This window comes from Callorhinus ursinus, unplaced genomic scaffold (assembly GCF_003265705.2).
Source record: "Callorhinus ursinus isolate GAN/ISIS: 27379988/994484 unplaced genomic scaffold, GSC_fseal_2.0 scaffold39, whole genome shotgun sequence".
Taxonomy (NCBI): Eukaryota; Metazoa; Chordata; class Mammalia; order Carnivora; family Otariidae; genus Callorhinus; species Callorhinus ursinus.
The window spans coordinates 7344981-7416903 of record NW_027397101.1 but is presented as its reverse complement, the minus strand read 5'-3'; the positions used below and the strand labels follow the sequence as shown (position 1 = coordinate 7416903).

Below are 71923 nucleotides of genomic sequence, written 5' to 3'. Positions count from 1 at the left end.
AAACCAGCTGTATTTCCCCAGATCCAGGCGGCCAGCTAACACACAAAAATGCCTAGAACCAAGGAGCTGCGTAATCCACATTTCCTCAAAAAGATGTTAGCATTTTCTAAATCCTCCTCTACTGTGCTTGCATGCATTTGACAGTTTTCTGGAAGTTTCATCAGCGCCACTTGCACATCTGTGGTACAACGTGTCTGTGCAGAGCACAGAGTGCAAGTACCTGGGAACATGGGCTCTTCAGGTTACCATAGCCGGTGATGCCTGACCCGCGCAGGCGGAGAGGGGGCGCAGCAGCAAACTGAGAAAGGAAGGCTACTTGCAGCTGTTTGGGAAATGCAGCAGTCCACGTGGCCAGGGACCCAATGAAAGACCAGTCTTGTGCCAGAAATGATTCTGAATTGGCCTCAAATAAAAGGCGGCAGTTATGAAACCCCTGGATCATCCAGATCTGGATGTTCCCTATTGTGCTTGTGGCGTGAGCACAACATAGTAGCTGTATATTTTTGGGAACACTTCCAGAAATGTATCTCTATTGTAGTTCATTATAAAATGTATGAAACTAAAAAATATAATCTATCAAGAGGAATTGCTGTTAGGGGTTAACATTGTAGAACGACTACTTTGGAAAAGATTTTATTCCTTGAAGTATTAAGAAGTCATTACCTAATTGCTGCCCTTGTACATTGTGCCTGATTTATTGAAATCGGCATGAGGCCAGTTTTAAATAAAACTTTATTTTAAATCCAAATTTATAATATATCTTAAGTATCATGTAAAAAGTATTTCATCTGTAGATTAAGAATCACATCATTTTCAGCAAAATGTTTTGATGTGAAACTTTTTGAATACAAAAGGGATCTGTTTTTGTTTTCTCTAATTTTTGATATCCACTTCTTCTGGTAATATGTAAATGGTAAAACTTTTTAAAAATTTTAAGATAGGTGAATCTTACTAAAAAGATGGCCATAGAGTTTGGAAAAACTAATATATTTTAAATAGATTGATCCCCCATGATTTCTTATTCTTAGGAAAATGTGCAAGTTTATTCCATGAAAATTCACAAATCTAAAATAACCTATGACAGATGAATGTGTAATGATTGATGCAAATGTTTTTTAATGTATATTGTTCATTGTAATTTAGCACAAATTACTAGTGAAGAACAACACATTCAACATGTTATAGCAATAAACTACTTATTATGGACAATTCCTATGTTTCCAGACTTTCTGGCCACCCTGAGCAACTTTAATTCAAAAGACTAAAGAATAATCACTTATTTTAACATTGTTAAAATAGTCAATTTGAAAAAGATATTTTCCTGTATAAACTTTTCCTAATTGAACTCATTTTTGTTCTGATCAATAAATTTATCTTCATAATTTGTACTATAAAAAAATGATCTGATGGAATATTAGATGACATCCATGACCATATTCCATCATTTTATGATACAATGATATCATAAAGGAATAAAGTTGAAAATTTAATCGTTATAAATTGTTTAATTATAAAGAAAAAGTGAATTTCTTGGTGAAATAAGTCAAAGAGCTCTTGTGTCAGCCCTGCTCCTCTTAAAGAACTATGATGTCATCATCCCAATGTGAAGTCTGACAGACTTAACCAGTGATACAGGTTTGACAGTGGTCATTGAAACTTTATCAAGGCAAGGACAATAGGTTGCATATGAGCAGTGAGAAATAGGCAATCTCATTGTAATGCACCCTTTAGAAAGTGCTGGATATATAATAAGTGACACTTTTCATTATTAATTGTAATACAAAATTTGATTAAATTACTACATCAATTCAGATGTTAATATATCCCTTTCTCAGTGATTTCATTAGGCCATCTGTATATCTCAAAAATACATATATTTTATAATATTTCAAATTCATTTTAAGCAATGTGTTCTTTTTTAGCCCTGTAATAACATAAAGTGGATCTTGACTGCCAATCTTAGAAAATGTGAGTTTCATAGAATTAAAAATAAATCCTTAATAGCTTGTCCTTTTAACTATGTTAACTGAACATTAGGATTGTGTCATCTCCGAAAGACATGTATAATAATATCATGTAAAGGTATTACATTTGAAGGAATAAAATAATATTCAGAAATATAATTTTGCCAGATGATATAATAGGAATATTACCAGGAATTTGACTTATTTGTGAAAAATCCTCACAATTGTTAGCTTGTTAAAAAATAAAACCCCACAAACTGTTAAGTTGAAAATAATGTGCGAGTTAGACTTCTTGGAGGCAAGTGTGTGTCCAGATGCCTCTTTTCTGGTTTATTTCATTTCTAGAGTTCATTTGTTGCAGGCCTTTATTATGTTTCCAAAGTAAATAAGTAAGCCATTTCGACTTCAGGCCTTGTCCCCAAGAGAAAAAAAAAAAAAAGACAGTGACACCATTTAGTTGGATAATAACTAAAACTAGACAAATAAGATATTTTCTCTCATTGGAGACTAGCTGTTTTAGTTGTATTCAAAATTTGCGATTCTCAAATTAATGAACACCTGTAGAAATTAATTTTGCAAATCTACATGTAGAATGGGTAATTTTTTATTCAGATGCAATAATATGACAAAAGAACAAAATTTCCCAAGCATTTCTCCAAGCATAGAACTAAATGTAGTGCAATGCTGACAATGTCTGAGTGTTTTAAGGCTCTCAAGAGGGCACAACTGATGTAATGTATGGTGATTAACATAATAAAAATTATTAAAAAAAAGAGGGCACAACTGATCATCCCTCTTGTGTTGCCAGTTTGCTAAGTGGTTTCATATTCACCAAGAAGGACTTGTCAATGGGTGCTTGCTTGGGATCCTAAAAAATGGATGTGAGGTCTTTGTGTCAGTCTCTGTGGGGTATCTGGGTAAGGTCTCAATGTGAAGTCTCTGTGAGTCAGTGGAAGATCTCTGTGTACCGTCTGTAGATGAAGACTCTCTGTGAGATTTCTATGTGAGGTCTCTCTAAGGCTACATGAGGTCTCTGAATGTTGGTTTTCCTTGAGAGGTTTGTATGGAAAGTACCTTTGGGAAGTCTCTGAAAGGTTTGCTGTCAGGTCTCTGGAAAAGCTCTGAAATCTGTGCTAGCTTTCTCTCTGAGGATCTGTGGGGCAACATGAGGTCCATATGTGAGGTCTCAGTGTGAGGTCTCTGTGGGGCAATGTAGTAGGTAGGCACTGTGGAAGGTGTCTGTGTGAGAGATCTCTGTTGAGAGTTATCTCTGTAAGGTCTATGTGTTGTCTCTGTTGGGAGATGTCTCTGCGTGTTGTCTCTGTGTGAAGGGTCTCGTGTGTGTCTTTATTTCTGGCTTTACTGCACCTTATGGTAATCTGAGCAGCAGAAGGGCAAAGGCACTTGGTTTTTTGCTGTTCCATCAGCATCCCTCTCTGTGGCACTTCTTCTGGCAGGGGCCACAGGGTTCATATCTAGCTCATACTCCAGTCCCAGAACTCACCTCAGTGCCCCTAGAGGACCTAGCAGCAGCCAGACCCAAGGTCCCCATGCCACCCTCTCCTGAGCTCCCAAGGGCCTAGGATATTCTCTGTGTTGGGTCCCAATCCCTTCCCACAGGTCTTGGTTCCATTTTCACTGCTGGACCCACTCTGGGAGACTGCCTTAGGAATTGGGACCCAAAGGCAAGACCTGGTTCCAGGGAGAAATCAGTGACACAAGCAGGCCTATACCCAATCTGATCCTCCACCCCAGGTCCCAGTCCCAAATGTTGGGCATCCCGACAGGCATGGGAGATAGGGCCCATTCCTATTATCCTCTGGATCAGGGACATCTCCTGGAGCAAGACTCTCTATCCTGGGAATGATGCCCTCTGCAGTGTACCATGTGTGGCACAAAGCACAGAATAACTCTAGAGAAGTTGCTCAGCTCCCTGCTTTCCCATGTGGATAGAGGCCAGAGGAGGATGAAGACTGTGCTAGAAGTGGAGAGAACAGTAGAAAACTCCTGGACTGCACCTCCCATTTTGAACAGTTCATTTCCATGCTCTCCCCAACCTCCTTTGATAAATCCTGCCTGATGGCTTCATCTGCTGGGCTCTGGAGTAAGCAAGAACTGGGAGCCAGACATAATTTCAGGCCAGTTTCTGGGCCTTTTAAGTCCCCACCACTCCTTGAGGAGCAGTCCTTGAGCCATGTGTTTAAGCAAAGGTCAATAGACTGGGAGGCACATCCCAAGTTTCCCTAGTTACCTAGCCTTCCCTCCTATTATTGTCATCCATTCTAGAATTCAAGAGGTGATGATGTGTAAGCTTATGAAATATATTATTAAGAGATTAACCTTCCCTGATTTGCTTTACTTCTACAAGTTGGGCCATCTGTTTTGGACATAAAGATGGCTTTCCTAGGTCTGTGATCTTAGAGCAGAGAAGGGTAGAGACCCTGATGGGGTATGATGAACCACTGGGCCCTTAACTTTTTTTTTCCTCCAGGCCTGTAGATAGGATATCAGGGGGCTCTTCACTCACTGCGCATTTATGGGCACCATGTGTCAATTTGCCTTCTTCTTTGGATCCATCCTTTCAATTTTTCTCCCACATCCCATTCTAAGTTCAAGTGTTCAACCATCAGATAGTTACTACACACAGGTACACTCCTGTTCCATTAATTCAGAACTCCTTCTCTGGGGTTAACATAAAGGGAAAGTATGTGACCCTTGAATATTCATTTAGGTAGAGGTGAACACAACCCTCAGCAACCTCCCTGTTGTTCCCCACTTACACACACACAGAGCTGGAAGTGCCATCCTTATCACTGGAAGTGCAGGAAAGGCAGAGGTGGAAGAGGATGACACTGTACATTTCATTAAAGCTAAGCTAAGAGGGTTTCATAGGGCCTTCAGTTCTTCATCAGAGAAAGAAGGGGTTCTCAAGGGCAAGTATCTATTCTTCACCAAGAGATCCAGGGACAAGATTTCTTTTGCTTTTGAATTTAGGGCCCAGTACTCTCTTCCAAACTTCGACCCACTTGGTTCTGACACTTCCTGGAGCCTGAATGGGAATGTCCAGCCCTGTGATGCCTCTGTAAACTTATCCCCTATAGCTGTATAAAGTTCAAAGTAGAATGGAAGCAGCAGAAAGACAAGTCAAACAAGATTTTGGAGTAAGGTCTTCATAGTTATTTCTCATCTTTTTAGAGTAGCTTTTGTTTGTAAAATGACAGTTTCATGAAAACAATGAAAAGATTCAGGATAAGGAGCAAGCCTACATTGCCCACTGCCAAACACCCTCCATGGCCCTCCCTTCTAGAACCCAAAGCATATACCAAGCATAGCACAAACAAAAGCAGCCATACTACGCTCTTATGGGGGAAAAACATATATATTGGGGAATATTAAGTATTTGGATGTGCTAAAGAGAAAAAGTTTTCTCCACATGGACTAATTTTTTTTTTCTTGGAGACATGTTTTCCTACTAAGAAAGACTAAAGGAGCATTTTATGGTTGACTAGTCTAGATCCCTTCCTGAAAAAGACAGTGCCGTGGGCAGTGATGATGGTGGCTTGGGACACCTGGCATCCTTGGCCCATACTGGCAGGGACTGACTGGAGACAAAGTCTTCTTGGGAGGCGAGGATGGGAGGTGCTTCAAGCCCAGCTGCTCATCCTTGAATCTTACACTTTTCAAGGACGGCCGATGTCTGACCTGCCTTTCCCTGATAGAGCTACTCTGGTCCTTGGAGGTGGCTTGGTGACTGTGGGCTGTATAATTCATTATTCTCCCTTGCTCTGGGTAGAAGGGAAGTCTGTGGTAGTGGAAACACCCACATACTGGTGCTTGGAGTTCCTGGTTGTGCTCATTTAACTTTGTGGCATGAAGTCCATGGTGAATTGCCATTTTCTCCTCTATAATCTGTCCAACAGCTGTCATGAGTGCCTGAGACTCATGAGTCTCACTGGACATAATTGACTTGCTTTTGACTGGTCCTTGGTTCTGGGTAGTTATTGGCTTATATTTCTGTAGAGCATTCTGACCTTTGTCTTTTTCATTGGGGAAAATCCATTGAGAAAAGCGCCTCATCCTTTTTCTGAAGAGGCTTTCGGGAGGACCCTGTTTCTTCTCTGGCAGGAGCTGGAAGTATCTTCTCCTAAAAGAATCTACTATTCCCCTGACTGGGGCAGGGTGACTCATATACTTAGCTTGAGAGGTCCTCAATTCCTCAAACCGTTCTTCATTTCCTGAGTTGAGCCTCCTATAGTCCTCTCTCTTACAAGTAGGGACAGTCATCTTGCACTGGTTCTTCCATGAGTCCTGAAGTTTAGAGATCATGGGCTCTTGCTGCCTTAGGCAGCTCCTTTGGTCTGCTGTGAAGCCATATAGCATCTGGGAAGCTACCTTGCCCCCAGTAGGCACTCTCTGGGGATGACACTGTGGCACCTGAGAAGCCAAGTTGTCTGCAGCAAGGAGCATGTGTGTAGAACAGTCTTGAGGTTGGTTCTCTGACTTTGTATTCACTTTGGAATTAAATTCACTTTCCTCTTCATTAAGGCATGACTCTCCAGGATCTTGGAAAACAGACATTCTAGAAAGTTTTTTACTGGTATTTAAACTCCCCATATGTACATTTATGGTTTGGGATTTTGTGAGCACATTGGTTTCCAAGCACATTGGTTCCACTGCCTCCCTGTCCTTTTCAGCACTAAAACATTGGGATCCTAAGTTCATCTCCAGCATTGCTACCCTATGACAGGGGTCTTGTGAGGTCCAATCCACACTCTTCTCTCTTGGCTCATTCCTGGTCATTGCTGAACTGGGACTCAACTCTAGGCTGCTCCTCTCAATGCATTCTGCAGAACCACTCTGCCAAGTTCTGCCCATGAAGTTGAGTGTGAGGGACTGAGAAGGTGGCCTGTCCTCCTGTCCAATCAGAGAGGCTTTTAAGGGCCCCTGGTTGTCACTAGATGGGGCCCTTCCCAGCGCCCTCTGGATTTCCTCATATGCAGGTGAGGGAGCAAGGGGAAGCCTTTCCAGGGTGGAAACTGACTCTTCTGTTATTGCCTTCTTTCCAAGACATGCCTGAGGAGGTTTTCCCAGGAATTCAGCAAACTTGACTATTGAGGGGGCCCCAGACACATGGGTGGCTGAGGGGGTAGAGGCAAACTGAAGAATGGGCAAGGGTTGAACCTTTTTCATCAAGAGATTTATGGGTTTGAGGACCTTGAGAGGTAGACCCCACCTGTGCCTCACCCAAAACCTTATAATATGTGCTTCCAGAACTTCTTGAATGTCTGGATGGAGGAAGGAAACCCTGTGAGAGGTGTTCACATATGGTCCCCAACGCTTCAAGATTCCTAGATTTCTGATTTCCATGTCAGTGTTGGACTTGGGAAAAGCATGTTTGACAGCAAGACAGGATTGGCACATACTCACAGGCCCACACTCACTGATCTGCCCCAACTTCCTGCCCAAATGACCTCTTTTCAAGATGTTTTCTAGATTCGTATCTAAGCTCCTTAGTAAATTACTTCCTGATTCATTCTGTGACAGCCCCAAGTCACTTTCTGATTCCCCAGAGCCCACTCCCTGAAACTTCATTAGGGAGTTCTCTGAGGCCTGGGAGAGATCTTTTGGGACCTTCCCCAAAATATACCCCAGGCCCTTGCCCATGCCCTGGCTTAGTTGGAACCCCACTTTCTGTGTCTCCTTGCTGCTTCCTGCAAATGCAGAGAGCTGTGAGGGTCTATGCTTGCCCTTTGCCTGACATGTCCCTGATAATTCACCCTGAAGCTGCCTTAGTTCCAGAAACTCTTGGATCTTACAGGGCAGCTCCCAATGGTGTTGAATGAGCCACTTTTGTAGGTGTTGCTCTAGTTGCTTACGGAGCTCAGGACTGATTGGAAAATTCTCAGGAAGGATGGAGACCACCCAGCTGTCTTCAGGAGGGTTAGAAGTGAAGACACTAAAGACCTCTTGAGATCTTTTGATTACAGAGGATAAACCCCCACTTTCTAGTTGCTCATGCAAAGGCCATTCTGGATGTTGAATCTCAGTTGGGATGAGAGATTGTGACTTATCCTGGGCCGTAGGGCAAGATATTTGACAGGCCCTGATCTGGGGTGAGGAAGAAGGTGATAGGATTGGAAGGGAGGATTGGAGATGATCTTGGGTCAGGATCTGAGCCAGAGGTGGGGGTTGGAATTGAGGTATGGCTGAAATCAAGGGTTGAGATTGGAACTCCAGTTGGGACAGGGGTTTGGACTGGGAAAGCAGTGGAGATAGTTTAGCCTGCATTTGAACTGGGCAGTCACTTGAGATTCCATTGAATAAGAAAGAAGGAGACTGCAGTGCTGAAGAGCTCTCAGAGATCCAGGCAGTAGCCACCAGAGATTCACTGTGTAGAGAGGGGAGACCCCAGAAAAGCTGGTTATATTTCTGCTGTAAATGGTGCCCCCAAACCTTAGGATATGAGAGCTGCTGAAGACCAGGCAACTGCTCTGGTTTGCCTTTTGTGCTCCAGAAGTGTTGGGGGCTTGTGGTTTTCTGCTCAGCACCCAGTGATTTCAACATATTCCCCAAAGAATTCAGGTGGTAGTTTGGGCTCATTTGTTTTAGATATGATCCATCTTTTTCTTTTTCTTTCCAAATGTTGATCTTGACTCCCTTTGTGACTTGTATCTCCAGGAACTTCTGGTCATCAGACCTGAGCAAAGAGGGGTTAGCAGCTCCTACTTCTCTGTTGGTGGGGTTTCCCCAGAATGAGGCCTCTGGTGAGTGGTGGGAAAGGTGTTCTCGCTGAGACTCATAATTTGATGAGGTTGAGAGGCACAAGGCTTTGCCAGTGGTGTGCCACCAAGACAGGGCTGAAATGGGACAGCTTGAGTGGCCAAGGCCTGAGGTGCCTGGGATAAGAGAAGCTGACCATGGGGTATGAGATGACCTCTGTGTAATGGTGCCCAGTGGGAGTGCCATTGAGTCACACTGAGGAAGAGTCAGAATGGTGTCTGGAAGTTGTGGGGCAGAAGAGGCTGTCAGAGGTGGATGGCAAGCCTCTGAATTAAGGGGATGTGGAGGGGGAGGGGAAAGAGCAAGTGGCTGGGGTAAAAGGCTGCCTAGGGGAAGAAAAGGCTCTGGTGTCCAAGAGGCACTCAGAGATGAGTGGGAATGAACAGAAACTGAAGAGGTCTTTGAGCCAAGAAGTAGAGGGCGTTGGGTCAGAGGAACTGGGGTAGCCAGCAAGGACACAGCAGGAGCAGCAACATCCACAGGCTCCCCGCATGGCTGGTGGGCTCCAGCAGGCACTGCTTTGTACACCTCACCAGGGGGATCTTGACATAAGAGCTGATGAAAGCCACCCTTGTCAGGGAGCCTCACCAGGCAGCTGCAGGAGACAGGAGGCACAAGCTGCAGCTAGAAGCTGACCAGGGCAAGGAGGGCAGGGCAGGTTGGGCAGAGGTAAACACCTGCGACCCACAGCCCTCCCCAGCCTCCATGCTGACTTCACACTACTCCTGCTATTCCTAACCCCAGAGCTTTAACCACATCTTCTTCCCATGGCTCCCCCTCCCAGGGCTCCCTGTGGCCCCAAGGTCACATCATAGGCTCTGGGACAAAGGAGGGTCAAGGAGAAAAGGAAAGATTCTCTACCTTTGCAAAAGTGAAATCAGGCTGCAAGCTCCCTCCAGTTCTTTCAGGCAATTTCTGCAAGCTGGAAATCAGGAAACTGGGTTACAGTGGTGAAAATAGGGGCCTAAGGGTCTTACAGAAGGCTAAGTGCAATGTCCCTTTAGAGGAGACTATTGGGTGATTAGACTATGGAGCCCAAGAATCAGTGCTCAAAGCCACATGATCCCTCACAGAAACGGCAAGGCCTATGATGGGGGAGTGTCTTGTAAATGACAAAGCACTCTCCTATCCATCACTCCCTGGAGCCCTCACAACTGCCTAGTTGGGGAGAAAGGATAGGAGTCACAAAGGAATCTGAGCAAAGTTAAACCACTTATCTACCGTTGGACCTGGAGGTTCCACCTCTGAATTTTTGGTCCACTACAGCCCACACAACCTTGCCAGCCAAAACCCATTTCAGCCCCTATCAGCTTCCTTCCAAACATGGAATCTGGGAAGTATACAGTATCTGATCTCCTTCCCAGGAGCCTCTCTGAGGGCTCTGTTTCCTGAGGGATGGTCTCTGCCCCTGGCATCCTCAGAGACCATGGAGCTGGACCCTCAGGGGTTAAGAAAAATGGAGGATAACTTGGGGCATGCAGGGCTAAATCACATAAGCTTACCTTTCAAAGCTCCACTTTTCTTCTTACTCCTGCTCCTCTTCCTCAGCTCCACTTGATGCTAAGAGAAAAGACAAGGGGCTGGGACTCAATTCTCTCTTCTCTCTAGATGGTCCGCAAATGCTCACTATTCATGAACAATATGAACATCTACATTCTACATTTATACATATAATGGGGGTCTGTGGTTTTTTTTCCTTTACTCATTTATTTCCATTTACTCATTTTTAAAGTGGATAAAAATATTTAAAATTTTTCTTCTTTGAAGAATGCAAAGCTGGATTTTCTATGTCAGATCACTATGGATTTCTTTCATTGTTATTCCTCTACTCAAAAAACACACAATTCTCAGAACTACAGGTCCTTCTCTGCTCCATCAAATAAGACTCTGTTTCCCAAGCTCAGAGCCCCATTCTAGCCCTTTAGAGGCCCTGACACAGAGGAAGAGCTTACCTGAGACACCTGCCACAGAAAGGGGAAAGTGGCTGGTGAAACAATGCTTAGGAGTCTGTATCCCTGCAGAAAATGAACTCTTAGTATACAGACCTCACTCACTGGTCACCATGTTTGGGACTTTGCCCTGGGACCCTCTATCACACCTGGACTCTGGATCTGAGATCTTGGGTTAGAAATCCTTGTGCCCTCTCTAACCCTTGCCTGGCCTCACTTGTCCCTAGAGGCATGACGTTCTATTCTGAGACTTCCTATCTCAGAAGTCTCTCAGGTGATTTAGAAAAATGGATATGAGATAATCTCTGTTGGGGTTTAGCCAAAGTTTACTTACCTTCCTGGTGTTTCTATATTTTCTAGCTGGTGGTAAGGATGGATTACTCTGAAAGCAGAGGAGTAACAGAAGAAAGAGTCCAAGTCCACATAGGAAAGCAAAGATGGTATCAATCACACAGGAGGTGGGACTGGAGCTCAACCAGGTGGTACCAGTGCTTCTCAGAGAAGAGAAATTTTCCATCTTTGGAATCATGCTGTTGCCCTCAGGCAACTGAGCACTGGGAGTTTACTTGGGGGCAGAGCCTCAGGCTTGCATCACAGAGCTGTGGCTTTGTCACAAAGGGTTCCTGAGAATGGGGGAGGGAGCAGTCAGAGGAGCAGGCTGGACCACCACTCCTCTCCCACCATTCAGTCCCACAGAACCCTGCACCTTCCTGGGCCTTCTAGATTCCTCCTCCCAACTCTACTCGTTTGTCAGAGAGACCTTAGCCAATTTTCCATTTGTTCCATCTGGAACTCAGATATTACCTGGTCCCCTTTGTCCATTAGCTATCTTGACTTAAAGACCACCAATTTCATAACCCTTGAAAATCTGAAGTTGACCCTAGAATTTTGACTACTTTCCAGAAAATTTTACTTTTAGGATTTTCTCTGTCTTCAACTCCAGCTTCCCATATGTTTTTGTCTTATATAAACCCAGGTACATAATTTAAATTTCTTTTGCACTTATTTAGTTTTATGAATTTTAGGGTTTTTTCAGGAAGACATACACAAAATAAAATAATTTATTATTCAAAATTTATAAAAGTATGAAAGTTATAAAGAGTTAAAACCAAATGATATATTTTTTTAAGTTTGTAGCATTTATAATTCTGAAGTTAGTAAAGCTTAAAACTGGACAAAGACTTTTGGCACATGCTGGATACACACAAACACACACACATACACACACTTATCCTTTCACAAACCAATCAGTATTTCCAAATCCAAGAATCCACAATTTTCTACTGGTAACATTTTTCATGTGTTTTCTTGACCTGACTTTTTATTTTATTTTTGTCTTAGTTTTAATTTTTTTTCCAAGTAAGTTTTGAAACATGTTGTCTTAGTCCATTAGGGTTTCTATAACAAAATACCACAGACAGGGTGGATTATATAACAAATTTATTTCTCACAGTTCTGGAGTCTGGGAAGTCCAAGATCAAGGTGCCAACATGATCAACTTCTGGTGAAGTCTCTCTTCCTGGTTCATAGACAGAAACTTCTCACTGTGTCCTCACATGGTAGACAGGGACTAGGAATCTATAAGGAGACTCTTTTATACTTATATTTTTGTGTGTGGTATAAGAAAGTCGCCCAATTTCATTCTTCTGCATGTGGCTGTCCAATTTTCCCAACACCATTTGTGAAAGAGACTAGTTTAAACTTAAGTAATTCCTTCCTTTTAATATGAAAGGAATTAAAACTTTCTTGGAAAGATATTCAAATACATAGGAAAATTAATGATCATATATTCATTTAATTTTTATTTAAATTCAATTTAGTTAACATAGAATGTATTATTAGTTCTGGGGTAAATTTAGTGATTCATCAGTTGCATTTAAAATCCAGTGCTCATTACACCAACTGCCCTCCTTAATGCCCACCACCCAACTAAACCATCCCCCAACCCACCTCCCCTCCAGCAACCCTCAGTTTCTTCCCTATAGTTAAGAGTTTCTTATAGTTTCCTTCTCTCTCTATTATCTTATTTTATTTTTCCTTCTCTTTCCCAATGTTCATTTGATTTCTTTCTTAAATTCCACATATGAGTGAAATCATATGGTATTTGTCTTTCTCTGACTTATTTCACTTAGCATAATACCCTCTGGTTCTGTCCATGTTCTTGAAAATGGCAAGATTTCATTCTTTTTGATGACAGTACTATTCCATATATTCCATATATATATATATCACTTCTTTATCCATTCATCTGTTGATGGACATCTGAGCTCTTTCCATATTTTGCCTATTGTGGACATTGCTACTATAATCATTGGGGTGTATGTGCTCCTTCAAATCACTATGTTTGTATCCTTGGATAAATACCTAGTAGTACAATTGCTGGGTTGTAGTGTAGTTCCATTTTGAACTTTTTGAGGAACATCTATACTGTTTTCCAGAGTGGCTGTTTCAATTTGCATTCCCACCAACAGTGTAAGAGGGTACCCCTTTTTCTTCATCCTCACCAACATCTGTTGCTTCCTGAGTTGTTAATTTTAGCTATTCTGATTAGTATGAGGTAGTATCTTGTTGTGGTTTTGATTTGTATTTCCCTGATGATGAGTGATATTGAGCATTTTTTTTATGTGTCTGTTGGCCATCTGGATGTCTTCTATGGAGAAATGTCTGTTCATGTCTTCTACCCATTTCTTGACTGGATTATTTGTTGGGTGTTGAGTTTGATAAAGTCTTTAAAGATTGTGGATACTAGCCCTTTATCTGATATGTCATGTGCAAATATCTTTTCCCATTCTGTAAGGTGCATTTTGCTGTGCATAAGCTTTTCATCCTGATGAAGTCTCAATAGTTCATTTTGCTTTTGTTTCCCTTGACTTTGCAAGAAGTTGCTGCAGCCAAAGTAAAAGGGGTTGCTGCCTGTGCTCTCCTCTAGGATGTTGATGGATTCCTGTCTCACATTTAGGTCTTTCATCCATTTGGAGTTTATTTTTGTGTATGGTGTAAGAAAGTGGTCCAGTTTCATTTTTTCTGAATGTGGCTGCCCAGTTTTCCCAACACCATTTGTTGAAGAGACTGTCTTTTTTCCTTTGGATATTCTTTTCTGCTTTATCAACAATTAGTTGAAGGTCCATTTATGGGTTCTCTATTCTGTTCCATTGATCTGTGTGTCTGTTTTGATGATTATAGCTTTGTAATAGAACTTGAAATTCAGAATTGTAATGCCTCCAGCTTTGGTTTTCTTTTTCAACATCCCTCTGGCTATTTGGGGTCTTTTCTCATTCCATACGGATTTCAGAATTATTTGTTCCTGCTCTGTAAAAAAATGCTAGCAGTATTTTGATAAGGATTGCATTGAATGTGTAGATTGCTTTGGGAAGTATAGACATTCTAACAATATTTGTTCTTCTAATTCATGAGCAAGGAAAGTTTTTCCATTTCCTTTGGTCTTCCCCAATTTCTCTCATAAGTGTTCTGTAGTTTTCACAGTACAAATCTTTTTCCTCTTGTTTAGGTTTATTCCTAGGTATCTTATTGCTTTTGGTGCAATGATAAATGGGATTGGTTCCTTGATTTCTCTGCCACTTCATTATTGTTGTATAGAAATGCAACAGACTTCTGTGGGTTGATTTTTTATCATGTGACCTTACTAAATTCCTTTATCAGTTCTAGCAATTTTTTTGTGAAATCTTTTGGGTTTTCTTTTTTTTCTCTTTAAATTTTTATTGTTATGTTAATCACCATACATCACATCATTAGTTTTTGATGTAATGTTCCATGATTCATTGTTTGTGCGTAACACCCAGTGCTCCACGCAGAATGTGCCCTCTTTAATACCCATCACCAGGCTAACCCATCCCCCCACCCTCTTTTGGGTTTTCTACGCACAGTATCATGTTGTCTACACAGAGAAAACGTTTGACTTCTTCTTTGAAGATATGAATATCTTTTATTTCTTTTTCTTGTCTGATTGCTGAGGCTAGGACTTCTAGTACTATGTTGAACAATAGTGGTGAGAGTAGACATCCCTGTCTGGCTCCTGATCTTAAGGGAAAAGTTCTCAGTTTTTCCCCATAAGGATGACATTAGCTGTGGGTCTTTTGCATATGGCCTTTATGATCTTGAAGTATGTTCCCTCTATCTGTACTTTGTTGAGCGTTTTTATCAAGAAAGCATGCTGTATTTTGTCAAATGTCTTTTCTGCATTTATTGAGAGGATCATATCGTTTTTATCCCCCTTTTTTTATTAATGTGGTGTATCATGTTGATTGATTTGCAGATGATGAACCACCCCTGCAGCCCAGGAATAAATTCCACTTGGTTGTAAGTAAATAATCCTTTTAATGTACCGTTGGATCTGATTAGCTAGTATCTTGTTGAGAATTTTGGCATCCATGTTCATCAGGGATATTGGTCTGTAATTCTTTTTAGTGGGGTCTTTATCTGGTTCTGGAATCAAGGTAATGTTAGCCTTATAGAATAAGTTTGGAAGTTTGCCTTCCATTTCTATTTTTTGGAACAGAAGAATAGATATTAATTCTTCTTTAAACAGTTGGGAGAATTCCTCTGAGAAACCTTTCTGTCCTGGACTCTTGTTTGTTGGGAGATTTTTTATTATTGCTTCAATTTCTTTGCTGGTTATGGGTCTATTTATATTTTCTATTTCTTCCTATTTCAGTTTTGGTAGTTTATATGTTTCTGGGAATTTATCCATTTCTTTCAGATTGCCTAATTTGTTGGCATATAATTGCTCATAATATTCTCTTATAATTATTTGTATTGTTGCAGTTTTGGTTATGATCTCTCCTCTTTCATTCATGATTTTATTTCTTTGCGTCCTTTCTCTCTCTCTCTCTCTCTTTTTTTTTTTTTTTTGATAAGTCTGGCTAGGGGCTTATCAATTTTGCTAATTCTTTTAAAAAACCAGCTCTTAGTTTCATTGATCTGTTCACTGTTTTTTTTTATTTCTATATCATTTATTTCTGCTGTAATCTTAATTACTCTCCTTCTCTTGCTAGATTTAAGCTTTATTTACTGTTCTTTTTCCAGCTCCTTTAAGTGTAAGGTTAGGTTGTGTATTTGAGACTTTTTTGCTTCTTAAGGAAGGCCTGTGTTACTATATACTTTCCTCTTAGGACCACCCCAAAGGTTCTGAACTGTTATGTTTTCATTTTCATTTACTTCCATGTATTTTTTAAATTCATCTTTAATTTCCTGGTTGACCCGTTCATTCTTTAGTAGAATGCTCTTTAACCTCCATGTATTTCTGGTCCTTCCAAATTTTTTCTTGCGTTTGATTTCAAGTTTTATAACATTATGATCTTAAAATATGCATGGTATAATCTCAATCTTTTTGTACTGTTTGAGGGCTGATTTGCAACCCAGAATGTGATCTATTCTGGAGAATGTTCCATGTGCACTCGAGAAGAATGTGTATTCTTCTACTTTAGGATGAAATATTCTGTATATATCTGGTCCAGTTTGTCATTCAAAGCTTTTTATTTCCTTGTTGATCTTCTGCTTAGATGTGTCCCTGCTGTGAGTAGGGTGTCTCCTCCTATTACTGTATTATTACCAATGAGTTTAAGTTTAAGTTTGTTATTAATTGATATTTGGCTGCTCCCAAGTTAGTGGCATAAATATTTATGATTGTTATTTTTGGATAAACCCCTTTATTATGATATAATGTCCTTCTTCATCTTTTATTATAGTCTTTGTTTTAAAATCTAGTTTGTCTGATATAAGAATGGATACTCCAGGGGTGCCTGGGTGGCTCAGTCATTAAGTGTGTCTGCCTTCAGCTCAGGTCATGATCCCAGGGTCCTGGGATCAAGCCCCATATCAGGCTCCCTGCTCAGCAGAAGGCCTGCTTCTCCCTCTTCCACTCCCCCTGTGTTCCTTCTCTCGCATTGTCTCTCTCTGTCAAATAAATAAATAAAATCTTAAAAAAAAAAGAATGGATACTCCAGCTTTCTTTTGATGTCCATTAGCATGATAAATGGTTCTCCACTCCCTCACTTTCAATCTGGAGGTGTCTTTGGGTAAAAAATGAGTCTCTTGTATTTACAAATGACATATCAGATAAAAAGCTGGTATCCAAGATCTATAAAGAACTTCTCAAACTCAACACCCAAAAAACAAATGATCAAGTCAAGAAATGGGCAGAAGACATGAACAGACACTTCTCCAAAGAAGACATACAAATGGCCAACAGACACCTGAAAAAATGCTCCACATCACTTGGCATCGGGGAAATACAAATCAAAACCACCATGAGATACCACCTTACACCAGTGAGAATGGCTAAAATTAACAAGACAGGGAACAACAAATGTTGGCAAGAATGTGGAGAAATGGGAACCCTCTTACACTGTTGGTGGGAATGCAAGCTGGTACAGCCACTCTGGAAAACAGTATGGAGGTTCCTCAAGAAGTTAAAAATAGAGCTACCCTATGACCCAGCAATTGCACTACTAGGTATTTATCCCAAAGATACAGATGTAGTGAAAAGAAGGGGCACCTGCACCCCAATGTTCATAGCAGCAATGTCCACAGCCAAACTGCAGAAGGAGCCAAGATGTCCTTCAACAGATGACTGGATGAAGAAGATGTGGTTCATATATACAATGGAATATTTCTCAGCCATTAGAAAGGATGAATACCTCCCATTTGCTTCGACATGGATGGAACTGGAGGGGATTATGCTAAGTGAAATAAGTTGATTGGAGAAACACAACTATCATATGGTTTCAGTTATATGTGTAAGATAAGAAATAACACAGAGGATCATAGGGTAAGGGAGGGAAAACTGAATAGGAAGAAATCAGAGAGGGAAACAAACTATGACAGACTCTTGACTCTGGGAAATGAACTGAAGGTTGTGAAAGGGTAGGTGTTTGGGGGATGGGGTAACCAGGTGATGGGCGTTAAGGATGGCACATGATGTGATAGCACTTGGTGTTATACACAACTAATGAATCATTGAACACATCAGAAACTATTGATGTACTATATGTTAGCTAATTGAATTCAAATAAAAAATAAATAAGTAAAATAAAAAATAAAAAAATAAAATGAATCTCTTTTAGCAACATATTGATGGGTCTTGTTTTTGTTTTTGTTTTTATCCATTCTGATATCCTATGTCTTTTGATTGGAGCATGTAGTCCTTTTACAGTCAGAGTAGTTATTGAAAGATATGAATTTAGTGCCATTTTATTACCTGTAAAGTCACTCCTGTGGATTGTCTCTGTTCTTTTCTAGTCTTTGTTACTTTTAGTCTCTCTTTCCACTCAAAGGGTCCCCTTAATATTTCTTCCAGGGCTGGTTTAGTGAACTTTTAGTGTTTATCTTGGAAACTCTTTAACTCTTCTTCTATTCTGAATGACAGCCTTGCTGAATAAAGTATTCTTGGCTGTTTTCTCCCCCCATTTAGCACATTGGCTATTTCCATCGACTTCTTTCTGTCCTGCCAGGTCTTATCGATAGGTCTGCTGCTAACCTTATGTGTTTGCCTTTGTAGGCTAAGGACCTTTCATTCCGAGCTGCCTTCAGAATTCTCTCTGTATTTTGCAAGTTTCACTATGATATGTCATGGTATTGACCTGTTTTTGCTGATTTTGAGGGGACTTCTCTTTGCCTCTTGGACATTGAATGCCTGTTTCCTTCCCCAAATTAGGGAACTTATCAGCTATGATTTGTTCAAATAAACCTTCTGCCCCCTTTTCCTGCCTTCTTCTGGGACTCCCATGATATGGATATTATTTCACTTTATGGAATTGCTGAAATCCCTAGGTCTACCCTCACGATCTAATAGTTTTCTTTCCCTCTTTTCAGTTTCATTATTTTCCACAGTTTTTTTTAAAGATTTTATTTATTTGACACACAGAGAGAGACAGCAAGAGAGGGAACACAAGCAGGGGGAGTGGGAGAGGGAGAAGCAGGCTTCCCATGGAACAGGGAGCCCAATGTAAGGTTCAATCCCAGGACCCTGGGATCATGACCTGAGCTGAAGGCAGACACTTAATGACTGAGCCACCCAGGCACCCCATATTTTCCACAGTTTTATCTTCTATATCACCTATTTTCTTCTCTGCTTCTTCAATCCTCAAAGTGATATCCAGTCTGTTTTGCATCTCCATTATAGCATTTTTTTTATTTCAACCTGACTAGTTCTTAGGTGTTTTATTTCTGCAGCAAGGCTTTCTTTGATGTCTTCTAAGTTTTTTTTCAAGACTAGCTAGTAGTCTTATAACTGTTGATCTAAGTTCTTATTCAGATATATTGCTTTTATCTGCCTTGAGCAAGTCCCTGGCTGTGATATCTTCCTGACCTTTCTTTTGGGGAGAATTCTTCCATCTTGTAATTTTGGCTAAGTTTTTTTCTTTTGCTTGTTACAAAAGCTTGTTATGTTTCTTGCAACTCAGAGTAATGTTATATTAAAAGAGGTCATACACTGTCCAGGGCCTGGCACTTCAGGGAGTGTTTCTGGTGTATGCTGTGTGCAGTCTGTTGTTGCATTTTGGCTGCTCTTTCCCACTGGTCAGTTCTCTGCAGAATTCCTCACATGCAGTGGGGAGTGTTTGTACCTTTATAAGGTGTGTTTTGATTTGTTTGTTGAAAAAAAACCTGAAAAAGAAAGAAAGAGAAAAAAAGAAAAAGAAGAAAAAGAAATCCTGATCCAAAAATAAAAGAAAAGGAAAAGGAACAATTAAAAAAACAAAAACAAAAACAAAAAACAACCACCAGACAATCAAAACAAACAAACAAAAAAACTGTAAGCCTGATTCCAAAGAAAAAGAAAGGGGAAAAAAAATAAAGCAAGCCTGAACTAAAAAAGAAAAAAAAGAGAGAAAAGGAAATGAAAAGAAAAAATAAACAAACAAAAAACTATAAGCCTAATTCCAAAGAAAAAGAAAAAAAAGTGATAGGAGAAAAGAAAAAATACAGCCTGACCCTATTTGTACCAGACCTGAAGGGGACACTGTGAAGCACTGTATGATCAGTAGACCTGGTGCATGTGATGCGCTGCCTGTGTTATTCTCTGGGGGAGAGGCCTGCTGTGCAGGCTCAGAGTCAGTTCTGCCCCAGTAAAAAAGCACTTGCCAAGCACAGGGGAACTGAGTTTGATGTAAGTGGTTTCCACCTCCAGTAGGGGCTGCTCTTTTGCTCTCTGTTGTACAACTGTGTTGGTAGTGGGGATAAAATGGTAACACCCACTCTCCCACCCCAGAAAGGGGATTTCACACACTCCCCCTTCCAGATCACAGAAAAGTGAGGGCCAAAAGCATGCCCAGCACCCACCTCTCCTGCATTTATCTCTAGCATGGCTCAGATTCAAAACTCCAAATCTTGTGTGATTTATCTTTGGTGCACAGCTAGAATCAAAACTCCAAATTCTAAAGGACTGGGAACAACTCCGATCTGCTCCCTTTTCCAGATTAGAGGCTCACCTCCCTCTGACTAGTGCTCTTGGTCACAGAAAAATGGTCCCCTGCCTGTGAGATGTGTGAATTCTATGTTATAACAACACAAAAATGAGCAACCAGGTTATCCACCCTTTGCAGGAGTCTTCACCCCTTGCTGATGAAAAGCTGTTTGCTGGTCTGTGCAGGGTCTTTTGTCCCTGGAGAGGCAATACACTGTCTTCCAAATGTACTCCAGGAAGGTGATCGATCTTCCCCGGAGAACCTCGGAGATCCCTACAGCACTCTGTCTGCACTCCCAGGCCAATGGCATCCTCTCCAGGAGCACACTCAACAGCTCTGCTCCAGCAAAAGTCACGTACTTCCAAAATCCCAGAGTTTGAGCTTCACTCACTATTTGCAAAAAATCTGCACCACTCAGTTGGCCCGAGAAGTTTTCTTCTTGTGTGAACCCACCACTGCACTCTCTCAACCCCTCTTTCCCTCTCTCCTTTTTCTCTCTCCACAGAAATTCTTCCCACCCCTCCAGAGCACAGCAGCTTTTCTCTCCCCCAATTCATTTCCATGTACCTTGCACCTGCCACATTGTCTCCCCCCGACAGTGAAAATCCTTCTTCAAATCCTCAGATTGATTTCCTGGGTGTTCTAGGTGATCTGATACAGCTGTGTTGGCAAGATGAAGAAAGCCCCAGGTCCCCCAACTTCTCTGCCATCTTAACTCTGCCTTCCTCATTTAATTTCAAAAAGTGAAAAATAGGGCGACTGGGTGGCTCAGCTGGTTAAGTGTCTGCCTTCAGCTCAGGTCATGACCCAGGGACCTGAGATCGAGTCCCTCCCCACTGAGCAGGGGAGCCTGCTTCTCCCTCTGCCCCTCCCCCCACTGTGGTCTCTCTCTCTCTCTCTCTCTCTCTCTCTCTCTTTTTCTTTCTTGCGCTTGCAAAAATAAATAAAATCTTAAAAAATAAATAAAAAGTGAAAAATAAAATTAACAAATAAGACAGTCATTAGATTTAGGTATTTAGGATAGTGCAAAAGAAACAAAGGAAAGATGAAAGACTAAATATTCCAAGAAGCCCTTTCCTAAAAACAGGCACAATAAAATATTTAAAAGCATCTCAGTTTGGCTGAGACAAAATAAGGGAATTATTGGGAAGGTGAAGATGGCAGTGGGGTAAGATGACTCTAGGTATGCCTTGTCCCATGAATCCAACTAGATAACTATCAAGTCATCTTAAATACCGCAGAAATCGATCTGAAGACTGGCAAAACAAACTCCATAACAAAAGGTAGAGAAGAGGCCACATCAAAGAAGGTAGGAAGTGTAGAGATGTGGTTTGGGAGAGAAACTGTTCATGGCTGCCAAAGTAGGTAGGGAGCTGTGGTCACAGAGGTCAAAAAACAGACTAGTACACAGGGGAACCCACACAAGAAGATGAATCCCCACAGCAATTGGCTTGGAAAGAGAGGGGCTGAATTTCATGAGTTCTTGCAACCAGCAGGGCTTAAAGTCTGGAGTGTCAAAGGTCAGCAGACTTGACTAGGATAGAGTCTGGAAGGCATTGGGGCTGCTCTTGGAGAAAAGGCAGGGAAAGCATCCCACAGACACACAGGATGGAAACAGTGATCTGATGAGCACCTGGGGCACACAGTGGGAAGTTTATTTGCTCATCTCTGAGCCTGTCCCAGAGGCAGCATTCAGGAATACACCTCTGGGTGGGTCGATGCCCTTTAGTATAAGCACAGGACCACCTACGGGAAGCAGCACAGCACTGACCCTTGCTACTAACTTGCTTACACCAAACCCCACACCCCCACATTCCAGTGGAACTGCCCTTCCCATTCAGGCTTGCCTCAGTCACAGAAAGGCAGGCACCAACCCTGAAAAGAACAGCCCAAACCCCAGCCAACACCTTCCTGACCCGGAAGTTTTGTGGGGCCTCAGTTCCCACAACAGGGCCAAAAGATCTCATTTCATAAGAAGACCAGACCACACCTAAATAGAATTTGCCACAATCAGTCCAGGAATGAAATACTGCCCACAACAAGCAAAGAGAGCCTCTGCAGACAACTAGCCTGAAGAATAAAGTGGCCAAGACATAACAGCAGAGCACACACAGCATGCTTTGGAGACATTCCCTAAAGTGCCTGGCCCTGAAGAACAGGGGACACTACATGACAGGAAACTACAGGGCCTCTTCTTAATAATGCCATTACCCTCAAGAATGGCAGACATAGCTGTCTTTCCTAACACACAGAAGCAGGCGCAGAGACTTAGACAAAATGAGAAGACAGAAGAATTTGTCCCAAATGTAAGAACAGGACAAAGACATATGTGAAACAGATAAAGTTAACAAATGCCTGATAGAGAATTTAACATAATAAAAATAAAGATACTCATTGGACTTGAGAAAAGAGTAGAAGACGTGAGTGAGCCCCTTAACACAGAGATAAGGAATAACATAGAAGAGATAAGGAGCTCAATAAATGAAATGAGAAACACACTGGATGGAAGAAGCAGAGGAATGATTAATGATGCAGAAGACAGAGTAATGGAAAATAATCAAGCTGAACAAAACAGAAAAAAAATTATGCAAATCAATAATAGACTTAGGGAACTCAGTGACTGCATCAAATGTAATAACATTCATACCATAGGAGTCCCAGATGAAGAGAGAGAAAGGGGGGCAAAAATTTTATTTGAAGAAATAATAGCTGAAAATTTCCCTAATCTTGGGAAGGAAACAGACATCCAGATCCAAGAGACACAAAGAAACCCCAACAAAATCAACAAAAGCAGATCCACAACAAGACATATTGTAATTAAATTGGCAAAATATAGTGATAAAGGAAAAATCTTAAGACCAAAGAGGATAGTAATATACAAGGGAAACCTCATAAGGCTATCAGCTGTTTTTTTCAGCAGAAACTTTGCAAGCTGGAAGGGCTTGCAAAGGTGTGATATATTCAAAGAGGTGAATGGAAAGGTCTGCGACAGCCAAAAAACAAATAATCCAGTCAAGAAATGGGCAGAAGACATGAACAGACACTTTTCCAAAGAAGACATACAAATGGCCAACAGACAACATCACTCAGGATCAGAAAAATACAAATCAAAAGCACAATGATATACAACCTCACACCAGTCAGAATGGTTAAAATTAACAAGTCAGGAAACAACAAGGATGCAGGGAAAGGGGAACCCTCTTACACTGTTGGTGGGAATGCAAGCTGGTACAGCCACTCTGGAAAACAGTGTGGGAAGGTTCCCCAAAAAGTTAAAAATAGAGCTACCCTATGACCCAACAATTGCACTACTAGGTATTTCCCCAAAGGATATAAATGTAGTGACCTGAAGGGTTTTAAGACTCCAAACTTTAAGGACCTGGTGTGGCAGGGACTTGTCCTGGTCTTCTGGGGGAGGGTCTTGCTGACTGGGATTAATGTAAATTTGATGCAGAAGGGCAGTCACAGCGGAGCTCAGGAGCATGGAATTTAGAACAAAGTACCCTAAGCAGCCAGTGTCTGGGTTATCCACCCTCAGCAGGTGTCTCTGTGCCTATGCTGAGGGGTGGGGGAGGGAAATATCACCCACGAGCTCCTTTGTCCCTGGAGAGGCAATGCCATCTCTCTCAGATGTGCTCCAAAAAGGGGAAACCTTCTCTACCAGTGTGTCTCAGGAGATCCTGTGATCATGCTGTCTGCCCCCCAGGTTACCTGCCTGCCTTCTCTACAGGAGCACTGTAGCGTCCTCATGGCTCTATACCAGCCACACCATGAATAGACTTCTAAGACTCCAGGTTTGGGCTCCACTGGTTGTAAAAACTCACAAAAATCATTCCCTCTAATTTTCCCAGTCAATGGCTTTGGGGAAGTGTTTTACTTGTGTGGTCCCCTGTGCGCTCTTTTCTCTCTCACCTTTCTCTGTGACCAGGGCTCCATCCCCTCTGCAACACCCCCAAACCTTTTCTCCCCAAACCACATCTCTGCACCTCCTACCTTCCATGATGTAGCCTCCTCTGTCCCTCTATTCATGCAATTTGTTCTGTCAGTCCACAGATAGATTTCTTGGGTATTCAGAATGATTTAATAGTTATCTAGCTGTGTTCAAGGGATGAAACAAGCCTAGGGTCCTCCTACTATGCTGCCATTTAGCTCCTCCTCCTCTCAGTGATCATTTAATTTAAAATTGCATTAGTTATTTCAACCACAGATGCTTTCTCTATTTGCTCTCCATTTGTGGGTGATATGCTGTTGTTCTCCATGGAAACAGTGTCTAGAGTTATTCAAACAGCACTGGTTGCTTTCTTCTCCCTCTTCTAGATCTCTGTTGTTGTTATTGTTGTTGATGCTGTTGTCATTATCACTGTTATTTTGATTTGTTAGCAGTAAGTGAGCAGCAATAAGACAGTTAAATTTGTTTTGTGTACATTCTGATGCCAAGTCATTAAAAATCCTGAGATTTGATGGGTTGGGAGAGTGACTTCTCAGTGTAAACCTATTACAAGGGTTTGATTTTTAATTTTTCAAAAATCTCCATGTGAATGTCTTCTAGTCTCTCCAATTTGGAAAAGTTCTCTGTAAAATGTCTGTTGCACTAAATATATTTTTGGAAGTTCAAAAGACCAGACACCACAAATATAGAATTGTAGTAGAATAAGAGTGACTTCAAATCAGCTTCTTACATCCTGAATCACTACACATGCCTGCTTTATGTTGCCAGATATAGGCACATTGTGGGAACACTGAAGAACTCAAAGGTGTTTCTACTCTTACGAGATTGTGGAGGTTGTTGTTATTGTTTTAATTTCATTCAAACAAATATATGTAATTAAAGTGACAGAAATTTATTAGACACCAGAAATTGTGTCAGCAGACATTCAGATAGCCAAGATTAACAGCAGGAATACCCAGGAATGCTTCTGTGAGACACTCAAGACACATGTTTTTTCAGTGCTTGGTCTCTGATTGAGAAGCTGACACAAACAATTTTATTTTAATAGAATCACTTCCTATTATACTCCATACATATGGATCTCATCATCCTAAAATGTACCTTCATAAATTTATTTGATATTGAGAAGAATAGATGCACATACAGAAGAGGGAAATGTTGATAAAAAGGATCAAAAAACTCATTGTCAAATCCAAGATCACTTTTTTTTATATTTGTCTTTTAGAAGTTCTATAGTATAGCTTTTTACATTTAAAGACAGTGTATTAGATTCCTTTTTTTTTCTTTCACATGTGGATGTCTAGTTATCCCAATATCATTTGTTGAAGAGACTATTATTTCTCCATTCAATTGCCTTTGTTTTTTTGTCAAAGATCTGTTGACTAGATTATGTAGTTAAGATGGTGGAGTAGTAGGGGGACCCAGAACTTATCCTTTGAATATAGCTAGATCAACATTCAACTATTTTGAACAACTAGGAGGAAGATTGGAAGATTAAAGAAAAAATCTGCACAGTTGGAGCAAGAGAACATGGCAGATGTGAGGTTCAGAGCTGTGAATTGGGGGAGAGGAAAACTGCACAGCCATGAAGGGGAGGGAACTCCTTTTGCAGAGCAAAGTCAGGAAGAGGGAGAAAGTGGAAGACAGCCCAGTGTGTAAGGACTGCACAATAAGCCACAGTGAGGAGATGCCCTGGGTTGCGCAGGGAAAGATCGCTCCCCTTCCTGGAAGGCATGTGCAAGAGGATATTTTGCCTCTACAAGAACAAAAGGCCAGCCAGGAGTCATTGAGTGGTGCTCAACAACAGGGTCAGAGGTGCATGCAGAAGGCAGAAAACCTCTTAACAACTTTTCACTGTGAGCCACAAAAGGCTTAAATCTCTGTGTGCATGCAGATTGGCTGCTTTTCTGCAGCAGAACTGAGTAGAAAGCAGAAACTGGAGCAGATTGTAAATAACCTGGCTGCTGCTTTTCACTGTTTGCCACAATAGATTTAAGCATCTGCCATAGCTCTTCTGGGACAAGAGGGAGTAGGGGACTGAGTCAAGTGCAGACTGCCAATAACCTGGTTCCAGCTTTTTTCTGAGCATTACAATAAACTCTAGCCTCTGCATGCACCCTGGAAAACATCTTTTTGGGAATGGGACAGTGCTGGGCATGCCCTGAGCCTCTCCTCCAGGGGACTGGAGTGGGGACACACCTTACCAGGCACTTTAAAATGTGGAATTTTGAATCCCAGCCACTGGTCAGAAATAAAATACAGGAATTCTACGGCTCCGGACACACCAATGGCCCAAAGACGGACAGGTTAAGGGCAGGGAACTGATGAAAACCTAGGACACAGGAGATTGTTTTTCTGAGAGGGCTTCTGAATAGCGGTGGCCAGGACTTCTCCCCAGGGACAAGAGGGAAGGGTGGAGGCCATATTCTAACTCCTCTGCCCACCAACACAGTCGGACTTCAGAGAGAAAGAAAGTGCCCACTGGAGGCTGGAGTCCGCTACATTAACCCCTGCGCCCTTGCACTTGGCAAAAGAATCTTTACAAGCATGAGTCAGTCTGTGAGCCAGCCCAGCAGGCCTCTCCCTCAGACCAACATAGGCCCTTGCATCCACCAAGTCTACTGATTAAAGAAAGCTCCAAAACATCAGTATCCAGTGGAAATAGGACCATGATTGTTTCTTTTCTCTCTCTCTCTCTCCTCTTTTCTTAATTTTCTTAAATTTTTATTTTTTTTTACTTTTTTATTGTTATGTTAATCACCATACATCATTGGTTTTGGATGTAATGTTCCATGATTGTTTGTGCATAACACCCAGTGCTCCACACAGAACGTGCCCTCCTTAATACCCATCACCAGGCTAACCCATCCCCCTACCCCCCTCCCCTCTAGAACCCTCAGTTTGTTTTTCAGAGTCCATCGTCTCTCATGGTTCATCTCCCCTCCGATTCCCCCCCTTCATTCTTCCTCTCTTGCTATCTTCTTCTTATTTTTTTTTCTTAACATATATTGCATTATTTGTTTCAGAGGTACAGATCTGTGATTCAACAGTCTTGCACAATTCACAGTGCTCACCATAGCACATACCCTCCCCAATGTCTATCACCCAGCCACCCCATCCCTCCCACCCCCACACCACTCCAACAACCCTCAGTTTGTTTCCTGAGATTGAGAATTCCTCATAACAGTGAGGTCATATGATACATGTCTTTCTCTGATTGACTTATTTCACTCAGCATAAAACCCTCCAGTTCCATCTATGTCATTACAAATGGCAAGATCTCATTCCTTTTGATGGCTGCATAGTATCCCATTGTATATATATACCACCTCTTCTTTATCCATTCATCTGTCAATGGACATCTTGGCTCTTTCCACAGTTTGGCTATTGTGGACACTGCTGCTATAAACAAAGGGGTGCATGTACCCCTTCAGATCCCTATATTTGTATCTTTGTGGTAAATACCCAGTAGTGCAATTGCTGGGTCGTATGGTAGCTCTATTTTCAACTGTTTGAGGAAACTTCATACTGTTTTCCAGAGTGTTTGCACCAACTTGCATTCCCACCAACAGTGTAGGAGGGTTCCCCTTTCTCCGCATCCCCGCCAATATCTGTCATTTCCTGATTTGTTAATTTTAGCCATTCTGACTGGTGTGAGGTGGTATCTCATTGAGGTTTTGATTTGGATTTCCCTGATGCAGAGCAATGTTGAGCACTTTTTCATGTGTCTATTGGCCATTTGGATGTCTTCTTTGGAAAAATGTCTGTTCATGTCTTCTGCCCATTTCTTGATTGGATGATTTGTTCTTTGGGTGTTGAGTTTGATAAGTTCTTTATAGATTTTGGATACTAGCCCTTTATCTGATATGTCATTTGCAAATATTTTCTCCCATTCTGTGGGTTGTCTTTTGGTTTTGTGGACTGTTTCTTTTGCTGTGCAAAAGCTTTTCATCTTGATGAAATCTCAATAGCTCATTTTTGCCCTTGCTTCCCTTGCCTTTCGTGATGTTTCTAGGAAGAAGTTGCTGCGACTGAGGTCGAAGAGGTTGCTGCCTGTGTTCTTCTTTAGGATTTTGATGGACTCCTGTCTCACGTTTAGGTCTTTCAATCATTTGGAGTCTATTTTTGTGTGTGGCGTAAGGAAATGGTCCAGTTTCATTCTTCTGCATGTGGCTGTCCAATTTTCCCAACACCATTTGTTGAAAAGACTGTCTTTTTTCCATTGGATATTCTTTCCTGCTTTGTCAAAGATGAGTTGACCAAAGAGTTGAGGGTCCATTTCTGGGCTCTCTATTCTGTTCCATTGATCTATGTGTCTGTTTTTGTGCCAGTACCATACTTTCTTGATGATGACAGCTTTGTAATAGAGCTGGAAGTCCGGAATTGTGATGCCGCCAGCTTTGCTTTTCTTTTTCAATATTCCTCTGGCTATTCGGGGTCTCTTCTGGTTCCATACAAATTTTAGGATTATTTGTTCCATTTCTTTGAAAAAAGTGGATGCTTTTTTGATGCGGATTGCATTGAATGTGTAGATTGCTCTAGGTAGCATTGACAGCTTCACAATATTTGTTCTTCCAATCCATGAGCATGGAACGTTTTTGCATTTCTTTGTGTCTTCCTCAATTTCCTTCAGGAGTATTTTATAGTTTTCTGAGTACAGATCCTTTGCCTCTTTGGTTGGATTTATTCCTAGGTATCTTATGGTTTTGGGTGCAATTGTAAATGGGATTGACTCCTTAATTTGTCTCTCTTCTGTCTTGTTGTTGGTGTATAGGAATGCCACTGATTTCTGTGCATTGATTTTATATCCTGCCACTTTACTGAATTCCTGTATGAGTTCTAGCAGTTTAGGGGTGGAGTTTTTGGGTTTTCCACATAAAGCATCATATCATCTGCAAAGAGAGAGAGTTTGACTTCCTCTTTGCCATTTTGGATGCCTTTGATTTTTTTTGTTGTCTGATTGCTGTGGCTAGGACTTCTAATACTATGTTGAATAGCAGTGGTGATAGTGGACATCCCTGCCACATTCCTGACTTTAGAGGGAAAGCTGTCAGCTTTTCCCCATTGAGAATGATATTCGCTCTAGGTTTTTCATAGATGGCTTTTATGCTATTGAGGTATGTACCCTCTATCCCTATACTCTGAAGAGTTTTGATCAAGAAAGGGTGCTGTACTTTGTCAAATGCTTTTTCTGCATCTATTGAGAGGATCATATGATTCTTTTTCTTTTGTTTGTTAATATATTGTATCACGTTGATTGATTTGTAGATGTTGAACCAACCTTGCAGCCCAGGGATAAATCCCAGTTGGTCATGGTGAATAATCCTTTTAATGTACTGTTGGATCCTATTGGCTAGTATATTGGTGAGATTTTTTGCATCCATGTTCATCAAGGATATTGGTCTGTAATTCTCCTTTTGGATGGGGTCTTTGTCTGGTTTGGGGATCAAGATAATGGTGGCCTCATAAAATGAGTTTGGAAGTTTTCCTTCCATTTCTATTTTTTGGAACAGTTTCAGGAGAATAGGTATTAATTCTTCTTGAAATGTTTCGTAGAATTCCCCTGGGAAGCCATCTGGCCCTGGGATCTTGTTTGTTGGGAGATTTTTGATGACTGCTTCAATTTCCTTAGTGGTTATAGGTCTGTTTAGGTTTTCTCTTTCTTCCTGGTTCAATTTTGGTAGTTGATTCATCTCTAGGAATGCATCCATTTCTTCCAGGTTATCTAATTTGCTGGCATAGAGTTGCTCATAATATGTTCTTATAATTGTTTGTATGTCTTTGGTGCTGGTTATGATCTCTCCTCTTTCATTCATGATTTTGTTGATTTGGGTCATTTCTCTTTTCTTTTTGGTAAGTCTGGCCAGGGCTTTATCAATCTTGTTAATTCTTTCAAAGAACCAGCTCCTAGTTTCGTTGATCTGTTCTACTGTTCTTTTGGTTTCTATTTCATCAATTTCTGCTCCAATCTTTATTATTTCTCTTCTCCTGCTGGGTTTAGGATTTATTTGCTGTTTTTTCTCTAGCTCTTTTAGGTGTAGGGTTAGGTGTGTATTTGAGACCTTTCTTGTTTCTTGAGAAAGGCTTGTATTGCTATATACTTTCCTCTTAGGACTGCCTTTGCTGTATCCCAAAGATTTTGAACAGTTGTGTTTTCATTTTATTGGTTTCCATGAATTTTTTTAATTCTTCTTTAATTTCCTGGTTGACCCATTCATTCTTTAGTAGGATGCTCTTTAGCCTCCATGTATTTGAGTTCTTTCCGACTTTCCTCTTGTGATTGAGTTCTAGTTTCAAAGCACTGTGGTCTGAAAATATGCAGGGAATGATCCCAATCTTTTGGTACCGATTGAGACCTGATTTGTAACCTAGGATGTGATGTATTCTGGAGAATGTTCCATGGGCACTAGAGAAGAATGTGTATTCTGTTGCTTTGGGATGGAATGTTCTGAATATGTCTGTGAAGTCCATTTGGTCCAGTGTGTTGTTTAAAGTCTTTATTTCCTTGTTGATCTTTTGCTTAGATGATCTGTCCATTTCAGGCAGGGGGGTGTTAAAGTCCCCCACTATTATTGTATTGTTGTCAATGTGTTTCTTTGCTTTTGTTATTAATTGCCTTATATAATTGGCTGCTCCCATGTTAGGGGCATAGATATTTACAATTGTTAGGTCTTCTTGTTGGATAGACCCTTTAAGTAGGATATAGTGTCCTTCCTCATACTTTATTATAGTTTTGATTTAAAAACTAATTTGTCTGATATAAGGACTGCCACCCCAGCTTTCTTTTGATGTCCATTAGCATGGTAAGTGGTTTTCCACCCCCTCACTTTCAATCTGGAGTTGACTTTGGGTCTAAAATGAGTCTCTTGCAGAGAGCCTATCGATGGGTCTTATTTTTTTTATTCAATCTGATACCCTGTGTCTTTTGATTGGGGTTAGCCCATTTACATTCAGGGTAACTATTGAAAGATATTAATTTAGTGCCATTGTATTGTCTATAAGGTGACTGTTACTGTATATTGTCTCTGTTCCTTTCTGGTCTATGTTACTTTTAGGCTCTCTATTTGCTTAGAGGACCCCTTTCAATATTTCTTGTAGGGCTGGTTTTGTTTTTGCAAATTCCTTTAGTTTTTATTTTTCTTGGAAGCTGTTTATCTCTCCTTCAATTTTCAGTGACAGTCTAGCTGGATTTAGTATTCATGGCTGCATATTTTTCTCGTTTAGTTCTCTCAAGATATCATGCCAGTCCTTTCTGGCCTGCCAGGTCTGTCTGGATAGGTCTGTTGCCAGTCTAATGTTTCTAACATTGTAGGTTACAGATCTTTTGTCCCGAGCTTCTTTCAGGATTTTCTCTTTGTCTCTGAGACTCGTGAGTTTTACTATTAGATGTTGGTGTGTTGACCTATTTTTATTGATTTTCAGAGGGGTTCTCTGTGCCTCCTGGATTTTGATGCCTGTTTCCTTCCCCAAATTAGGGAAGTTCTCTGCTATAATTTGCTCCAATATACCTTCTATCCCTCTCTCTTTTTCTTCTTCTTCTGGGATCCAAATTATTCTAATATTGTTTCATCTTATGATATCACTTATCTCTCAAATTCTGCCCTTGTGATCCAGTGGTTGTTTATCTCCCTTTTCTCAGCTTCTTTATTTTCCATCAGTTGGTCTTCTATATCACTAATTCTCTCTTCTGTCTCGTTTATCCTAGCAGTTAGAGCCTCCATTTTTAATTGCACCTCATTAATAACCTTTTTGAATTCGACTTGGTTAGATTTTAGTTCTTTTATTTCTCCAGAGAGGGTTTCTCTAATACCTTCTATGCTTTTTTCATGCCCAGGTAGTATCTTTAAAAATCATCATTCTGGGGGAGCCTGGGTGACTCAGTCATTAAGCATCTGCCTTTGGCTCAGGTCATGATCCCAGTGTCCTGGGATCGAGCCCTGCCTTGGGCTCCCTGCTCCACAGGAAGCCTGCTTCTCCCTCTCCCACTCCCCCTGCTTGTGTTCCCTCTCTCACTGTGTCTCTCTCTGTCAAATAAATAAAATCTTTAAAAAAATAAAAAATAAAAAATAAAATCATCATTCTAAACTCGAGTTCCGACATCTTACTAATGTCCTTATTAATTAGGTCCCTAGCACTCAGTACTGCCTCTTGTTCTTTTTTTTGAAGTGATTTTTTTTCCATCTTGTCATTTTGTCCAGAGGAGAATAGATGAATGAGAGAACAAAATGCTAACAGGTAACAATGACCCCAGATAAATATACACTAAACAAATCAGAAGAGACCTGAAACCAGGGAAAAAGAAAGGGAAAGAAAGAAAAAAGAAAAAAAAAAGAAAAAGAAAAAGAAAAAGATAAAAAAAAGAGAATATGATCAAGGATGATCAGGCTGGTGCATAGATCAGTGCCACACACTAGATTTTGGGTGTATTTTGGTCTGTTAGAAGAAAGTGCCTCCCAAAATTTTAAAGAAAGAAAAACTTATATATGTACAAAAATAAGGGTAAATACGATGAAGGGATGGAATATGACTGTAAAGATGAAAATTATAAAAGATTTTATAAAAGGAATTGATAATCATGGAACACTACATCAAAAACTAATGATGTAATGTACAGTGATTAACATAACAATAAAAAATTAAAAAAATTAAAAAACCAGTAAGGCATGGGGAGAAAATGGAACAATGTAAAAAAAAAAAAAGGAATTGATAAGAAGTTGGTTTAACAAAGAAAGAAGAGGAATTAAAAAAAAGGGGAGAGAATGTGATCAGGTGGGAGACTAGAACAAAGCCATACACTAGAGATTTAGGGTATATTTTGGTCTGTTAGAAGAAACTGTATCCCAAAATTTTAAAAAGAGAACAACTTATATATATATATATCAAAAATAAGGTTAACCTCTATGAAGGGATAGAATATGACTCTAAAAATGAAAAATAAAAAAGATTTTTTAAAGAGGGATTGATAAAATGTTGGTTGAAAAGGGAAAAAGCGAAATTCAAAAAAAGAAATTAAAAAAATTAACTTTGAAAGAGTAAAAGGTCATGGGAAAAAAGCCATGTATTCTCTGTGCAGTATTCCCCTAGCGCTGGAGTTCTGACATTCTCGTTGATTGGTAAACTTGGTCTTGGCTGGCTATTCTTGCTGACCTTCTGGGGGAGGGGACTGTTGCCATGGTTCCCAAATGTCTTTGCCAGAGGTGGAATTGCCCTGCCCTTGCCTGTCCGGGCTAAGTAATCTGCTCGGGTTTGCTCTCGGGAGCTTTTGTTCCCTGCAAGCTTTCCATACAGCTTTGGAGGACGAGAGTGAAAATGGCGGCCTCCCAATCTCCACCCCAGAGGAGTGGAGAACTTGGGGTTTTACTCCTCAGTGAGCCCCCAGAGAAAAGCAGTCAATTACTCCCGTCTCCGCGCTCTCTGGCCACACTCCATTGTCACCTGGCCTGTGACTGAGCATTTCTATCTCTGGCACACAACCCCATTTGGACTCTCCAAACCCAGCAGATCCCTGTGGTGCTACTGCGCCACTCCTCCTGGGGGAGGAAGGGGAGTCTCCCCGGATTTGCTGCTTCTTGGGTCCCTGCTGGAAGAGCAGTGGCCCAACTGTGCCACGTATCACAGTTTATGGCCACCCCGAGCTGAGAGCCCTCTCTTCGGCTCTGTCTCTGCAGCCAGCTTCCCTGCTCTGATACCTGAGAGCTCTGCCACACTCAGGCACCCCTGATCTTCCTGTGACCCTGAGGGTCCTGAGACCACACTGTCCCAGTGAGGGTTCCACCTCGCCACCCCCCCACCTAGCCACTGGAGCAACATTCCTCAGCAGAGCAGACTTCTAAAATTTCCAATTTTATGCTACACTGCTCTATCACTTGCCAGTAGCTGCTGATGGAGGCCCCCTCCCCTGCCATTGATCTTCCTGAATATCACTTCAGATTCACTTCTTCGCACGTCCTACCTTCCAGAAAGTGGTCGCTTTTCTGTTCAGAGAGTTGTTGCTGTTCTTTTCTTCCATCTTCTGTTGAGTTCATAGGTGTTCAGAATGGTTTGATCCCTATCTAGCTGAATTCCTGGGAGCAGATGAAATTTAGGTCTCCTACTCCTCCACCATCTTGCTCCTCCCCCCCTCCAGTATATGCTTTTTAAGTTAGGTTCCCACCAACAGAGTGTAAGAGTTTCTGTTTCTCCACATCCTAGCACTTGGTGTCATCAATCTATTTATCATCAAATAACTGAAAATATTTTAGTATTATTTTACCTTGTATTTCTTTAATAGTGAGGTTGGTTGGGTACTTAAATATTTATTTACTGTCTGAATTTTTTCTAAGAGCTGCCTATTCTTTCTTTTGCCCATTTGTTGTTGCTCACTGTTCTTAGATTATTTATCTTTTGCTGATTGACATTAACCTTTCATCTGTCCTTATGGGGCCATATAGAGAAAGGTTTCATCAGCAAAAGAGACCCCATTAAAAGAAATGTAATCATACTTCATTTATAATTATAGTCTTAGATAGCAAACCATCAGGACATAATAAAAATAAAAATAAGATTTTCCTTCACTTGTGATATTTTCCTCAAATTTGAAATCTCAACTTCTGTTTATTTTCTTTTTGTTTAATTAGCAAATATTTTAAATAACCTCTACATACCAGGCAACATGCCAGGCTTTGTGGGTATAAAAGTGGGAACTTAGATTCATGGACTTTTAAGTCCTTAGGAATCTTAGGAGACATTTTCCCATCCACTCAATTTATAGATAACTGAGATTGAGAGTTCAAATGTCTGTATGACCTCCATCAGGAACCCAGTTGGGAGCAGACATTTGGGAAGTCCCTGGCTCCCACGACCATGCCCATGCTCTTTTCATTTATTCAACAACACTCCACACCTTAGCATGCTGCACACAGTCAGCTCATCTTAGAATATTTGCACAAGAATTTTCAGAGGAATTGTTTTATTGCACAAAATTAGATAAGAAAGAAAGCATAATGATGCTAAAACATGTCTGGTGACAAGGATTCTGGCTCACTTTGGGACTTTCTGGTCATTATGATTTTCCCACAAAACAAATCTTACTGACCTTAACAAAGCATACTTTGACCTGAACAGCATGCTTTGAGGCTTTTTCTGTTTTCTACAAAACAATCTGTTAATGTAAAGGCAGTCAGAAGTATTCTTGACTTCACTGTATTACTTGCTGTCTTAGCAAATACTGTACTACAAATAAACATGTAGTTTAAACCCAGTTTCATCCATGCTTCACATTAGGGAACGAAAAGGGGACCATCCACACTTTTACCTATGTCTATCTTGGCTGCTTAAGCACTGCCAAACTTTTGGGGAGCATACAAATGTTAATCACATGGCTCAGCATGCAGTACCAAGGACAAGATGAGCATTTTCTATTTTTTTTTTTTAGTTCTTGTATTTTTTTTATTTATTATATTAGCCAACAGATAGTACATCATTAGTTTTGGATGTAGTGTTCAATGATTCATTGGTTGAATATAACACCCAGTGCTCACCACATGTGCTCTTCTTAATACCCATCACCCAGTTACCCTGCTCTCCTACCCCCCTCCCGTCTGTAACCTTCAGTTTGTTTCCCACAGTCCAGAGTCTCTCATGGTTTGTCTACCTCTCTGATTTCTTCCTATTCAGTTTTCCCTCCCTTACCCTATGATCCTCTGTGTTATTTCTTATCTTACACATATAACTGAAACCATATGATAGTTGTGTTTCTCCAATCAACTTATTTCACTTAGCATAATCCCCTCCAGTTCCATCCATGTCGAAGCAAATGGGAGGTATTCATCCTTTCTAATGGCTGAGAAATATTCCATTGTATATATGAACCACATCTTCTTCATCCAGTCATCTGTTGAAGGACATCTTGGCTCCTTCTGCAGTTTGGCTGTGGACATTGCTGCTATGAACATTGGGGTGCAGGTGCCCCTTCTTTTCACTACATCTGTATCTTTGGGATAAATACCTAGTAGTGCAATTGCTGGGTCATAGGGTAGCTCTATTTTTAACTTCTTGAGGAACCTCCATACTGTTTTCCAGAGTGGCTGTACCAGCTTGCATTCCCACCAACAGTGTAAGAGGGTTCCCATTTCTCCACATTCTTGCCAACATTTGTTGTTCCCTGTCTTGTTAATTTTAGCCATTCTCACTGGTGTAAGGTGGTATCTCATGGTGGTTTTGATTTGTATTTCCCCGATGCCAAGTGATGTGGAGCATTTTTTCAGGTGTCTGTTGGCCATTTGTATGTCTTCTTTGGAGAAGTGTCTGTTCATGTCTTCTGCCCATTTCTTGACTTGATCATTTGTTTTTTGGGTGTTGAGTTTGAGAAGTTCTTTATAGATCTTGGATACCAGCCCTTTATCTGTAAGTCATTTGCAAATACCTTCTTCCATTCCGTGGGTTGCCTCTTAGTTTTGTTGACTGTTTCCTTTTCTGTGCAGAAGCTTTTTATCTTGATGAAGTCCCAAAAATTCATTTTTGCTTTTGTTTCCCTTCCCTTTAGAGATGTGTCTTGAAAGAAATTGCTGTGGCAAATGTCAAAGAGGCTACTGCCTATGTTCTTCTCTAGGATTTTGATGGATTCCTGTCTCACACTTAGGTCTTTCATCCATTTTGAGTTTATCTTTGTGTATGGTGTAAGAGAATGGTCCAGTTTCATTCTTCTGAATGTGGCTGTCCAGTTTTCCAAGCACCATTTATTGAAGAGACTTTTTCCATTGGATATTCTTTTCTGCTTTGTTGAAGATTAGTTGACATAAAATCATGATGCCCTTTGAGAATTTGAGGAAAGCTAAGAACTTGTCTTTAGAAAAGAACAATATACAGATGTACACATATGAACGTTTCCCAAGGTCACAAGCCCAGACAAAAGCTGGGACTTAACAAGAGTCCCTAGACTTCTCTGCCTCCCCAGCTGCCTTTTGCTGACACCCTTAACAGGGTTTAGTGGCTAAGAATGAAAGAGGCCTCAGGGGGTCTCAGGTTGGAAAGATACAACTATCAAGAGAAGCCTGGACGAAGAGGAAATAAGGGGTAGGGCCCTTATGAGAAGACAAGAGAGTCCTAGAGTTAAACTCTGCCCAAGTAACCATTTATCTAGAAGTGGCCAGGTTTCTGGGACTATTAACTGTGAGCAGCTGTGTCTAGGCCACAGTCAGTGTGGGTGCAGGGCCAACACCCCATGCTTTGATCTCAGCTAGCATGACGTTGGAAGCAACAGAGAATATGACGATGTTATCCAGGAGGGTCTACTCGCTGTTATCCATACTGCATTAACTATATTTTTGTATTTTTGTATTCGTGATGCTCTGAACTTTGGGGCCTTGATCCTGGGGAGGCTGTGCTTCCCAGGGCTAGCAAATTTCTAGAGGTAGCAAATTACTCCCTTCAAGTGCACCTTTGATGAAATCAAACAATACAGAGTCCATATCCCCAACTAGCTCCTCTAAAAAACTGTTACATCCTAAGCCAATATTTCCCCTGCCCTAAATCACCCCAGAGCCAGGTACCCAACAACTAGGGACTACCCTTAGTCTCCCAAAATTATTCAAACTAGCCAATTCTAAATTTACTCAGAATACCTACCTTACCTCACCTGTTTCTTCACTAAAAAAACAGAAATAAAGGCTCCAGGTCATGCTCTCCCCTCTTGCACCTCTCCATCCTTGAATGATTCTGGTCCTTTCTCATGTGGTTCTGGGTGCCATTATGTGCCATGCCTCCTAATTCTAGAGGTCTGTATCAACCTCTTCCTTCATGACAGTCATTTCCATGTCTGTGTGCCTTACCATACCTGATAAAAACAAGTCCCAGGTACAAATTTTAACCCACATACCTGACAGCTAAACTGGAACTGGTTATCACATAAACAAAAGGATTGGAACTCAGACTAGATACATGGTGATGGGAACAAAGGGCTGGGGAAGATCAAGTGCTAGTTAACTAAAACACAGGTCCAGGCCATGGTCAGATTAAGACATCAGTGCCTTGCAATGCAAGTTTTTAAACCAGGCAGTTTGAAATAAAACATCAGATGAGAGATTTCTAAGTCTCCCCTTGTTAATGAATAACAAGTGTCTCCTCACCTCTCATCTGCATTTGATTCTTGGATAATCACTCTCCAACACAGCTAGTCCCAGAAGGAGTCATTCAAGGGTTCATCAGTGAATCTTCTAAGTTGGAACTAAAACTTCCCACAGATATATGCTCAAGAGAAGAGAATTAGGGTTCTAGTTTCAGCAGTCCCCTCTCACTGGCAGGCCCCCTTTGGCCCAGTTGGTGGCAGATTTTTTTTAAGTAAATATGGGTGTGATTCTCTTCTACAGAAATTTCTCCTTCTGTACTTTTTCTTTTCTGCTTCCTTTGCATCTAATCTGTCAGGTCCCTGACAGTATTAATAATAGTAATCATAACAATAATCCTTGAGTGGATGTCTGTGCTGGAAGCTGTGCTGGGACATCCTTCATTAATTCTTAAAATGCTCTCAGGTGGGTATTTGAAGAAGCTTTGCCTAACTGGGTCCCCCTACTTTGTTCCTGCCGCTATATGGACCCTGGCTTGGCCACAGATATTTCTTCCAAGCCCTGATGCACCTTCCAGGAAGAGGGGTCCTGCAGGGGCTCTGACCTGAGCACATGCTCTGTCATGTCTTCTTCTTCTTTCTTCCCCCTTTTTTATGTAGGGGAATGAATAGTGGAAGCACTCGGGGCTTGGGGCAGAGACATGCTTCCTTGTAAGTGAACATCTCATTTGAGTAAGAACTTGAGGGTTGAACAGCCTGGGTTCAGATTCCAATTCTGCCACTTCCTAGTTGTATGACCTAACCTCTCTGTGCCCCTCTTCTCTCAATCTAATAAAACATAAAAGCAAGATCAAAATCTGGACATTCAGATACTTACAGGTTAAAGTGTCAATTGAACTAGGAAGAACATAAATCTCATTCTTTGAAATAAAACAAATTATTCATTGTACAAAATTCCATGTTAGTGGATTAGGAATTTACAGAATTGCCATAAACCAGGTGAAATAATACCATGTAAGATTATTTTGATAACCTTTCTCTTGAAATCTTGCTAATGGCTTAAATAAAGACCGAGGAATCTCATATAAACAAAATGATTGTCATGGCTTTAGGAATATTAGTGATAAAGAGAAGGAAGGGAGAGAAGAGAGGGAGTGGGGAGATGGGAGAGAAAGAGAAAGAGAATGAGAGGAAGGAGGGAAGGAAGGAAGGAAGGAAGGAAAGTAGGAAGGAAGGAAAGAAGGAAAAGAAAGACTGTCATCTATAATCTGTCATCTGCTAGTTATTCAATTTCACTGTACTTTCTTAAATGGTATATATAAACTTTATGCCTGTGATTTCAATGTGCTCCTTGGAAATATTTTGTATTGAGTTTTTCTCTCTTATAAGATTACTTTTGTGTAGGTGGTATCCTGTAAAATCGTTTCAGAATTAACCCCTCTCTCTCCTAATGAAAAAAAAAATCTCATCTGTAAAAGTTGGTTCTGCTATTAAAGTAGGCATCCAGTTGAAAGTAAACTGGCTTATTAAAGCACTCTCATAGACTCAACATTAAATATTGCCACCTCAGCAAGATAAAATTTGAATACCAATATTAGTCAAGGTTGTCACGTGTCATGTAAATTATAAATTTCCAACCCACTGAACCAAGTAATAGGTATGCAATGCATAGCCTGGTAGAAGGATTTGATGAAAACCAGAGTTATTTTTGTTATCAGATGAGTGAGTATTCTAAATGTTTTCTAAGGACAAAATGTGCTCCTCCATAGCAGGATAAGAGCCACTCTAAAATGAGAAGTCGATCTCACTTGGATGCATTTTATTGGAAAACACTCACCAGGGGTCAATTCCTGCTCCAACTGGTTAGAGAACTAAGCAGACCGTGATATGTCATCACCAGATTCCATTCAAGGATTAATGGCTCCAAAGTACAAGATGCCTCTCTAAGTCTTCCTGTAATATTACACCCAAGAGGGACTTTTCTGACCATTCCAGTCCCCTTTGCACACTGAGGGTCAGAGGATGGCTTTTCACAAGTCTCAGAAGAACAGGCACATGGATAATCCAATACATGTTCTAAATCATCACTCTTGGTTCAGGCGAAGTCATAGCACTCATGGGACCAGCCAAAACAGAAGCTCACCTGCCTTGGAGCTGGTTGCGTAACAAGAGATGGAATTTATTTAGAACTGTCTTTCACCACAAGTGAAGGCTGCAATGTCCCTGAAAAGATGTCTGATTCTGCTACTAATTAGGCTCAAATGACCTTGAAAGGTTCAGGGATTTCTGTAATTCCTCCACTCCATATATAAAAGGCTGCAACAATGAGATTGTAGGACATTGCCTGTGGCCTTCACAAATCAGAGCTGAGGAGTCAAGAGCAGAGCTGTGAAACTTGACCTCCTTTGCACCACAGCAGGATATCAGCTCACCTGCAAATTCATCTTTAAGGTACAGTGTGTTGAACTTGTGTTGTCAGATGTGGGAACAGCTCACATTTGGAGCCTGGAATTGAGATACACTCCTTATATTTTTGTCCTGTGTTGGACACTTGGGCTCATTTTCTCCCCACTTTGCATGGGTTTGAGAATAGATTTAGATAGAGGCTTTCCATCTCTGATTTCTGCATGTCAACAATGCATGGATTTCAAGTTAAAGAGTATAAAAAAAAACAGAAATTAGTGTTGATCTCACTGATCAAGTCTCTCTTAAGATTAAATAAAATACAGAATATATCTCATATTGATTGATGGATAACTTAGTCCCAAGGAAACATTCACTATAGCTCCCCAAACTACTGTCAGGAGGATTAATCTTTAATTTGGGGTTGTTACTTGACTGAGCAAACTGGGACTTAAGAAATTAAACTGTAGCATTTTCTTTTGTTTTAATTTCTATGATTGGCCTTTATGTAGTCCTTTGTTATACAGACATAAGTACATGAGCTTCACACAAAGTCAAGGCTTAATAAATGTTATTTGATTAAAGTAATTTTTATTAAAATGGAGTTACTCTTAAAGTGTAAGTTAATCTGCAAAGCAAATTTAAGAATTGCTGTTGGAATTATGACTTTTCAAATTGGAAATGAGTTACTACAAATAAAACTAATCCTCTCAATAGATATAAACTCTAGTTAAAAAAAAAACTTTTGCTATGGGGGATGCAGAAAAATAGAGCTGTTCATTTATCAGAGAATAGCCCCCTTTTGCTAAAGGCCTAATTATTGATATTTACCCATTCCTTGTGTGCAAGGCAGCCAGATAGTCTCATTTGGGGTGAAGAAACTAAAATACAAAGCCCCTGTAATGTTGAAAACACAGATTATTCCCTTGAATTTGATGCTGATAGATTTCCCTATTAGAACTGGAGGGAACCTCAGTGAACCTCAATTCACAGATGAGGAGAATGAAGTGGAATTTATTTAGAGATGTCTCTCACCACAAGTGAGGCTGGATTGTCCCTGAAAAGATACTGTCTGATTCTGCTATTAATTAGTCTCAAATGACCTTGAAAGGTTCAGGGATTTCTGTAATTTCTTCCATTCCATATATAAAAGGCTGCCACAATGAGATTGTAGGACAGTGCCAATCTTTGTCAAAATCTAAAAAAGAAACATATTAAACAGGAAATGACACTCATAAAATTAAAAAAAAAACATTTGAATATATATATAAGAAATAACTATATGTTAAAATAATATGGTTGAAATAGCTATAAACTTTGCAAATATCATCCAAATAAATTAGGAGAAATAGAAATTATAACTGGCCCTTTCAGAATATCCACTGTTAAAACTTTGAGCATTTCTTTTTACTTATCTCAAACTACGTATCTTTCCTATGCTAATAGGAAAGCACGCAATAAAATTGGTTAAAGTTTATATTTATTTGTTTAAATGATGAGTTCTTTTTACATGTGAAACATAATTTATTTTTTAAATTTTATTTTATTATCATCACCAGGTTTCGATGCAGTGATTCACAATTTATTGTTTTCATACAACACCCAGTGCTCATAATTTAATTAAAGGACATACTGACTGTAAATCAGCATACCATGATCTGTTTATCCATTAATTCAACAAATTTAAGTGCCAACTACTTTCTTTTTTTAACATTTTTATTTAAATTCAATTAATTAACATATAGTGTATTATTAGTTTCAGAGGTAGAGTTCAGTGATTCATCAGTCTTATATAACACCCAGTGCTCATTACATCACATGCCCTCCTTAATGACCATCACCCAATTACCCCATCCCTCCACTGTCTCCCCTCCAGCAACCCTCAGTTAGTTTCCTATGATTAAGAGTCTTTTATGGTTTGTCTCCCTCTATGGTTTCGTCTTGTTTTATTTTTTTTCCTCTCTTCCCCTATGATCCTCTGTTTTGTTTCTTAAATTCCACATATCAGTGAGATTATATGATAATTGTCTTTCTCTGATTGACTTATTTCATTTAGCATAATACCCTCTAGTTCCATCCATATCATTGCAAATAAGTGCCAACTACTTTCCATGGTCTATCTTGAGGTGGCACATTCAAGTATGTTCTCCTGAGTACAAGACCAGAGGCTGTGCTTGTGCCTTTTCGCTAAGAGCTGAATACATTGGTCTTTTTTGCCCTAGTGGAGACTGGAAGTACTTCTTTAGCAGAGGGTCTCTAAGTCCATAAACATTCCAATACGTGTGTTAACTGCAGATGGCAATATTATACACTCAACATTTAATGCAATTATACTTCTAGGACTTTATGTTCCAGATATACTTGAATATATATTAGCAAAATATATGATTAGCTGAAATTATTTGTTAATAGATCCAGACAAGAATTAATTTAAATGTCCATCAATACGAGAATGATTAAATAAATGATGACATATCCCTAAAAAATGGGGACCATAAAAAACAATTTGGGCTGGTAAGAAAATATTTTCTTACATGAAAAAAGCAAAATGCAGAACAACATATATAGTATCGTTTCGCTTGCAAAAAAGAAAATGTTATATACACATATATATGTGTGTGTACATAGGCTTTCATAAAAATGGAAATATCATCATTAATAGCAGATATCTTCAGGAAACAAACCCAGCCACAGTGGGGAAGGAAGAGAAAGACTTGTAGTTTTGTATCCTTCAGTACTTTTTTAAAGTGTTCTGCTGTGTACATAATATATTTACATTTTTTAATGCAGTTTTAAAAGACCATCTTTGCTAATAATGTAAAACTTTGTAACCCATTGGCCAAATTATTTGGGAGATTTTTTGTTGAGAAAGATTGAATAAATTATGACATGAATAATTATCCAAATATATGGACCATCACAACAAAAAGGAAACAAAGGAAAAGTGGTTGTCCTTAATATTGAGGGAGAAAAAGGAAAGTGAATGCTCCTCTAAGTCTCCATATTTCTCCTCTCAAGTTTCTTATTTTCTTCAGTACCACCACCAAGTGTGCCAGTTGTTTGCTGTCCTTGTCAGCCCTATTCACTGTTCCTTTCTCCTAGTCCAACCTTCCTGCTGAATTTGTGCATTTCAACACAGCTGCCTCTCACAGCTCTTGAGTTTCTAAGGAATTATGCTTTCTTGATCACAGTGATCCAGCTTATTTAGAAAGCACATTGTGTGACTACTGGGTATTTACCCCAAAGATACAAATGTAGGGACCCGAAGGGGTACGTGCACCCCAATGTTTACAGCAGCAATGTCCACAATAGCCAAACTGTGGAAAGAGCCAAGATGTCCATAGACAGATGAATGGATAAAGAAGATGTGGTATATATACACAATGAAATATTATGCAGCCATCAAAAGGAATGAGATCTTGCCATTTGCAACGACGTGGATGGAACTGGAGGGTGTTATGCTGAGTGAAATAAGTCAATCAGAGAAAGACATGTATCACATGACCTCACTGATATGAGGAATTCTTAATCTCAGGAACAAACTGAGTGTTACTGGAGTGGTTGGGGGTTGGAGGGATGGGGTGGCTGGGTGATAGACATTGGGGAGGGTATGTGCTACGGTGAGCGCTGTGAATTGTGCAAGACTGTTGAATCACAGATCTGTACTTCTGAAACAAATAACACAACATATTTTAAGAAAAATGAAAAAGAAGAAGACAGCAAGAGAGGAAGAATGAAGGGGAGTAAGTCAGAGGGGGAGACGAACCATGAGAGATGATGGACTCTGAAAAACAAACTGAGGGTTCTAGAGGGGAGGAGGGTAGGGGGATGGGTTAGCCTAGTGATGGGTATTAAGGAGGGCACATTCTGCATGGAACACTGGGTGTTATGAACAAACAATGAATCATGGAACAGTACACCAAAACAAATGATGTAATATATGGTGATTAACATAACAATAAAAAATTTAAAAAAAAAGCACATTGTGTGAGACAGAAATTAGGAAGAACACCATCATGACTTTATTCTCACTCAACAGGGCAATAAAGATGGAAAAAGAGGATTTGTTCCAGATATCCCATTTGCTAAAAGGAAAAAAAAACATTTCTGGAAACAATGATTTGGGGAAGTTGGAATCTGGTTAAAGCTTACTCTTTTAAAAAGATACACAGCCTATTTTCTGTTCAGAAAAAACATAACAGTGATTAGTAGTGACAGTCAGGCACTGGGCTGGGATTTTGGTAAAGGTGTGGAGGAGAGAAACAATATTTTAGTAAAATTTTGTATTTTAGCCAACTTACCTTTCAAAGTTTTTAATAGGAATGGAATATAAAATTTGCTAAAGAAGTTACCATTTTTAGCTCAAAATTCTTTGGAGATTTTTTAAAATAAATAAATTTATTTATTTATTTATTTATTTATTTATTTATTTATTTAAGAGAGAGAGGGAGACAGAGAGCATGTGCATGAGTGCATGCACAAGGAGGGGAAGGGGCAGAGGGAGAAGCAGACTCCCTGCTCAGTGAGGAGCCTGACAGGGGGCTCAATCCCAGGACCCGGGGATCAGGACCTGAGCCAAAGGACACTTAACTGACTGAGTCACCCAGGTGCCCCTCTTTGGAGATTTTTAATTGACCAGAGGAATGGGGTCAGCACAAGAGAATCATAGGTGTTTTGTCTATTGGACAAGCAAGTCCAAAATGCACTGTGTGAAGGGCACCAAATCAAGCAGAGTCCTTGCTCCAAAGTGGAGTCCAGTTAATGGGACAAGAGTATGGAAACCTGACTCCTACTCCTATCTCAGCCAGGTGTGGAAGCTCTTCATGCTCCAAAGGAGTTGGGAAGATGCGACCTGGGTGCTTCTCTGTGCATGGCAGGATGGTCTTAAAGGCCTCTCGTTTCCCTCCCAGCCCCAATTAGGTGGAGATCAAATGGAACCACCAGGAGGTGACCAATATAAACCTGTAGTGGTTAGCAGGGACCTGGGAAGTGGAGGAGGCTCAATTCTGTTTGCTTTTGTTTTGCAATGTTTTATTTTAACTCTGCATGTGCCCAGTGTATGTTTGTCCTGGAATGTAAGGCATAGCTACATGGCTCGTGAAGAACTCAGGTTTTCCCCACTAGTACCTATAGGGTTCAAAGACTGGTGACCAAAAGACCAAATCCACCAACAAACATCTTCTGATGTTTCATACAATACTTTAAAACATCTTAAATTAATTATTAACATTTTAAAATAAGGAGATTATATATGTTTTTAAAAATCAGGATTTCCAGCTTCTCTTGGAAAACGAATATCTAGTAACACTGGAACAGTGCTCCACTGGCAACAGTCAGTTGGAGCTGACTGGCTGTGTCTCCTTCAAATGGACCATATGTTCTAGAATTTGCCACAGATCCTTCTAAACACACCCAGACCACTAATTAATGATAATAATAAATAAACACACCTAGACCACACAGGCTTCTGAATCTGTGGCCTTAATCAACATTATGTATATAAAGTAGACAACCCAGGATTTTAAGCATTTACTGTGTCAGGTGCTAAATATTCAATACAGTAGATTTTCAGTTGAAAACTCTTTAACCTGTGAAATTACATATAATTTCATTTTATACTCAGGAAAACAGAGACTTGTTGGGCAAGTAACTTGCCCATATGGGATGTAGAGGTCTCCTAACTCCTAGTCCAGGGCTCCTTCCTTGACATAGGCAGGGGTCTGCTCCATGACACTCTTGGCTCCAGGGCAGGATATCTTTGTGTGCATTGAAAACATTCCTAAGAGAATAGCCCATAATTCATAACTGTCCATAGTGTCAGATGTATGCTTTTGTATAAAGATTATTTTCTAACTTTTTATTTTGAAGTCATTTTGGATTTAGACAGATACACTTAACAAAACTCTGAAATTAACATTAATATAATAGAATTAACTGCAGATTTTATTTGGATCCAGTTTTTCCACTAGCATCCTTTTTTTTTCTGTTCCAGGATCCAATCCAAGATACTACATGACATTTATGTAGTGTGTGTGTGTATATATATATATATATATATACATATATCATATATTTATCATGCCTCCTTTGTCTCCAATATGTGATAATTTTTCAGTTTCCTTGACTTTTGTGACCTTGACACTTTTAATGAATATTTCGTAAAATGTTTTCAAATTTGAATTTATCTACAGTTTTCTCATAAATGGACAATTTTCTGGTGTTAGGGGAGGTATACTACAGAGGCAATGTGCCCCGCTGTCAAACTATATGGGGGGCATATAATATCAACATTGTTCATCACCAGTGATATGAACCTTCATCACATGGGTAGAGTGGTGCTTTTTTCTCCCCTGTAAAGTTATTATTTTCACCTCAGTCACCAAGTCATCCCAGAGGCAAAGGGAGGGGAATTCAGCTCTACCTGTGATCATATGTTAAAACCACAGTAGTTAGTAAATTTAGGGAGGGATATTTTTGAGGCTATGCAAATATCCTGTTTGTCCTTAAAGTTTCATCCACTAATTTTATTATTCATCAATGGATCCTGCCTATTGCAATTATAGCTGTGTTGTTTTCATGGTGATTTTCTATTCCCCTCTATCCTTCTACATTTATTCATCAGAATTCTTCTGAAAGGAATAGTTGTCTCTTCTCCCTTATTTATTTTTTTCAATAATTTATATCAGTTTGGATTCATTCTTTGGGTTGTAACTAATAATCAGGTTATGTATTTTGTTTTTTGTGATTGGAAGCTCTTTCAAGTTGGCTCCTCTGTCTTTTTGCAATGATCCCCATCTATTTTTTACTTTCTTACTTTTTGGCATTACAAAACGCTCAGTACATAAAAAACCTTAAAATATAAATTGTGTCTAAGGATTATTGCCTAAGTTGGTGATGTGAATAAGAGGTTGGGGGTAAATGTGAGAGAAGCAAGGTAAATAGCAATTTTTCTCTTGAAAAGAGAGAAAATTTATTATTTTTTAAACTATTTGGAAATAATTTCAAGGTTATAAAACATTACAAGAACAGTTCACAGAATTTCCATATACCATTAACTCAGTTACACCTATAACCATCCTGTTTGCTCTACTATTTGCTTTATCTATCTACATATTTTTTCTGAACCATTTGAGAATTAGTTGACTTATAATGAGCCTTCACCTCTAGCTAATTCAGTGTGTACTTCCTAAGAACAAGTTATTCTCTTCCATGATCATAGCACAAGTGTCAACTTCAAGAAATTTAACACTGATATGATCCTGTTATTGTCCATATTCCAATCTTGTCCATTGATCCAATATTGACCTTTATAGCATTTTGAAATTTGATTTTTGAACAGATTAACTGACTAGATTGATGTTCCTGATCTTAGTGGTCCTCATTCCCGGCTGGATGCCTAGACCTCCTCTCCTCTACAAGTGCTGTCTGATCTAGTTACCAAGGGTCCCAACCAAGCCCACAGGGACTCTCAGGATTGAGAGTGCAGGTTGGACCTGGGTAGGTCCAAGAAATGCCCTTGTAGAACAACTTGGGGTAATTATATTCTCTAGTGATAGACACTAATTAGTTCTTATTTTTTTTTAGAGAAGATAAACTTTCCCCTAAATGAGTGGAAAAGGTGGTTCAAATTGTGGGAAGTAATGATAGGACCTTTGGAAACAGACAGCATAGGTTTAGAGCTCAGCTCTAGCATTTACTGGTTTTGAGATTTTGACAAGAACTTAAACCTTCTAAGCCTGACTTCTTGTCTGTTATCTGGGGGAAGTAACACCTACTTCCCAGAGCTATTGGTATCATTAAGTGAAATAATTTTCAAGATCTCATTAGCAACTCCAAAGCATGATTCATTGCTCATTGTTACTAATGCGTGATGTCAGCACTCGATGAGTAAACAGATGAAGGACTGTGAAATCAGCAGGTCTGGGCTATGTTCCTGGCTCTCCCCCTTGTTAGCTCTGGGGCTGGGGGAAAGTCATTTAAACTCTCAGATTCACTTCCTCATCCTCAAATAAGGGTATAATAAAACCTACCACAGCATGTTGAGAATTAAATGAGATAACATTTGGTACTGTACCCAGTGCAGGTTGCTAATATGATTATAAATGATGGTGATCATGATGAGCGTTTTTCCTTGGACCAGCTATTATGTTAAATGTCTTGGATAGTAATCTCATTTAATTCTTAGAACAACCCATTTTTTATATGAGAAACTTAAGCTTTAGGAAGGTTATGTTTCCCAAGGTCACATGGACTCAAAGTCCCTTCTTTACTCATGTAATTATTAGTTACTTGCATAATAATTGTTGGTGTCCCTCTATGATGACTTAGTATCATCCCAATTAATTCAGATAAACCCCACAGAAAATAACAGGGCTGAGTTATTACAGACACATTCAATGCAAACATTTATTTTCCATATACATCTTCTTTTAGTTAGACTCTCCAACTACTCAAGAACACACTCATACTGTCCCAGGTGGACTTTTATTTCACCTGTGCCTTAAGACCCAAGTATCACATTGTAGGCAAAATCTGAGGTGGCTTTGAAGGTTATTAATTGGAGGAAAAACTGTAGAGAGAGACTCAAGACTTAAATTAAAATAACCCAACTGGATTTTGGAAAGCAGGTTAAAAATAAAGTGTTTTTTCTGAAAAGGTGCTACACTGAGGAGAACCACTTTCACATAATGCTCCAAATTCCATCTGTGAAGGAGGAGAGGAGAGAAAACTCACTCTACTCTTTGTCCAGTGAGGCCTGAAGGTGGGATGGGAGGAGAAACCCATCAAAACATCTCAGGCCCATAATCAGTTGCTGTCATCTTAGCAACTGGACCTAGAAACATCATTCCTAAAGATATTTTCACTAAAGGTGAAAAAGACCACCTGAAAGGAAATGGGGTGATGTCCATGTCCCCCAGCAGCTGTAGAGGCAGAATCTCCAGGTGATAGAATCAGCATTTGGCAGAACGGTGAGAAGGTTATAGTTTACTAAGTGCTGGAGAGATCAGTGTACCATGTGTGTGTTTGTTTTAGTCCTTATCATGCCACACAATACAACTGATAATAGTGGGCACCTCTGACAAAGAGATTGGAAAGGAGAAGAGTCAGTGACAAGCACAGGCTTTGATTTTAGGCAAACCTTTCAATCCCAGCTCCATCACCATTTACGGGCATCAATGACTTTGGGCAATGGTTTGCCTCTTTGCACCTCCTCTGTCAAATGTGGATAAGAATAAGGTTGTAAAGGGGCACCTGAGTGGTTCAGTTGTTAAGCATCTGCCTTTGGCTCAGGTCATGGTTCTGGGGTCCTGGGATCGAGCCCTGCATTGGGCTCCCTGCTCCTTGGGAAGCCTGCTTCTCCCTCTCCCACTCCCCCTACTTGTGTTCCCTCTCTCACTGTGTCTCTCTCTGCCAAATAAATAAATAAAATCTTTTTTTTAAGAATAAGTTTGTAAGAATTAAATGCAAGTTGTAAAGCACTTTGAAGAATGAAGGGTATTCAGTAAGTACTCAATAAAGGGTATAAAACTAAGCCACGGATCATAGAGTAGCAGCCCACCAGCCAGTAGGTGAATGTGTGGCAGCAAGTTTACTGGCCCGTTGGTGGGGGGAGGCCTGCTCCATCCTAAACTCACTTCTACTCTTTGTTGTCCCACCAGGGCTGAGTATCCGTTGCCAATACCCTATTGTCTATCTTAAAGAAGAGAAATAATTATCTGTACTCATGTTTTTTTAATCCAAATTAGGGATACAAAAAAGATAAGAACAGTGATTCTGATATATATTTTTAAAGGAGGGGAAGCAGATACTATTCCTAAGTGTTGATTATGAAAATAACCAAGATAATTCATTTATGTGAACTTCTGGCCACTAGAGTTATTTTGAGCCATTGGGGGTGAAGGACAACACAGCTATCTGTATATCAAGAAAAATAAATTAATCCTATATTCTTAGAGAATCTCAGGATTAGAGGGAACCAAAAATAATCAGAAGCACACTCACTCACTTAAGAAGTCTATTCCTCTCCAATCTGCATGTACCATGAGAAGAAAGCAGCAAACTGAAATGTAGAAAGAATGAATGTAAAGATCTAAACTTGGGTTTATAAAAAATTCACTTGCGTAAGAACAGAATGAAGACACTTGAGTTTGAAAAGTTCCTCAGTAAAAAATAGGAACTTAATCTCAAAATCTTTAAATGTGACTCAGGAGATTTCAGGTACCTGGTGGGTTTATGTGTCTGCACATTCCTTGGTATTTCTATTTTGTGACTATAAAACACCACTGATCTGTCCCACAGGAGATCACAGCAGCTTTCCCTTCTTCCTGATCCCACTCAGAACAACTTGGGAAAGTAATGCCTTTTCACTCTCATTGGAGCATCTATTGGGGCAGCACCATATACATAGAGCATATAGTTAGTGGTTTTCTCTGCCTAGCCAGCTGCAGGTGCAGAGAGAGTAACTGTCAGTGCTTAGGTTTCCCATCAGTACCCCCAGGGAAAACTGGACTCTTTTTATTTTTTGTTCCCTGCCTTATTTTGATATTCTTAAACATGTTGTGCATCACTCAGTGTTATTATAGGATCTGACCACAAAGATCCCCAAATATAACATCCTAAATAATGTAAGAGTGAAACTCATCACTGAGAGCTTTTGCTAAAGGCTTCTTTGTATGCAGTCCAACAGTGGACCTTGGACAAGAAGGGAAGCATCTTATCCCTAAGATCTAAGGCTGTCTAATTCTGACAGCCCAGCAACAGAAATAAATAAACCTTAAATACATGCTGAGTCAATAAGGACTTCGTATTTCATATCATGCATAAACTAAAGACAAGAACTTATTTGGGTGGTGGTTCAAATTCAGTTAACACTTCTGATCTCTCACCAGGGATGGGACAAGAGATTGTGAGTTCCCCAAGGGCAAGCATGTACTGGGTTGGTAGATGAACATTTAGGGAATGAATGGCAGTGTCTTTGGAACTTTCGTCTATATTACCACATTTCATCTCCACTTCATGCATAATAAAACTGGGGGTCAGAACACATAAAGGGCTTATTGCCCAAAGTCACAATAGTGACAACAGTCCTCCGTCTTCATTCTTAGTTCCCTGGCCATCCGGTCTGTCAAGGCATAGCCTCCAGGCCTGGTGAGTGAGGTGGGACTGCAGTTGTGTTTGGCAGAGGTGGGACAGCTGTCTCTACACATCCCCTGGTGGGTGAGGTGAGACTTGGTGAAGTGTTCCTATATAGTTGCTTCAGAGATAATAGCAACACAGAGACTAACCAAGGGTGGTATCCCATGCTCAGGTACAGAGGCAGGGAAGGGGCTACACAAAGAAACTCAGTAGAAGGAAGCAGACAAAGAGAAAGTGAAATAGTTCAGGATGCCCTGCAGGGAAAGCACAATGAAGAGGTTTTGAGAAAAGCTAAAGAAGAAAAACAACAACATAGGGCCAAAGCTGCAGATAGAGAATGCATCCCTTAAGAAGGGCAATGAGGGAGCCCTCAGACTTCATCCATCCAAAAGTCATCCTTCCTTTGGCCAGCACAGTTTTCAACTCCTTCTTGAATGAGGTGTCTCTACAGATAACCCAGGGCCCACCACACTCTATCACTCCAGTCCCGTAGCTTCACTCCTATATGACACCCTCCTGGTCACTGAGAGTATCTAAATTCATGACTCTTCTGAAGTCCTTCCAAAGGTCACAGCCCCAAAAGTGCTTCCTAACCCAAAGGAATAGGAAGAAGAACCAGCATATATCAGATTCTTCAGGGCCTGCTACCTGATTTCCTTTGGGCTCACCCTGATTTAATTTATTCCTTTAGTGTATGGACACCACACTGTTTTCATCTGTTTCTCTTAACCTAGCTCATAATTATGCAACATAGTGTCCACTAGAATAAATCTTCCTTCCATATCTTCACCCCAAATGAGGTGAATGTGACATGACACAATGATGTGAGTAATCTTTGTGTCTGCATAGGCTTTTTTTTTAATAAAAAATTATTTATAAACGAATGTTAATTCTAAATTTCAAGAAAAAAATTCCAGTGAGTACCTATTTAGCCAAACTGTCCTTTCTCTGAATACTGAATATCTAATATGAACTTAAAATGTTTAGGAGCATTTTATAATAAAGGAATGTGTGAATAAGTCACGCATTACTTTTGGTCTACTTAAGTTTCAAGTTTGCAAGTTTTCCTGTTCTAAGCAAGCACTCTTTTCTTTTTTTTTACCAGCCATCTTTTATTGCATGTTAATTTTGAATTAGAATATGAAAGGATTCAAGGGTGCCAGGCAAAGGTCATGATCAGGAATGCCGAATGTGCCTCCACACTGGGCCCTCTTCAGTGGTACTTGCGTAGCCGCTCATGTTTGAGTTCCTTGTAGCATCCACAGTAGTTGAAAAGCACATAAACTACCAGCACCATAGAAATCCCAGCAACGCCCCCTTTCTTCACATTGACATACTTGTAATACCAGTAGTAACCTCTTTGAAATGCTCCAGCAATGCCCTTAGGGGTGAAATCCTGCATCAGTATCCAGCTGGACGGCTCTCCTAGTTTCACATCCATGAGCTTCTTCTCCTTCACTGGTACGACTGATGCCATTTTGGAGTCGCAAGCACTATTTTCTTATCTAACATTTATACGGTTAGAGTCACATGAGGAAAATGAGAAAACAAGACACCTCTGCAGCTTGAACTGAATCCATAAGAAACCTAATTGCTATAGAGGAACACACACCTACACTCTAGTTCTATGAATGCTGGTATATATTTTTAACCACTCTTTTAATATTGAGTGACTGAGAATTTATTAGAATTCTGTGCACTGAATCCATTAGCCTGAGGAATAAAATAAGTGGGAAATATGCTCTTAAAAGATGGAGCATGTGCTATCTCCGGGTTGGAGCTTCAGAACTCAGCTTAGAGAAAACCTGGAGAGGCTCTCTAGGGCACAACACCAGCCTCCTGAGACTGCAGAAGGCCAAAAGGCTGGAGCACGTCCCCAACTCAGAAAGTGCAAAAGTCACCTTCCAGACCTTCCCTCAGCATCTGGGATATTTCAGGCTATTGGCAATTCCAGGCCAGCTCTTTTTAGAAAAAAATTAACTTGACAGGGGTCATTTAATTTAATTTAATGAAGAATAACTAAGAACCTATTATATGTTTCAAAAACAATAGCAAAACAGTAAGGTCCAGGTCCTTTCTAATCTCCAGTCAGGGCCAAACTCTTCTCTGAGCAGGTGCTCACCAGCAGTCAGAAAAGGATCTTTTCTGCTGTCCTTTGCATCCATTGCCTGCCACAGCCACTAGGATCTAGAAAATGGGCAATGTTCACATAAGAAGTGAACATTTTTGAGTATTAAACATGTGCACTTTCATGGGACACACACACATGCCACACAAGCTTGCTCTGGACATGGCCATTTCCAGATATGGTGATCATTTCTTGTGATGAGAATCTCAGAGCCAAGAGTATCCACTTTGAAAATGGACAGACCTAGGTTCAAATTCCCACCATTCCATGTTCAGTTATAAGGATACAGGCAAATTCTATTTCTCAGTTTCCTCATCTGAACAATGAATGTAGAATCACCCAGCTCCCAGAGTTGTAGGAAGGATCAAATGCAAGTGTATATACAAGGCCTGTCACATATTATGTGTTCAATAAATGGTAGAGGTTATTGTTATTCTGTGAGGAAAGATGGAAAGAGCGTAACATCTGTTGGTTACCTATTTGCCATATATTGTGTTTAGAGCTTCTGCACATATATTTCATTTTGTATACATACACACACAACAGTGAAGTAACTGTTAAGGATCATTTCTTTAAGTTAAAATCTTAACTATCATACAAATGTAAAATGAACATGAGTCAAATATTTTATTTAATTTATTAATGAGAAAACTAGTAAGCTATTACAATTAATTAAAAAAGAATAAAAAAACACATATGTAGGCTATCACAAATACTAAAGTGAATTTAAAAGTAGATTAAATTGCTTGGTATCCACATGGCTATCAGTTGCATTCCCCTAAACAAAATTTATTTGAATCTCTATGTTCAAGAATCATTTGCATTGCTATATTTTTTCCATAATTTCAGAGTTGTAAAGTAGCTCAAATACAATAAAAGGGGCAGGCCCCTGTAGAATCAGATAATCTATAAGGGTTATTAGACATCCTTTTAATTTTTGTTCATTTCAATTTTTTTACAATATTTTCTGACAAAACCATTATTATTCCCATTTGCAGTTGAGGAAACAAAATCATGGTGACTGTGCAATTTGTCTACAGTCACAGAAGGTGTAAATGGCAGGGGCTAGATTCTAACTCACCTTTCATCACTCCAAAATTAGAGTGGCTTTATTTGAAGAACTGGGATTTTTTTATTTTTTATTTTTGTCTTTCAGGGGATGAACAATCAATATATCCGTCGGGAAGTCTTCTGCTGTGAAACTTGTCATGAGCTCAAAAGCTTCTGGGAAAATGAAATTAGCAAACAGACTTGTTACAGGGAACTGGAGGAAGATCGTCAGGGAAAGAGCGCCCTGAGAAAGTATATGGATTATTTCTCTACTATTTTTTAAGTTAGATTTCTGTAGAAATACACCAGATGTGAAGATGAGAGACAGAATTATTGTCATTATCACTGTTCTAAGAATGCAAATATTCAATATGGTATGGTAAAGTCAGTGACACCATGAGAAGAAAGGAAAACAAGACCTGGAAGAAGTTTATTATATTCACAGGTCTCAGAGAAAGGGTCACCACATACCATGCAGGGCCACAGAGGAATGACCAGGTCTTGCCCAGGTGTCAAAAGACAGAAGCATGGTGAACATCTAAGTCAGAACTTTTATTGGAGCTTCTGAACAAAATGCAAGGCAGAGTAAACAGTTTAGTATTCGATAATTTGAATAATCCTGGAGGGCTTTGGGCTATAAATGTGGTTCCTAGTTGTCTGGTACCTGGCCCTGGGATGATCTGGGGAAGGGGAAATATGGCTTCATGTGTGAGAGTTAGAGGTGGTTGGGGTCCCAGACTCAGAATTGGTTGATATGCTCACAGCAAGCCTTTTAATATCTCTAAGAAAAGGCTAGTCCTTTCCATGACCAGCAAGCTTCTTAAGATGTCAAAACATCATAAGTATAGCAAATTCAATACATGATTAATTCATCTACTCATGCAGTCTTACCACCACCTATACCAGGGGTTTTCAGCCTAACATTATTGACATTTAGGGCCAGATAATTCTTTAGGGGGAGGGCCTGTCCTGCGCTTTGTAAGATGTTTAGTGGCATCCCTCAAAATGTTGCAGTCCAGTAGGACTCCCCTACCCATTATGACAACAAAAATATCTGCTGACATTACCAAATATCCCCTAGAGGGCAAAGTCACCCCTTATTGAGAACCAGTGACTTATAGATAAGGATGAGCCTTTTTATATATAAATAAAAATGAGGTTCTATTACTTACATCTTGATAAACCGAAAAATTTTTTTCCTCACCTCTCCTCTATTGCAATCCCCAGCATATGAGGTACACTAAACTCCAAGGTTAGGTCAACAGATATATGTAAGTATAAAAGATCTCACATCTGGGATGATATTTATTAATATTCTTGGAAGAAGGAAAATGTGTCTTCCTCTCTTTGGCAAGTAAACATATTCTTGCAAAAGGAATCTGCTGAAGGGGAGCATATACTTATGTGAGGTCACATGTGTCAACATCACTCTGAATAAAAGAGCCAGCACCTGCCCTCACACATGCAGAGCTTTGGAACAGACAGATCAACTCACCTTTTCAGAAGCTACCTGGGTTCTCTCTCCCTAAAATGGGAACAGCCCAGCCAGGCTGTCTGTTTTGCTAAGATGCCTACTTACAGTGAAGTGGCAGTTGAGTATTCTGCTAGTCACAAGGCACATGCCTCCATGTTTCTGATCATGCTGAGCTGAAAACATGTGTAACTCACATGTGTTGAACCAACATTAACTTCTAAAAACCTTTTTAGCTCTGGAGGGGAAATAGTTTCTCTCCATAGCCAAAGAAGAGCTCTGCCACCATTCCAGCTACATTCCTGTTTATGCAGCAAGCAAAATCAGGCATTTCGACATGCAGAAGAGTCACTATTAGGGCATCCAGGCCTGGTGATTCCAGGGGAGTGAGGAAAGTCAGTTGTGTGGTTCCTGCCTTCTTCCGCCCTCCAAACCTTGGCCCACAAACCCACTGAGAGCCAAATCCCAGCATGAACTCTGTACATCTTCCCTTCCCCGAACTCTTAAGATAGGGAATTAAAAGCATAATTTGTAACATCATTCTATTTTTATCAAAATATATACACAGCCTATCTGTATATACAAGAAAAAGATTAAAATACACTAAGATACTAAGAGCAATTATTTTTGACCGGTGGAATGGCAGATTTTATGTGTATAAACCCTCTTAGTTTTTTCCCAAGTTTCTACAAGAATGCTCTGCCATTTTGTAATTAGGCAAAATAAAGTTATGAAAAAGACAACCAATTGCAAATGGTCCATAGAACAAATGCATTACAAATAATTGAATAATTTTTTTTAAATTTTAAAATAGATTAAACAAATAATTCTCCAGATTCCCAATGACCCCTTCCAAGTTGGGGCAGTTTTCTCTCGCTTCTGTAACCAAGAGAAAAAAATCTTCAAAATGTGCTCATCATGAAATATTTCATCATTGTGTCCCACAAATAAATGTTTAAAGATGTGACCAGAGCCTCTGCATTGAAAATCTTAAAGAGCAGGGGAGTAGAGGCAGCTTCCTGTGGTTCCCCACTCTGTTCTGGAGTCTCACTTACCAGAACTATTTCCCTTATCAACTATGAATAAAAAACCCAAAAGCTTTCTTATTTTGGTAAACAGTGAATGAAAACCTAGTGGTTTTGTCATTGTTTTTGCTAGATATCCCAGATTTATTTTCACACCAAAACCAGAATGTTGGAATACTTGTTTAAATCCTGCTGATCTGGGCAAACAGTTTGAAACAGAATAATAGTATACCTTCCAACATACACTTGCAGACCAGCGGCCGATACCTCCCCATACTCTACTATGCATAAGTACACACTCCCAACATACATACATAATACTCACACTTTTTTATTCTGTTCTCCACTTATAAAAGGTAAATTCAAGCCACCATGCAATACAGAAATGTTCTAAGTGAACTAGAAGACAAAAACCCTAAATTTTTCCACCAACCCCTTTGCTGATAGAACAAAATCAATATTGCTTTATGTTCTTCTCTGCTGATCTGACCAGCAAGACTTGTGCCAAAGCTGGGTAGAGTGGAAACAGGTGTTTGCCATGGACATGCTTGTTAGCACACTCCTGCAGATTCACTGACAGAGGAATTCAGCCAGAGCTGCAGAGCCTCTATTTACCCTGGTAACTGATATACCTGGCAGAGGCCTTGGAGGTGAGATCATGAAGGAAAGTGAGTGACCCCAGAACTAGAAACCCCTTATTTTCTCTGAGCCAGAAAGAAGCAAGACAACAGGAATAGGATTGGTCCATAAAGAAGTTGAAAAAATGTTTGCAAATAACTGATGGAGACAATTTGAGAATAATCAAATGCATTGTAGGTATGATGACCAAACCTCCTGGTTTTGGCCACAGCCCAGGTATACACCTATCATTTTGTTACAATTACAGATTATATTTTTCCCTTTTATTTTAAAAGTATTTCAGTTTAGATGATAAATTATGTGGACATGTAAGTCTAAATGATCAGCATGTAACTATAACTGAGAAACTGTGCAGTGCTTTATTAAAAAAAATAGTGGTTTAGTATAAGAAGTATGGTCTTCAAAATACCTCTTCGGAATTAAACAGAATTCACAGCATTAGGTAGACATAAAATCTGGTGGACTTGAGTGGGGAAAGGGGTTTATCAAACCTCACTTCAAGACCACTCACCTCCCTCTGCTTGATTCCTGCTCATCAGTTGTGTCAGTCAGGATGCTTTCAGCTGCAGGTAACAAAATATCCAACTCAATCTCCTAGCCAGATGAAATCATTATTTCAAACTTGTTATAAAATAAGATTTAGTCTAGAAAGGACACCAGTGAGAAAAAATTTAGATTTTTCATTCAAACTGAGGGTGGGTAAGCTGACTTGGTCTGATCATTAGGCCAAGGTTGTCAGCCTGTGTTGAATTGTTGCAGCTCTGTCCCACAATCAGGCCAGTGAGTTGCAGGTCACAAAGAAACCAGGATGAGGCCCATTTCTCCTTAATTAGGAAAAATTACTATAAAGGCATGTCTGTAATTCTACTGGAAGAGAAGTGGCAAAATCACTATCTGAACTTTCATATTCAAACAAAAGTACAGAGATTGTAATGGGATCTGAAATGGGAGATCAAGAACTCAATAAACTATAAACTCTTTGATGACAGGATTTATTTTACTACTCTTCTTTACATATCGTAGTAACCACAGAAGTGTTCTATTCAGAGCTCCTTCAAGATAGCTTGCAGTGGGGCACATAGCTGACTGAGAACTCCAGCTGCCACCTTCTGGATTCATCACTGAGCTTGAGCTGAGGCCAAACTTAACCCTGACTATTCCTAGCCATGACTGAACATGGCAGAGGAAACTAGTTCTGGGGAGTTCCTGCATGACAGGGCTCCTCTCCTGGACAACTTGTCCAGGGCCTCCCCATCAACCGAGCCCAAGCTTTTTTAGTACTGTGCTGTGGGGTGGAGTTCTTTCTACCCATGTTTTTTTCCCTCCCTCTCCTTCCACAGGAATCAGGCCAGCATGGAAGTCTGAAGGCTGTCCTGACCACTCCAGTTCACTCTCCACCTTTATTTTTCATGGGTGATTCCTCTGAGTCTGCTTCTCGGAGGATCCAAATTGACACATAAATTTAGTGCCTCGCACATGAGAGAAAAAATCTAATTTTGTGCCCAATTGCTCTTCATTGGTTCCCAGTAAGGACATCACAATTCTAGTTTAAGAATCTCAGAAAAAAAAATCATGCTTTCTAGTCAAACCCCATACTTATCAGGGAGAATCTGCGTTCCTATATATTAACTACAACTCCTCCACAAATCAGATGAATCTAGAATAATAAATAGTAAATATTCTTTGGTCTCCATTAGAAAAATGAGGTCAGTATTTGTAGGCTTAAGGGAAAATATTATCTTCAAGCTTCAAACACCAGTTGTATTTCTCCTCCACTGTATCTGTCTGTACACCAATGTTTAAGCATTACCTTTCTCATATTGACCTTCCTTACTACAAAATAAAAGGTCTGTATATGCACTAATATTCACCAGTTTACTGAGAACCCAAGATAAATGAAAGCAACACAGTGATAAATAATGTCGATCAAAAAGGGGCAGCAAACAATCTAAATATTCAGAAAACAAGATTAAAAGAGAACTTGGGTAGATAGAGTCCTGAATCCTTTACCATCTGGCAATAAATAGTGTTATAGCTGTTATAAAAAGTGGATAAATGTGTCATGAACCCCAGATTCCTAAGCTCTGTTCCTAGAATAAATTCATCATTCCAAATGCATTAATTTGGTGAAAAGCAGAGGGCAAGATTTGAAGGGTATGAGATTTATTGGGGGAAACACCTGTGAGAGAAAAATGGGGAGGAAGTTGTGATGTGCTAATAAATGTTTAAAAACTGGCTCTCTGTGGAAAAAAAATGTACATGTGTGTATACATACATAAGTTTATCATAAATTTCACAGGTATAAAGGATGTGTAGCACACAATTTACAAATATTAAGAAAATATACAATGATCTTTATTATAAAGTCCATATAGCTAACTGATTTTCATAGTATGCTTTTATTGGTTTATGCCAACCTCTTTCATCTACAGCCAATCTATAGTTGCAATTCAGCCACAATTTGACAAAATTGGACAACAGATACTTTATTATTAATTTAACAAATAAGTCAGATCATCAAGGATAGTTTTCTAGTACTGAAAGAATATTTACACAATTTATATGTACGTATTTATTTGTTTGATATTTGCAATGTAATAGCTATAGACATAGTACACTTCTAAATTTAATCTGCATTATTAACATTGTCTCCATCACTTTAAAAATCTAGATGAAGAGTCAACAAACATTTTTTATAAGGACAAGGTCATAAATATTGAGGGGAGGGGCATGTGGTCTTTGTTGCAACTACTCAACTTTGTAATAACAGTATGTAAACAAAGGGTCAGGACTGTATTTCAATGAAACTTTATTTATTTACAAACACAGGCAGCTGGCCAGATTTATAGTGTTTGCCAACATCCATGTTGTAAATGGTTTATTTCAAGCTACTGATGTGACATCAGTGAAGGTGAGTTGAGAAGGCAGCAGCTCCCCATCATATAGTAATTTCACCATATAAATTTAATAGGCCTAAATAACCTAAAGATCATAGATTATTGTAAAATGCAGTAAAATAACTAGAAAGTGATGAATTTCACATAGTTATGACTGTTTTTAATATAATTAAAAATTAATATAATTAATATAACATTAAATTAATAATCTTAATAAATGTAATAGATTGAAATTAATATAATTTAATTGTAATTTTATAATTTACTCTTAATAATGTTTATATTTAATAACTAGCTTAAAAATCCCTAAAAAATTAATAACTGTCCTCACAAACAAATAGCACACCACTAGGAAGAGCCAGAGAAGTTAAGGAGAGTCATCAAATTGTGATACAGATTTGACCTCCATGAAAGAGAAAGGGAAGAATGTGGAACTGGGTTAGGCAGCAGGGCAAGCCTAATAAAGTTTTGGCCAGACTAATGGGACATCCTTGAGCCAAAGGCAACTGTTCAAAGAAGGTCCGCATCTTGCAGAGAGAGGCCTGCTTTAGTACCTCTGCTGTGCTCAGTCACCAGCTGAGAGGAACCCAAGAAAAGTCTGGCCTTGGTGCAAACGCTTGGGGCAGATGTAGATGGGAACTAGTTGCAGATGGGAAGTCAGCTATGCTCCCCACAGCAGCATCTCTGAGTGGAGCTTTTTCATGCCCACAATATCCAGGAAAACCTAAAACCCCTTTAAGCAGTGAATGTGAATGTGAATGAGTTCACATTATAATGTGAATGTGAATATAATGTGAATGAGTTCACATTATATTAAGAAGTTCAGGTCTGTGATTCAACAGTCTTGCACAATTCATAGCGTTCACCATAGCACAGACCTGTATCTCTGAAACAAATAATACATTATATGTTAAAAAAAAAAAGGAAGAGGATAGTAGGAAGGGAAAAATGAAGAGGGGGAAATTGGAGGGGAAGATGAACCATGAGAGACTATGGACTCTGAGAAACAAACAGAGTTTTAGAGGGGAGGGGGGTAGGGAAATGGGTTAGCCCTGTGATGGGTATTAAAGAGGGCACGTATTGAATGGAGCACTGGGTGTTATGCGCAAACAATGAATCATGGAACACTACATCAAAACTAATGATGTAATGTATGGTGATTAACATAGCATAATAAAAAAAAAGTTCATCAAGTTCCATGAAATACACAGATAGCAATTTATTTAAAAATAAATAGCCATTAGTGAGCTTTAAAAGATCTCAGTGACAAAAGTCATGTGCATTTGGAGGCAGATTTAGTTAAAGAACCTTTCAGAGATCCTTAATGAGGGGAGCTTGTGAGTCTGGGGGTTGGTTACAAGTTAAAATACAAGATGCATATTTTATAAGCATAATGAAGGAATACAACTTATGAAAATTACTAATAGGTGGATATCAACAGGTCATATAAGCTCAATAAATCATCACTTCCTAAGTAAAGTGTGCAAAGAGCTGAGACAGCTGCCTGCTTATGAGAGAGCAGCCATTCCATGTTTTATCTTACCTTTCAAACAAGCAAACTGTTATTTTTATGTCCATCACTTTAATTTAATTTGAGGTAGAATGAGGATATAACCAATGTTTTAACATTATTCCCCATATCCCTAATTCTTCTCTCAATACTTCAACTTTCAATCCTTGGTTGCTAATGTGCTTAAGCAACAACTATACCTAACAACAGGCCGACACTCCAGATTCTTTACATTCTTTCCTGGGCCTGTAATTGAGCAGAGTTTTAAGTGAGAAGCTGCCAGGAGCGGAATAGTAATAGGTGCCTAAAGCCTTCAAAATATTTATACCCTCTAACTTACTTGCCTCTAGGAATCTCTCCAAGGAAAATAGATGGGTATATGAAAAGAGTATTAAGTATTATTATACTCATTTTAGGGTTATTTATGAGTGAAAAATTAAGGTTGAAGCCAACTTTTTAAAAATCCTTCTTCGTATATTCTGATTTTCTTGCCGTAAGCATGCATTACTTTGCTTTAGCAATGTTATAAACTGAATTGTATCCCCTCAAATTCATGTTAAAGTCCTAACCCCCAGTACCTCAGAGTGTGACTATATTTGGTTGTAGGGCCTTTAAAAGAGGTGATTGGTTAAAATGAGACCTTTGGTGTGGGCATAATCCAATTTGATTGATGTCCTTATAAGCAGAGGAGATTAGGATGCACAAAGGGACACCAGGAAAGCACACACACCCAGAGGAAAGGCCACATGAGAATGAAGCAAGAAGGCCATCTGCAAGCAAAGGAGAGAGACATTGGGAGAACCAAATCTACTGACACCTTGACCTAGGACTTCCAGCCTCCAGAGCTATGAGAAAATAAGTTTCTGTTGTTTAAGACCCCCATCTGTGGTATTTTCTTATAGCAGTTTTAGTGAACTAATAACATTTACCCAATCTTTCCATTTTGGTTATTTTTATATTTATGAAATGAACACAAGTGCATATATATATATATATATATATATATATATGTTTAATTCAAGTATCACAAAAGGACATATAAGTAGTAGTGAGTACCCTTCTTACTTAGGCTCTTGAGGGAAAGCTGATACCAAGCTTCTTGTATATCTTTCTCCAAAGCTTCAATTTGAATAAGCAAATAAATATGTGAGCTATATTTTTATGCAAAATGAGACTATACGATCTTCACTAAACTGCACCTTGTTTTCTTAACTTACCTGGAAGTTTTTCTATGTAAGCACATTCAGTTTTTCTTTAATGTTTTCCATTATGATGATGTTAACAATTGGTTTAACCAATCACATCAAAGAAATCAAACCAATCACATCACTTTAGGTTGTTTTTCATTTTCTGGCTTCACAAACAATGTTGTAATAAGAATACTTACACATACATTTTTGCATACATGGATAAGAATTATGGAATAAGTTCATAAAAATGAAAATGTTAAGTCAAAACATGAGTTCCTTGTTGTTGTTGTTTAATTTTGACTTCTTGACTTCTTGTCTTGCAAAGAAAGATATTGTATTAATTTAAACTCCCACCCTAAGTGACTATTTCCATAGTTGCTCACACTGTGTGTTGTCCAACTCTTAATCATTGTTAATCTGACAGGTGAAAAATGGCATCTCACTGTTTTAAACTGAATTTAATTAATTATAAGTTTGGTTGAGACCTTTTTATATGCACAGGAAACAGCTGGATTTTTTCTTCTGGTACAGCCATTTTATAACCTCTGCCCATTTTACTATACATTTTCTTTTTCTCAATTGATTTATAAGTACCATGCATTTCTTTTCATGTGTGTATACAGTTCTATGAATTTTGACAGATGCTTAGAGTCATGTAATTACCACAATCAAGATATAGTATAGTTCCATCACTCTGAAAAATCCCCTTATGCTGCTCCTTTGTGGTCAATTCCTCCACCAATTTCTAATCCCTGACAACCACTGATCTGTTCTTTATCCCTATACTTCTGCTTTTTCCAGAATTCCATGAATGAAGTATATAGTATGTAGTCTTTTGAGTTTAGCTTTCTTCACTCAGCAAAATGTATTTGGGATTAATTATTGTTGTGTATATCAGTTGTCCATTCCTTATATTTGCTGAGTATTATTCTGTTGTGTGGACGTATCATAGTTTGGTGATCCACTCCCCACTTGAAGGACATTTAGGTCATTTCTAGTTTTTGATGATTATGAATAAAACTGCTGTAAACATTTGCATACAGATTTCTGTGGAACATAAGTCTCCATTTCTCTTGAGTCAATATCCAGGATTAAGATTGCTGGGCCATATGGTAAATGCCAAACTATTTTCCCAAATGACTATACCATTTTGCATTTCCACCACAATGTAAAAGAGTTCTAGTTACTCAGAATTCTGACCAACACTTGATTTGACTTTTGTTGTGTTTTTTAAATTTTGTTGGGTTTTTTTTTTTGGGAGGAGGGGATTAAGAGGGGACTTTTTTTCTTGTTTTTCTTTTTTATTTGGGTCATTCTATGAGGTTAGTGTTACCTCATTGTAGTTTTAATTTTCATTTTCCTAGTTATGTCAAGCATTACTTTTATGTGTTTATTTGCCATCCATACAACTTCCTTGGTAAAATGTTCAAATTTTTTGCCCATTACATTGTTTATTTTCTTAACATTTAGTTTGAACTTTATATATTCTAGAAACAAGTCCCTTAACAGGTAAATGATTTGCAAATATGTGCTCCATTTATGGCTTGACTTTTATTCTCTTTTACAGTGTCTCACAGAACAAATTTTTAATTTTTATCTGATAAAGACTGAAATTTTTTTCTATGAATCATGCTTTTTGTGTTGAATCTAAGAATTTTTTTCCTTAACCCAAGGGAAATAATGAAGATATTATTTTGTGTTTTTTTTTCCCTAGAAGTCTTAGTCTTACATTTTATATTTAGGTCTATGATCCATTTTGAGTTAATTTTGTGTAAGATGTAGAGTATGGATTGAAGTCCATTCCTTTTTAAAGACTTCATCCATTTATTTGAGAAAGAGAGAGCAGAGAGCACAAGTGGGGAGAGGTGAGGAGAAGGGCAGAGGGAGAGGGAGAAGCAGATTCCCCACTGAGCAGAGAGCCCCATGTGGGGTTGATCCCAGGACCCCGAGATTATGACCCAAGTTGAAGGCAGACACTTAATCGACTGAGCCACCCAGGAGCCCCTAAAGTCCATTTTTTTAAATATGAGTGTATGATGCTCCAGCACCATTTGTTTAAAAAAAAAAAATCTTTCCTCCATTGAGTTGCCTTTGTCTTTTGCCAACAATCAATTAGCTGTATTTGGGTATATATATTTCTGGACTCTGTTCTTTTATTATTATTATTTTTAAAGATTTTATTTATTTATTTGACAGAGAGAGACCCAGAGAGAGAGGGAACATAAGCAGAGAGAGTGGGAGAGGAAGAAGCAGGTTTCCAGCAGAGCAGGGAGCCTGATGAGGGGCTCGATCCCAGGATCCTGGGGTCATGATCTGAGCTGAAGGCAGACGCCTAACGACTGAGCCACCCAGGCGCCCCTCTGGACTCTGTTCTGTTCCATTGGCCTATTTGTCAGTTCCTTCACCAGTGCCATGCTGTCTTGATTATGATAGCTTTATATTAAGTCACAGAATCAAATAATGTGAGTCTTCCAACTTTCTTCTTCAAAGTTGTTCCTAATCTAGTTCTTTTGCCTTGCCATATAAAATTTAGAGTCAGCTTGTCGGTATCTACCAAAAGGTCTTGCTGGGATTTTCTTTGATGTTACATTGAATCCACACATCAGTTTAGGAAGGAACAAATTTATAAAACTATATATTCATAGACTTTGCTCATTTATCTATTGATTTTTTTTCTTCACTAATTTGTAAAAGCCATTTGTTTCTCTTAAAAATATTTGTTAGAAGGAAAAAAAACAAACAAACCTCAACTGGACCAGCAGATATAGACACAAAAGCACTAACCATTTGCATTTTTCTCTCCTCAGGCTCAGAGAAGAATGGAAACAGAGACTGGAGAAAAGGCTGCAGATGCTGGACAATCCTGATGAGAAGAAAAAGCAGGCAAGCACAGTGGGCTGAGAGCTGCCTGCTTCATCCATTTCAAAGATAACAAGCCACCAAGGGCACTCTTCTAGGAGAAAAATCTAACACGAAGCTATGTTGATTTACTAAGCAAGACACTATTCGATTTCCCATTTGTAAGGGATTTACATGTGAAACCTCCCCCAGTGCTAATGGGAGTCATTATCCAACTCAATCCTCTCTGCACAGGACAGAGTGACTGCCTGTGTGACAGGGAAGCTTGGGTTATTTAATATAAAAAGCCGTTAGAATTAACACTCCCCAGGTTTCTAAGATCCATGTAGTGTAATTTATGTCCACATTTTCTTTTCATTTTCAAATCTGAATGTTTTATCTAAGCTTACCAAAGGCAATGACCTGCATGGGAATTTGGCTTCCCTGGATCTTCTGGAAAAACAGAGTCAATCTTTTCTTCCTGTCCTGCTTTTTGTGAATACAGAAATGCAACTACTTTAAGAAAATAAGACTATTATTATAAAAAGAATAATTTATTAACAATACAGTTTGAAAATGAACTGAACTAAGTATCTTTCTCTTCTCTTCATATGAATTTTTTTCTCATAAGCATCTTTAATTAGAAACATAAAACAAGATAATGCTTAATAAACTTGTTGTTGTGCCCTCACTGGAGTGTGCCCTGTGTTAACTCCTTCACACCTGTCTCGGTTAGCTCTCTGGTGCTAGTGCAAGTGTCAGCTTGCAGCTGCCCCCAGACACATTCTGGAATTTACAGTCCCCCTCACAGTCGTCTCTTCTCAGTCCCAGAGCATGACCACAGGGCTGGGCAGGTTCTATCAGTCACAGTAACTAGGGTTCCTCTGTCCACAGAATCCTCTCTGGGGGACAGGGACAGAGGGGGGAGCCCTGAGCACCAAAGAATGCAGATGGCCAGCGGGACCCAGGGAAGGTAACCTGAGACAGTGCTGGGAAGGCATCTGTCCCTCACCAATACCCTTGGTAGCATAAACTGCTTCCCTTGGAAAACTAACAGGGCTTCTCACAGCTAAGAGAACCATGAGGTGGCCAGAGGGTTGGCGAGGTGATCCCACATCCCCACAGCTGTAGGTTCTTATCCAATTTGGATACAACATATAAACAGTAATCTACAGCTGGGAAAATCTGAGCAAAGTTTGGAAAAAGAGGCTAGTAATAAAATACAATTTTAGTAAGGACAGAGAACCATGGGAATACATATCAGGTTACCTAACAATATAGAGCAGTCAGGGAAAGCCCCCTGGGAAACTGATGTTTAAGCTGAGACCCTAAAAATGAGTAAGGGTCCATCCAAGAAAAGAAGAGGGGTTGAATATCCTGGACACAGGGGAATAGCACGTGTAAAGAGCCAAAGAGGAGCATGTCAACTTCAGAGCAGAGGTGGACTAGGGATCCACAAAGAGGTGAAAAACTGTGTTTGTGACACGGAATGAGGAGGTAACTGTTTTATAGGAGGGTAGATAGAGGCCCGGGCTAAAGATTCTGGACTGATCCACAGGGGAGCAGGGAGCCATTGACATGTTTTAAGGTGGAAGAATGAACTGATTAGACGTTCATTTTTAATTTTTTTCAAATTTTGTGATACACATACACACATACAATTTCATATAAGTGCATAAATCATTATATCATACAGGTTGGTGTGCTTTTATTACATTTTTTATTAACGGTTTCTCCTTGTTTTCCCTGTCTTAACTTGCTTCCCCCCCCCTTTTTTTCGGCATTCCCAACCATCAGCAATCCCTGTATCCCATAACCCATGTTAATAACCTGGGGTGAGTCCTCCTGTATTTTCCCAGTGTTCACATAGCTGTGTACGGACACACACATTCACTCCCACACTTACACATTGACACAAACATACACAAATACACATGCATACTCACACACATTCTACATCTAAAGGGCTTTGTGTGAATATGTTTGTGTGGTAACATTTTACAAAGTAAGATCATATGACACTTTTCTACATCTTGCTTTCCTCACTCAACCATTCCTCATATAAATGCCAGGGCAATTTAACTCCAATTCCTGTTTTTAATGGGATCATATTATACCCTGATGTGGTTGTTACATAATAAAGCCAACAATTCTTTTAAAGATGGACAGTCACATAATTTTCAGGTTTTTGTCATTCAACAATGTAGCAGCAAATACTCTTATTCAAAGAGTATTTATTTACTTATTTATTTATTCTACTGGTTCTGTGCTAGAAAACAGATTCCCAGGAACTGGAAATGAGAACAAACAGTATTGCAGTTCCTACTTTTTAAATGCTACCAGAATGCTTTCCAGAAAGGCTGGCAAAATTCCCATTTGAACAAGCAGTTAATAAGAGTTCACCCTTCTCCCCATATCACTGCCAGGAATAAGCATCATATCATCATAGCTGCTCTTCCTTTTTTCTAATCTGAGGGACAACATCCCATGGTTTCTCTGACCCCTAGTGATTAGGGTTTTCTTTTCATTTGTTTGTTTATTAGTTTAATTTTCTTGTCTGTGAATTACTTAGTCAAAATGGACACCCATTTTTCTAAGGTTTGCCTTTCTACATCAATGTGTATAAACTATTTATACATTGCAAAACCTAACCGCTGGATTATCCTTTGCATTAGAAGTCTGGAGGGCAGAGTTGGCTTGCTTAAATACATATTATCAAGTCCGAAAACCTCGAAGCTATCAAGGAAAAAGTAGACATACTTGTAAAATATGTAAATATGTAAAAATAAAAAGCTTATATGTGGTGAAAGTTACCATAAGCAGTGGCTTTGGCAGATTTGCAAGTTTAAATGGTCACTCGTCTGCAATTGGGAAAACAAGCGATGGCAGGAAGTGAATTAAGAGGTTGTTTCCAATGTCTACATGGCAAAGAACAGGGTTGAGCAGATAGAGTGGGTAGGTCATGCAGCATACATGCAGGTAGCAAGGCATGGAGATTCTAAAAATATAAACGTTTATATTAAATGTTATGTATTTATATATACACACACATATATAAATGTAACATATATAAATGTTTAAGATTTTGCTTATTTATTTGAGACAGAGAGAGAGAGCAGGAGTGGGGAGGAGGGACTGAGGGAGAGGGAGAAGCAGACTCCCCACTAAGCAGGGAGCCCAGTATGGGGCTCGATCCTAGGACCCTGAAATCATGACCTGAGCCCACTGAGGCACCCAGGTGTCCCTAAATGTTAATTTATTTTAACTAACATTTAATTAACATGAGCCTAAAGAGACAGCAAAGCTGGATCTGTTACTACTGGGAACCTCGGAACAGGGCCAAATGCCCAAGCTATGGTTTCCTCATCTATAGTAATGGGAATACTATTCTCTGTTTCTCAAGGTGGTTGGGATTAAATGATCAGATGTAAAAGCCAGTACATCAGGACCTGGCACACAGCAAGACATCATGTACCTCAACTTTCTGCCTCATCCTATCCCTTGCTCTCACTGGGCTGGGCTCACAGAAAATGAATGACTTGTATGGGGCAGTAGTCACTAAGTCTGTTTGCTGGTCAGAATCAGCTGGAAAACTTTTTTAAATTTATGGATCCCTGGACTCCACTCCCAGAGATTCTAATTCTGTTGGTCTGGTGTGGGGCTCGGGAATTTTTGTATTTTTATCAAGCTGCCCAGGAGACCCTGATACTTAGCTAGACTTGGGAAGAGCTTTCCCAAAGGACACAGGATCTAGTGGAAAAGACAATTAAACTGAGCCAGTCACCAGCTGTACATTAAATCTCCAGAATTTAGTCATCCTGCACAACTGAAATTTTATGCCCTTTGACCAACATCTCCCTGTTTTGCCCACCTCCCAGCCCCTAGCAACCACTGTAGTTAGTAATACTGTATCATATACTTGAAATTTGCTAAGAGAGTAGACTTTGAGTGTTCACACACACACACACACACACACACACACGCACAAGGTTTATGTGAAGTGATGGAAATGTTAATTAGCTTGACTGTAGTAACCATTTCACAAAGTATGTATGTATCAAAACATCATGTTATACCTTAAATATATATAATTTTTATTTGTCAATTAAACTTCAGTAAAGAGGGGAGAAACTGAATCAAGGTGGTAAGGCCATTAAGGGCATGTGAGGTGCTATGAATGGTCTGACTTCAGGGAGGTGTGAAGGTCTCACAGAGGGGTGAGAGCAGGCCTAGAAGGAGGGAATAAACTGTACTGTGAAGCAGGAGGAGTCAAGGGAGGGAAAGGAGAGGTAGGTTGAGGTTAAATGGGAAGCTCTTGAAATGTTAGCTAGGGAATTTGGACTTTAGCACAAAGGCAATGGAGAATCATCAAATGTTTGGGCTTTTTTTTTAAAGATTTTATTTATTTATTTATTTGACAGAGAGAGACACAGTGAGAGCAGGATCACAAACAGGGGTAGAGGGAGAGGGAGAGGGAGAATTACGCTTCCCACGGAGCAGGGAGCCCAATGCAGGGCTCGATCCCAGGACCTTGGGATCATGACCTGAGCCGAAGGCAGACGCTTAACGACTGAGCCACCCAGGCATCCCGACTCATCAAACGTTTTTAAGCAGGAAAGTAACTTGCTAAGAATTTGTCTTAGTAACTGAATAAAACAACCCTGGCAGCTGTGTGGAGAATGCACTCTACAGATGCTAGGGATTGTCTTTGTTAGAACTATGATTATCCAAACAGCCTGATTTGGAAAATATACCAATGTGATCTTCCACTCTGTTCAAGGTAAGTGGAAATACAAATAACAGTGTGGTCTAAGTGAGGAAATATTAGGAAAAACACAGCAAATTTGTCTTATGCCCTGTCTTAAGGTCAATACCTTTAAAGTTCCAGCCTTTTATTTTAAAATTATTTAGCACTTTTCCTTTAATTACCTTGCTTGAGTTATAGACTGAAAAATAGCAAAATATTGAATTGTACCAATTTAGAGGTGAGCTCAGCTGCTCAAAAGGCTTTACTGATTTTAAACCACAGCTTTATTTGTTTGACAATAAGTAGCAATAAAAAGTCGTTTTGTCTATTGGACAAATGATTCGGTATTAGTGAAGGAAGAAATTAGAACAGGAAGTTTTCCTTTTCACAAAGCAATTCAAAAGTGAAATTGTGAAAAGTTCTTGACTTCTAGCCCAGTGCCTAAGCCCTTGCACCCTTTATGGTACAGACAAGCTGAAATGGGTGTGCCCAGCCAGGAGACACAACGGCACTTGGAGGCTTTGCTGCCAGAAACATCTTAAATGGGGGAGGAGGAGGGAGAGGGAGAGAGACACTGGTTAGAAGGATTTACTGTGCTAATCATCAGATGAGATGGGCAACACCCAAAGACTGCTGGGTAAATTGGAGGATTACTTTCAGTGCTGGGCCACTGCCCCCAGCACCATGAGCACTGAAACACAGCTAAAGTGCAAAGGAGGCACAGAGTCAGGCCTCCCCAGATGACTGTAGGCAAGAGCGGAAGAACAAGGAGGAGCTTCAGCCA

General features: G+C 39.6%; 3 protein-coding genes across 4 annotated transcripts; 1 reads left to right on the top strand and 2 right to left on the bottom strand.

The window, feature by feature from the left end:
• Positions 1-5336: 5336 nt before the first annotated feature.
• On the bottom strand, positions 5337-11235 carry LOC112808545 (spermatogenesis-associated protein 31A3-like). Its single transcript, XM_025851658.2, has 4 exons — positions 11028-11235; positions 10247-10304; positions 9606-9666; positions 5337-9339 (listed from the first exon to the last, which is right to left on the bottom strand). Exons 1-4 carry the CDS (start codon positions 11220-11222, stop codon positions 5475-5477), a joined length of 4179 nt encoding a protein of 1392 aa, XP_025707443.1. The 5' UTR covers positions 11223-11235; the 3' UTR covers positions 5337-5474.
• Positions 11236-52789: 41554 nt separating this feature from the next.
• LOC112808507 (ATP synthase F(0) complex subunit f, mitochondrial-like) lies at positions 52790-53121 on the bottom strand. 2 transcript variants are annotated; one of them, XM_025851605.2, is made up of 2 exons: positions 53001-53121; positions 52790-52886 (listed from the first exon to the last, which is right to left on the bottom strand). In XM_025851605.2, exons 1-2 carry the CDS (start codon positions 53119-53121, stop codon positions 52858-52860), a joined length of 150 nt encoding a protein of 49 aa, XP_025707390.1. In that variant the 3' UTR covers positions 52790-52857. The 2 variants fall into 2 exon arrangements, with proteins under 2 accessions (XP_025707390.1, XP_025707389.1); XM_025851604.2 differs by having other exon boundaries at positions 52790-53121.
• A 1798-nt stretch (positions 53122-54919) lies between these two features.
• On the top strand, positions 54920-66455 carry LOC112808541 (protein FAM240B). Its single transcript, XM_073880648.1, has 2 exons — positions 54920-55074; positions 66362-66455. The coding sequence occupies exons 1-2, from the start codon at positions 54932-54934 to the stop codon at positions 66453-66455; spliced, it is 237 nt and encodes a 78-aa protein (XP_073736749.1). The 5' UTR covers positions 54920-54931.
• Positions 66456-71923: the final 5468 nt, after the last annotated feature.

Excerpts from the sequence above, each read along its gene's own strand:
- LOC112808545 (XM_025851658.2), bottom strand. The coding sequence starts at position 11,222 with ATGATTCCAAAGATGGAAAATTTCTCTTCTCTGAGAAGCACTGGTACC. Across the intron at positions 10,305-11,027 it reads AATATAGAAACACCAGGAAG|CATCAAGTGGAGCTGAGGAA; the intron begins GTAAGTAAACTT and ends CTTTTCTCTTAG. Across the intron at positions 9,667-10,246 it reads GAAAAGTGGAGCTTTGAAAG|CTTGCAGAAATTGCCTGAAA; the intron begins GTAAGCTTATGT and ends CCTGATTTCCAG.
- LOC112808507 (XM_025851604.2), bottom strand. The coding sequence starts at position 53,121 with ATGGCATCAGTCGTACCAGTGAAGGAGAAGAAGCTCATGGATGTGAAA.
- LOC112808541 (XM_073880648.1), top strand. The coding sequence starts at position 54,932 with ATGAACAATCAATATATCCGTCGGGAAGTCTTCTGCTGTGAAACTTGT. Across the intron at positions 55,075-66,361 it reads GGAAAGAGCGCCCTGAGAAA|GCTCAGAGAAGAATGGAAAC; the intron begins GTATATGGATTA and ends TTCTCTCCTCAG.